At 39.3% G+C, this 64,255-nt stretch overlaps 1 protein-coding gene across 1 annotated transcript; it reads right to left on the reverse strand.

Annotated features, from left to right (window-relative positions):
- Nucleotides 1–25,480: 25,480 nt before the first annotated feature.
- dsg2.1 (desmoglein 2, tandem duplicate 1) lies at nucleotides 25,481–46,221 on the reverse strand. The gene is made up of 14 exons (XM_079831546.1): nucleotides 46,036–46,221; nucleotides 43,122–43,250; nucleotides 41,440–41,601; nucleotides 41,187–41,328; nucleotides 38,750–38,913; nucleotides 38,361–38,492; nucleotides 38,064–38,249; nucleotides 33,106–33,527; nucleotides 32,875–33,017; nucleotides 32,071–32,292; nucleotides 31,695–31,934; nucleotides 31,483–31,610; nucleotides 31,113–31,394; nucleotides 25,481–28,054 (listed from the first exon to the last, which is right to left on the reverse strand). The coding sequence occupies exons 1-14, from the start codon at nucleotides 46,087–46,089 to the stop codon at nucleotides 27,023–27,025; spliced, it is 3,438 nt and encodes a 1,145-aa protein (XP_079687672.1). The 5' UTR covers nucleotides 46,090–46,221; the 3' UTR covers nucleotides 25,481–27,022.
- Between the last annotated feature and the right edge of the window lie 18,034 nt (nucleotides 46,222–64,255).

A 64,255-nucleotide genomic window follows, 5' to 3' on the forward strand; every position in this document is an offset into this window, starting at 1 on the left:
AACATGCATTGACCATCGGATCTTTCCAGGTCACCAGGTGGGAGTACTCTAGAAATTCCTCCACATACCATTCCAGCTGACGACCACCCTGCTGGATGTTCAAGAGGTGCATTTCTGCCATCTTGGGTTTTGGTCTGGTCATCTGTTACAGTCACTCAGGTAGGAAGGCAAGGACAGGCACATACGTGACTCAAACGAAGTTTACTGAAGAAGGTTACTAAATACAGGCAGGTACAAACACAATGCATAACAGTAACCAGACAAGGAGTGAATGAACAAGAGGAACTTAAATACAAACACAGGACTGAATAAATGAAGGACAGGTGATACAGGAGATGATTAACTAAACACAGCTGAACAGAACTAGACTAACGAGGGTAACCAAGGAAACAGACAAGTGGCGGGAAACTCAGACAAAGGAACATGTGACCAGAGGTGGGTAGTAGGCTAACGAATTACATTTACTTCGTTACATTTACTTGAGTACATTTTTTGGGTAACTTGTACTTTTAGAGTATATTTAAAGATGGGTACTTTTACTCTTACTCAAGTAAATTTCTTGTGAAAAAACTGTACTTTTACTTAGTTACATTCGGTGGCGTTCCTCCATTACTGTCAAATGGTAATAATTATATATATTAAAATAAGTTAATATGACTTTCTCAAGTCTCGCGAAACGTTGGAGAGGCTGCTTCGCGAGAGGTTGCTACGCATCTCCCGCTTATAATTAGCGCGCGTTTAGTCGGAGGATGATGGCCGAAGCAGAGGAAGATGTGTGTGAGCTACGGGAGGCAGATCACCCGTGGCATCAAGTTCAGTCTATGTTTTCACTCCAAGATGTCAGAAATAATAGTTTCATAATGTGTGTGCTGTGCACCAAAACGAACTGATATCTCAGCATACAAGAATTCCCCCCTGAAAAGAACATAGCGGTAAGTGTCACAATGATGCCTATATTTGAACACTATTAACGGTAATTTGGTAACTATGGGAAATTTTCCCTTATTATAATACTATTTCACACACTTTCCGAGTGTTTTCCTCATATGCGCTCTTGTGCAAGCAATGACAAATCGTTTGAATCCTCCAAACAACACACGTCCACGAACAAACGTTCACATCTGCACATTTACATATCCTTTTCTTCACAAAACGAAACAAATTGAATAGCCTAATGTGACGTCTTGCATTTATACACAAATCCGGACAGACACCTGTCTGAAGTGTAGAAAATACATACAAATAAAAACGGTATTGTATTTTATTCCTACCTAAAGAATAGCCTATATTCTTATAAAAATATAAGTATATATATGTTTTAAGAAGAGCTCTAGTTAGCCCAGCGCACCATTAATTTACACTGTTTACCATTAATCTCACACACACACACACACACACACGCACACGCACACGCACACGCACACGCACACACACACACACACACATATATATAAGGTTCATTACCTTACATTAGTTAACATGAACTAATAATGAACTGCACTTATAAAGCACTTATTTAACTTTATGTTAATTTAAACATTTACTAATGCATTTTTCAAATATTGTTAGACAATGCACTGTGAACTAACATGAATAAACCATGAACAGCTGGATTTTTATGAACTAACGTTGACAAAGATTAACTAATGACGAACAGAGGTGTTGTTCATGGTTAGATCATGTTAACTAATACCTTAACTAATGTTAACTAATACAACCTTATTGTAAAGTGTTACAGAGAGGTGTGTGAAAGCTCTCCAAGTAGCCTGAAATTCAGGGTTTTCGCTTCTTATCAATCAGATCGAAAGTAACTAGTAACTAACTACTTGAGTAGTTTTCTCATCGAATACTTTTTTACTCTTACTCAAGTAAATATTACGATTGTTACTTTTACTTTTACTTGAGTAAATATTTCCGTAAGTACTTGTACTTTTACTTGAGTACATATTTTGGCTACTCTACCCACCTCTGCATGTGACAAATGAAACCAGGAAGTACATGGAACAAAACACAACCAAAACAGACCAAACATGTGACAGGTACATGCATGCAAATGATTATGTACAATTATCTGCTGTTTCTTATATTATCAATTGCTTAAGTCGTGTTGATCAAAATGTATTCAAATGGGTCTCTGTTGAATAGTCTCACCCGCCACAACATTTAGGCATTAGTTCATAGCATTAGTCTTTACATACAAAATGGTTGAACAAGTTGTCATAATATGTCAAGCATATTTCTATACATTTCCATTTGACTTTTTTTCTAAATATTCGTTGTGATGTAATTGAGAATTTGTGGCCCAACAGAACATCAGGAGGTGTAGGAAGACTGCACTGTAATTCCTACAGCACTGCATGTACAGTTTTCCCTAAGGAGATTATCCTATGTTGACATTTCTACTTTTGTTTTTTTTGTCTTTGTGCTATGCAGTGCTGTCTTTTCCTGTCTTTATGGTCTGTCAACAAATTACAGTACAAACAGTAAAAGCATAGGATCTTGTCCAGTCTCTTGCAATCAAACTCCCACATACACTAAGGTGTAACCTACAATTTACAATAATTGTCATCAAAACTTTAGTTTACATCAGAACATCCCTCCAGAGTACACTGTTATATTGACAACATGACTAAGCAATTTGACTGTCTTATCCGTACACAATGACACAAGGACTTGTCATTGTGATGGCACTGACATGTTCATTGACACAGACATTTACTTTTGAGAGATGAACTAAGGATTTTGAGCAAGAGACTGGCTTTTGCAGGTAATTCATGGTGTTTTGCTATTTGTACAATTTGTTTTGAGAAATACACTTACTGTTTTGCAAATGTCGAGGAAGATTCGAGAAATGTACCAAAGCGACTGAGAAAAACTGTAAACTTTTACAGTGCAGTTTTTTTTCTCAGGTAAATTAATCTTGTTTTGGTACTATTTAGATATTTTTACTGGACAGCAAGACAAAAATACAATTACACTTTATTTTAAGGATTAATTATATATTAGTTAAAATGTAATTATACATTTAATAATATCAATTAACAACATGAACTTAGGGTTAGAGTTGAGTTTGGTTTTGGGTTAGTTGCATGTAGTTATGCATAATTTACTTTTATTACAAATAAGTATGTAATTAATGTAACATGTAACAAAAATGCTAATATAGTGTTAACAAAAATACTGATTAAGACATTTTTAAATAAATAAATAAATAATCCCAATTTGTCGGTGACGTCTGACGTATGTCGAAGGTGACCGACTGAAAGGGAACCAAGATTACTGGAGTATGCAATTTCAGTTCTTGACAGTTTCATGTTTAATTCAATATGTTACTTGTTGTTGTATTTGTGAAATTTACTACAAGTTTCTGAGTGAAATGTTCAATATACCAATTAAATTATTAATGTTAATATATCAACCTCTTTGAGGTTTTACAATCAGTTTGTTGCTGTAAAATATACTTATAATAATGCATGTGGTACTAAAATACTATAGTGTTTTTGAACCATACTATAGTAAATATACTACAGTAAATTGTAGTATATCTCAGTATTTACTATAGTTTAACAATTGACAATAGTTAATACTACAGTATGCTGTAGTATAAATTAACAAAGTTTAGTAAATACTATAATTTACAATTTACTGTAGTATATTTTACTATAGTATGGTTCAAAAACACTATAATATACTATAGTATTTTTTCATTTACTTCGATCTGGCTTATGATGCTTTTGGGAAATGCAGCCCAGGTCCATTAAATAATATTAACAGATTCAAATTTTGATTTTAATAATGTTTTAGTAAATGTTGAAATTAACATTAACAATAAATGCTTTAGAGGAATTTTTCATTGTTGGTTTATCTTAACTAATGTAGCTAACAAATGAAACCTTATTGTAATGTGTTACTGTATAATTACTATGTATGGTAAGGTTACATTTAAGGCTAACCCATTTCTGCCTTTTCTGTTAAACTTTAACAATGCAGTTTTTCTTCTCATGTAAATTAATCTTGTTTTGGTACTATTTACATATTTAATTGGACAACAGACAAAACTACAATTACACTTTATTTTAAGTGTTAATTATATATTAGTTAAAATGTAATTATACATTTATCAATATCAATTATATATTTAATATTAATTAATAACATGCACTTACTATAGGGTTAGAGTTGGGTTTGGTTTAGGGTTAGTTGCATGTAATTATGCTTAATTTACTGTTATTACTATAGTAAATACATGTAACGCCTAACAAAGAAACTAAAATAGTGTTACCAAAAAGATAATTTAAAATAAATAAATAAATAATAATAATAAAAAAAATTAATATTTAATTGCTACATCCATCTCTTTCTACATACCTGCACTGTGACAAGCAGGAACAATTTTGGAGCCAGCAAAGAGTGAGGAAGCATCTTCTAGGAGAATTGGAAGAAATCTGTCAATTTGTCGTCAATGGCTTTTCAAACTGTCAGCGCACTATTTTATGCAACACAAAAAATTTAAGACACAAACCATACTTTGGTCCGCCCAAAATGTAAAGCCTCACCATCACGTGCCTCTTTCCCCCGGCATTTATGTGTGTATAGGTTGGGGAATGACATTCATTCTATAGTAGAGCCGGCAACTCTGTTCCTGCTTAAAGGGAAAGAAAAGGACACCACAAAGGCCATTTTTCACATTTTTACATAAGCAGCATGTTAAGGTGTGGAATAGTTCTTTAAAAGTTTGGTTGTTTTGAAAGTTTGTATTAAATAATGAATCAAAGTGTAAGTGAAATTATAATTTTTAATTACCCTATGTAATGACTATTAAAAGAGTTCTAAGGAATTAGCATGAGCTGGTAACAAGGAACCACACAAAATGTCCTTGTACTTCACCACAACAGCTTCAGGGTTGTTTTTTAATTATTTTCTTTTGTGTTTGTTGCCTAATATGAGTAATGCGTCATGACATTGACTTCTGTAGAACGTTTCTTTTTACTAAGGAAAAATATGTCACAGTAAAAGAAGAGTTATGACATGTTTTCGTTGTCAAACATTTGTCTTTGATTTGAATTGCTTGCATTACTCACATCAGTTCAAACTTGTTTGCTTCATGTAGGAGTTTCTTATGAAATGACCAGCCACTGACAATTTACAGAATTTTTATTTTAAAACATTTATTTACTTATTAACCCTCTATGACATGGTGTTACCCTTAGGCAACAAACTACCTTTTTGGACCTCATATTGCTTTTTAATAAAAAGTGTTTATATATAATATCACCTGACATGTCTGTTCAATGAAATGAGGGACTGAAGTGGGTGTGACTTTTTATTTGGGGGGTGGGGGTTGGAGCAGTCTTTTCATGAAGCAAAGCCACATGGACATGGTGTCATCAATATGTTATAGATAAATATCACTTTATAACATGTTTAAATTGAAGTAACTTTAAAATATATATATATATATATATATATATATATATATATATATATATATATATATATATATATATATATATATATATATATATATATATATATATATATATATGTATGTGCATCAGTAGTATGTAAAGTATGTTTGATTGTTTAAAAATGTATTTTTGTGTTTTAGACAACTTTTGTTCAGGCAGTATCATAGGGTTAGGACCATATGGTGCATTTAAGTCCACCTGAAAAGTTTGTTTTTACAAGTTCAGAAAACTGAAAGAATGTGCATTATGTGTGTGTCATTTATGTTTTATTATTATTATTATTAACACCGATTAGGCATAACATTATGACCACCTCCTTAATATTGTTACTGTTCATCTCTGCGTGCCTGTATGTTGTCGCCAGTCTGATTGCTTGTTAGCGTTGCCTAGCAACCTAGGTGCTGACCATAGACTGTAAAAGGTGCTGACGAGTCAATCAGAGCGGCTGCACCGGCTGTGCATTAACGCTTTGCAATCTGCCTTTGCGTTTTACTGTGTTTGTTGTCAGATCGTTGTGTTGCTCATGTCCTGTTGTTGTTGGTCTCCAGTGTTTTTCAAGTCTTTGTTCCTGTGTCTGAGTCCAGCCCTTTTGTGGATTACCATCTTGTGTGGATTTCTCTGACTCTTGTGGATTTACCATTCTGGTATTGATTACAACCACCAGGGAATACCGTTTCCATGAAAGGGTGTACATGGTCTGCAACAATGCTTAGGTAGGTGGTACGTGTCAAAGTAACATCCGCATGGATGGCAGGACCCAAGATTTCCCAGCAGAACATTGCCCAAAGCATCACACTGCCTCCGCCGTCTTGCCTTCTTCCCATAGTGCATCCTGGTGCCATTTGTTCCCCAGGTAAGCCACACACACACACCCTGCCATCCACATGATGTAAAAGAAAACGTGATTCATCAGACCTTCTTCCATTGCTCTGTGGTCCAGTTCTGATGCTCACATGCCCACTGTTGGCACTTTCAGTGGACAGGGGTCAGCATGGGCACCCTGACTGGTCTGCGTCTATGCAGCCCCATACGCAACAAACTGCGATGCACTGTATTCTGACATCTTTCTATCAGAACCAGCATTCATTTGTTGAACAATTTGAGCTACAGTAGCTTGTCTGTTTAATCGAACCACACAGGCCAGACTTTGCTCCCCACGTGCTAGTGTAGGTGCTAGTGTTATAATTGCTGGTGCCCTGCCATAAACCCTGACCCACAGCAACCTGAACCGAAACCGAACTGTGGCTCCAAAACGGTGATGTGAACCGAACCGTGGCATTGGTGTATCATTACACCCCTAATATATATGTCAAGCACACACAGAAGAGGAGATGCTGGGTGATGGTCTAGAAACTTTATTATCAGGGACACTTCTTGAAAGCAGGTAAGCAGACTTAGCTCAATGGTAATTAGAATGTTCTTAGAGTTCGTAGCATGGTCGCGGGCAGTGGTTAAAGTGGGATTTAGCAGGTGGGGGAACCCTCAAATTTTGTGTAGGTGCAACAGGGAAAAATGACTCACCGTGGGGCAACATATTGAGTATCGTGGTATAGCAATACTTTTTGGGACAAGAGTGTCACTGTGGCACCAAGTATCACAAAACTTATTTACTTTATATTTTAATAGTTTTATTTTGGTCCATCTACATCTTCACTGATATGATGATGATACTATGTTAAAATAATATGCAGCACAACCTTGTTTTTCACAATGTAAATTCAAACATAAAAATGGGAAATATAATAATGAATAAATCCCGAATTAAGAACACATAAGGCCCTGGGGCTATAACAAACCCTTATTTAACCAAACCCACCAAATCTTGGTGCCACAATGTTTTCTACCACAGAAATAATTAGTATTTTTTTTTCATAAAAACAAAATCGTCAAAGCACAGATATACAATGAGTATATACTGTCTGAATATTCAATTTGAATATTAAGTAGGCCTATATATAAATATTCCAGGCTGCAACACATTAACAGCATAAACGCATTAACTCCAGATACGAGGTCAAAGCAAACAGGTTTCCAGAAACAGAAACAACTTTTGAGTATACAACTGCCTTAAGGAGTTTTACAACCAGTGAGGTCCCAAATTTGAGCTATTTTGGGGGCTTGGTCCCCCAAGAAATATTTTATTTTTCTGCTCTAACTATGTGCATTTTAAGATGTTTGATTGAAGGCAAAAAATAATAATAAATAGCTTTCAAAACAAACCATGTTAGTGGTTTGTCATCTTGTCATACTCTCTTCTCATTTCATCACTCTCATTTCCATCTTTCCTCTTTATTTTTCTCTCAGTCTCCTTCTCTTGCCCTGTCTCTTCCCCTCCTAAAGCTGAGCTCTGGCTGATAGTCTTTTCATTTTCGTCTATGTCAGTGAAGAAAGGGTTAACTGAAGTTAATTCACTGAAGGCTACGAACGCTATACAGTTTAATAAATTAATTCACAATATGTACACACACACATTCGTTATTTTATGCCTGAAATTATTTTACAACATTTATTATAGATACACTTCGGAGGTCCGGATCCTCGGTGACCTCATAGCTGACTACAGCCACTATTACAGTCGTGTAGTAGGCAGCCTATAGTTTACCTCAACACTTCACTTTACATGGTCGGAGCGGAGCTCTTCAGTCTTGTTCAGCTAGTTTCGCCACAGAGCCTTTACTGTACACTTGATGTTGCGCTTGTATTCAAATGGATAAAGCGACTGCCTGACGCTCGTTATCACTTCAATAGAGCGGCGAAAGTGCCGAACAAGTTTGTCAGCGCTGTACGTGAGACAGCTGCTCTCGTGCTGCGACTGCTGGATATATTTATTAATTTATCTGAGGTGCCGGAACGCAGCAGTACCGGACCGTTACGGTCCACTTTAACCCCTGGTCGCAGGTAAGAAGAGGATGGCTTGCTGGTAGACAGAAGAATCAATGGGTGCGTAGTCGGGTTGACGATGTGAGGTAGTCATCAACAAGACCAGACAGGGAATTATGTTTTGAGTGTGTATTTATTGGCAGTCCTGATTAGATGCAGCAGGTGAGGTGAATTAGAATTCTGGTGATTGTGATCGTATGGGTGGAGTGATGAGATCTGGTGCTGGAGATGTTACAGTACCCCCTACTCCACGGGCAGCTCCTGACCACCGACAACGGGGACGGCCTCTAGTTCTGGGTGGTTGTTGTGGATTTCGGAGAGCAATGATGGATCTAGAATGTCCCTCTGAATGACCCAGGATTCCTCAGGTCCATATCCATCCAGTCTATGAGGTACTCTAGTTGACCGCCTCGTCGCCGTGAGTCCAGGATTGTTTTCACCTTGTAAATGGACCCCTCCTCTGATTCCACTGGAGGAGGAGGTGGTATGTCGTCAGCACCAGATCCTGCAGGAGAAGAGACCAGAGGGTTAGTATATGGCTTTAACAGTGAAAGAAAGGTGGGTGAAAACCGATAATGAGCCTGTAGGCTGAGTCTATATCAGTGTTAATTTTGGCAGCCGTTTTTGACTTAGTCTTAGTCTTCGTCTTCAGACGAAAATGCTTATAAGTCTTAGTCACATTTTAGTCATTTTTTCTTTCATAGTTTTAGTCTAGTTTTAGTCGACGAAAAGTCATTGTATTTTTGTTAAGTTTTAGTCAGTAATTTTAGTCAAACTGCCGTTTCCAGCATTAATTTTATTTTCAATTTAATATATAGTCTTTAGACAAAAATGTTCATTATAATGTCTCTATTTAGACCAATTCAGTTTTTAATCTAAGTAATCTAGGCTGTATTGACATCACACTCTTAGTAGTAGCACTTGTGCAATGCTACATATCCCTTTTCCTTAGTTGGATAGCCTGTATGCTGTGTCGTCCGCTAATTTCTAAGGTAGGATCATATATGAAGGATAGATAAAATGGTATTATAGTTTAAGAATCAAAACAAACTTTTTTTTCCCCTTTGGCTGTTGTGGAAAAACAGCATTTATTTGAAACTTCAAACTTCAAATAAAAGTGCAATGAACACAGAACACATGTTCTAAAGCAATGGCTGATGAACAAATATTTCTTGTGCATTCAAGAGGACAGTACTTCAAGTATAACTATTGACTGTCAATGCAAGTACTGCATTTACAAACAATGTAATAAAACCATTAAAAGGTATATACAAAAGGTACATACAAATATATGAAGGTTGATACAAAATAACATTTGAAATCTTAAACAAAACAAATTACAGGCTTTGTACTTGGACTTTATTATCTACATTGATAAAAAAAAAAGTGCCATTGAAAAGTTATTGGCAGAGAGAAGTTATTGCAAGTAACTTGCAAATGAGCAGCTTATAAAACAAATATATTACTTTACCACTTACTTTAACACCTTCGGCTACCTATAAAAAAAATTGAAAAAAAGTGCATAAATGCCAAAAAGTAAACATAGCATAACTTCAGTACAGAGGTAACAAAGCAAACATGAACATGAATGTCAGTAGTAGTTAAAACCTGAGCCTATTGGCAGGCTACTGACAGCGATTCATTTTCAGAAAAGCACTTCTTTCCAAGATCAACCGGGCTCGATTCCGACGGCCCTGACTCAGGTCACCTGTGATGCTAAAAACTCTCTCAGCAAATGCCTGAGATGCAGGAACAGCAAGAAGGTCTTGGGCCAGGGGTTTTAGAAGCTGATAGGTAGAGCCATGAGCAGCCCAAAAGTCAAAGGCAGTTCCTTCGTTTATAGGTTGTGACAGCTGCTCCTTGAATTTCTGAATTTCCTGCTTGACACAGAGCTTTTTGTGGCAGTGGCTAGGTCTAGATGGCCGGTTTGCACTCACTTTTGTACTTAGAAATCTAAATCTGGGTCGCTTTGCCTGTGGCTCCTGTTCCTCCTCATTTTCAATTTCAACAGCCTCCTCCTGTATTACGGGGGACACCATTTGCTCAATGTAATGTTCTGCACTGCTCAGAAGCTCCTGAATTTGTTCGTCGTCATTTTCAATGAGTGCATCAGCTGAGACTGTTGGATCAAGGAAGCATGCAGCAGCAGCGAGGGGTGAGAACTTTGAATCACTAGGATTAAGAAAGCAGCTAAAGCGTTGGTCTAGGTTTTCCTTCATCTTCTTTGCCAGAGAAGTTATGTCCTTGTGGCTAGAACCTTGGGTCTGGGGAAACTCAGATAGGTGAGCACTCAGGTCAAGGAGGGCAGGCACAACCAGACATAAGGACATGGTGTCACTCTGGAGCATCTGAGTGTGCTCAGCAAAGGGCAGGAGCAGATCTCTGAGTGTAGTTATTCTTTGCCACTCACTTGGCAGCAGACAATCCCAGCCCATCTTATCAGCTACTTGAGAAATTGAGTCCTTTGCATTAATAAGACGTGCTATCATCAGGTAGGTGCTGGACCACCTAGTGGGGCAGTCTTTGATCAGTGTGAGTCCAGACAGCTGCAGCAGTTGCTCTGTTGCCACGGATGACTTGCGGAAGAGCCTAACAAGTAGTCGAACTCTGTCTAGGAGGCGTTTGACACTTGCTTCTTTCTGGATTATGTTCACGACTAGTTGCAAGGTATGTACAACACAGGGCATCCTCTCTAGTGCTCCAAACCTAGGTATAAGAAACACAGAGAAAAGGACAAAAACGTTATTAATATTCTACAGGAAATTAGAATCCCATGAGCAATATAATGTAATAAGTAGGGCTGTCAAAAGATTAATCGCATCCAAAATAAAAGTTTGTGTTTACATAATATATGTGTGTGTACTGTGTTAATTATTATTTATATATAAATACACACACAAGCATGTATATATTTAAGAAAAAAATATTATTTTTATATATAAAACATTTATATTTATATATATTATGATTATATAAATGTATATACAGTATATACATGCAAATATTTCTTAAATATATACATGAATGTGTGTGTATTTATATATAAATAATAATTAACAGAGTACACACACATATATTATGTAAACACAAACTTTTATTTTGGATGCGATTAATCTTTTGACAGCCCTAGTAATGTTATCAACATCTAGAAACTAAAAGAACTTACCTTTGGTCTACGGCCTCCTTTGAGTCTTCTTCACTGTCCTCCTGGGATTCTTCTTCAGTGCTACTGTGGTAATCCTGTTCATTATTTTTGAATGCTGCAACCATGTTGCTTCCATTATCAGTTATTACCGTTTGAATTTTGTTTTTTTGTATTCCCCACTCCTGTGTGCACCTGTCGACACAAGTTTTTATACAGTCTGCTGTGTGGGGGTGGGAAACCTGGACCAGGTTCAGCAATATATGCTTTGCTTTTTCCTCCTGAGTACAAAAGTAGCATGCACTAATGGCAAGAAATGATGCTGTAAGTCCTCTTTTTGTCCATATGTCCAGCCCTAAGTTTATTTTGCGAGCTGTGGCAAGTTGTTCTCTGAATTTTTGTTTTTCGTCAATGTAAAGTTGGTCAACCAAGTTGTTTATTTTTGTTTTCTTAGGCACTGCCAACTTCTTATCAATGCTCTCTATCATATGAATGAAATCATCATTCTCAACTGTACGAGCAGGTAGACCGGAGCGTCCAATCCACTGGGCAATCATCTTTTCTTTAGAGATTTGTTCAGGCGAATCTGCTCTATATTTTGACACTGTTGAGAATGCCACTGGGATAGTTGATTGTGTTTTTGCACCCTGTTTCTTTTTTTGTGTAGTCTTCTCTTGGACCTAAATGAGGAGAAAGAAGATTGGATTTGTAATTACTCCCCTAAAAACACACCCTAAAAGCTACAAAAGAAATTAAATAAAAACATAGACTAATATTAATTTTAGATACTAGATATTACTCATTAGTAGTATAATTATAATTTTTTAAAAGAATACATTTTTACATTCAAATTGATGACACAATCCTACTCATCTAAGCATACATATGGTCAAAAAAGTGAGCAACTTTCAATTTTTTTTTTAAATAGCGTGCTATCTACCTGTCATTACAACTAAGTTGGTACAACAAATAGGCTATAACCTAAAAAATCTTGCTACAATTTTTTCATATTAAAAAAGCTGCTTTGAAACCATATGTATTGTGAAAAGCTCTATACAAATACATGTGAATTTAATTTAATTAAAATTAGTTAACTAACGTTAATCCTTAGTTAACAGATGGATAAAACATATTTTGCAAGATAAAAAAAATAGTTTCTTGGCTAAGCACATGGCTTGCTAGCGAACATGGACATGGCAGGCTACTGACAGCGATTCATTTTCGCTATGTTGACACATACAGGAACACTGACTGATCTGACATTAAGAAAAGTAGTTGGATAAAATACTTTAGTCAGCTTACTTACCGTGATGGTGGCCGCATAAACACTGGGGTGATGTGACTTCAGATGTCTTTTAAGATTCGTCGTGTTTTTTCCGCACAGTTTATAGCCACAGGGCTTCTCTCCGTCGTCGTGAGATTCTGTGACATTACACACTGTTTTCCCTTCAGATAACATATAAGTGAAATGCTTCCAGATATCATCTCTTCTTTTCCTTCCTAAAAATGCAGGTGCCGCTGACGCCATAGTTGCAGCGAGCTTGCTACTCTAGTTCAAATTTGGTAGCCTAGACTACCAGTACATGTGACGTCAGCTGCTGCTGCGTGCCTGCATCTGGCTGGATACTGTTGGAGACGCCTTCTTTGAGGGACACGCATTTTTGACGGCATAGGAAGAGATCATGTATTTTTAATGTCCGATATTCCTCAAATAACTTTCTAGTCTCGTCTCGTCTCGTCAACAAATAAACGGCATACGTTTCGTCATAGTTTTTATCATCAGATATTAGTTTAGCTTGTCAACGTCTCGTTTTAGTCACAGAAAAAGTGGCCGTTAACGAATATTTTTCGTCATCGTCTTCGTTAACGAAATTAACACTGGTCTATATGAGACTTCATTTATCTGTCGCTGGATTGTGTAGGGACTGATGTATCGAGGACTCAGTTTGCAGCAAGGGAGACGGAGGCGGATGTCCCTGGTGGAGAGCCAGACCTTTTGACCCGGATGGTATATGGGTGTAGCTGAGTCCCAAACCCTCTAACTTACCTCAAACCAGTGGCCCAGAGCTGGAACGTCTGATGGCTCTCCTGACCAGGGAAACAGGTGGTTGGAAACCGAGTACGCACTGAAATGGTGTTAAACCTGTGGTGGACTGGCGCAGAGAATTCTGTGCGTACTCGGCCCACGGTAGAAATCGGTTCCAGCTGTGTTGATGGTTATGTCAGTATGACCTCAGGTAACGGCTGATTTCTTGGATTTTTCACTCGGTTTGACCGTTAGTTTGTGGGTGGTATCCTGAAGAGAGGCTGACGTGACCCCTAGAAGTTAAAAGAAAGATCTCCTCGCATGAGAAATGAACTGTGGCCCACGATCGGATACCACATATTCTGGGATGCCGAAGTTTCGGAATATGTGGTGACACAGGGCCTCAGCTGTTTCCATGGTGGACGGGAGACCCTTGAGCGGAATTAGACAACAGGCCTTTGAGAATCTGTCCACAGCGATGAGTATGCAGGTATTACCATCAGAGGAGGGTAGGTCAGTCATGAAGTCGACACCGATGTGAGACCACGGTCGTCTGGGGATTGGCAGAGGAACTAGTTTACCTTCTGGTAGATGACGAGGGGTCTTCGTAATGGCGCAGTTGGGACAGCCTCTCACAAACCGAGCGACACACTGGGCCACCAGTAATGGTTACAGAGGAGTGAGAGGGTTTGTTGGCTGCCTGGGTGTCCAGAGCCTGGAGACGAATGTACTGAGTCCATGAGGGTGAGGCGTAAGGAGGTACGGACATACAACCTTCCCTCAGGAACTCCCGGCGGAGCTGATTCAATGCTGTGATCTGATCTTCCAGTGCCCATTGAATGGGGCTGGCAATGATGGCTGGAGGGAGGATGGGTTCAGGAGGTAATGGACAGAATTCAGGGGAATACAGTCGAGATAATGCATCTGCTTTAAGATTTTTCTCACCAGGTCTGTAAGTAACCCCGAAACGGAAACGTGTGAAAAATAGGGCCCAGCGTGCTTTTGGGTTGAGACGGCGAGCTTCCAAGTAGGTAGGTATTCCATACAGTAGGTATTCCAAGTTTTAATGATCCGTAATTACCTCAAATGGATGTTTGGCTCCCTCCAGCCAGTGCCTCCACTCTTCGAAGGCCAGTTTGATAGCTAACAACTCCCCGTTCCCGATATCATCATTTTGTTCCACCGGGGACAGCTTCTTTGAATAAAAGGCACATGGATGGAGTCTTGGGGGGTTCCCCTGCCGTTGGGATAGCATTGCCCCTACTCCTATGGTGGAGGCGTCTACCTCGACAATGAAAGGGAGTTCTGGATCTGGGTGAACCAAGGTAGGGCAGTGCAGAATGCATCCTGGAGATGAAGGAAGGCATTCGTGGCTGTTGGGGTCCAGGATAGAGACTTGGGCTGATTCTTCAGCATGGAGATGAGTGGTGAAGTGATCTTACTGTAGTTCTTAATGAATCGTCGGCTGAAATTGGAGAAATCTTTGAAGTTCTTTTATAGTGGAGGGTTGTGGCCAGTTGTGGATAGCACGCACCTTGCTTCCTGGTCCATCACATTGCCTTGTGCGCTGATGATGTAACCCAGGAATGAGATGGTGGACTTGTGGAATACACACTTCTCCAGCTTGAGGTAAAGATGGTGTTCTCTTTTGCAGGACCTGCGTAACGTGGTGGCGGTGGTCAGCCAGGGTCCAGGAGTAGATGAGGATATAGTCTATGTAAACAATGACAAAGCGATGGAGGAACTCCCGGACTCACCTCATTCATGAATCCCTGGAATACGGAGGGGGAGTTGGCCAGCCCATATGGCATAACGAGGTATTCATAGTGGCCTGCAGGTGTGATGAATGCCATATTACACTCGTCCCCCCTCCGTATCCGGATAAGGTTGTATGCGCTACGCAGGTCCGGCTTAGTGAAGAAGTGGGCTCCTCGCAGCTGTTTCAGGGTGGATGGGACCAGGGGAAGGGGATACTGGTATTTCACTGTTTGGGAGTTGAGTGCTCGATAATCAATACAGGGCCGCAAGCCTCCATCCTTCTTTGCCACGAAAATGAACCTGGATGCGGCAGGGGAAGTAGATGGACGAATGAATCCTTGAGCGAGAGTCTCCTCCACATACTCCTCCATGGCCTTTTGCTCCGGGATGGACAGAGGATAAATCCTTCCTTTAGGTGGAGTGGCCCCAGATAGCAGGTTGATAGCGCAGTCCCATGGCCGGTGTGGTGGAAGTCTTGTGGCAAGCTGCTTACTGAAGACCTCCTGGAACGCCCAATATTCTTGGGATATTTCAACTTGCAGATGGGATTCGGGGCTTTCGATGGAAGTTGAACTTACGACTACCATGTTTTCTTCCTTGGGATGGATGAGGGTTGGTACAGGCCTGTGGCGAATCCACCGTTGAAAACATTTGCTGCCCCATCGTAGGACATAACCATTGGACCGGGAAATTTGTGGAGAATGTTGTTGCATCCACAGGCGTCCCAGGATGACGTCGGCCGTTGAGCCCTCCAGCACCATAAATGAGATTGGTTCAAAATGTAGACATCCAATCTGAAGTGTGACAATGGGAGTGCAGTGGGTGATGATGCCACGGCCCAGCGGTTTACCTAAAATGGTGTTAATCTTCAGGATCTGCGGGCTGGGAATCTTCTTGAGGTGGAGTCGGCGGAAGAAGTCCGGAGTCGATGAGGGTCTTGGCTGGAACGGAATGGTGTGCAGTAGTTACTATGACGGGAGTGTGGCGAGGGGGGCGTGGTTTAGCAAAGTCTGTGACGGGAGAAAGAGTCGGAGGACGAGCGGCACGTAAGTGGATCAAACACTTAATCTCCCGAGTGGGGAACCCGAAAGAGAACCTCACTGATCAGGGCACGGCGTTTATGTCACGTACAATAAGCAAACTTTATGAATTATTGGGCATTAAATCGATTCGCACCAGCGTTTACACCCACAAATGGACGGCTTGGTGGAACGATTTAATCGCACGTTGAAGACAATGATTCGAAAGTTCGTACAGGAAGACGCCAAAAATTGGGATAGATGGCTGGATCCCCTGTTGTTTGCCATGCGCGAGGTCCCGCAAGCCTCCACGGGGTTATCCCCGTTCGAGCTCCTCTATGGACATCAGCCCCGCGGGGTGTTAGATGTTCTCAGAGAAGCTTGGGAGGACGGACCTTCGCCAGCGAAAAACTAAATTCAGTATGTCATGGACCTGAGAGCAAAACTCCACACATTGGGGCAGCTATCTATGGAGAATTTGTTACAGGCTCAGGACAAACAAAGCCGGCTATACGACAGGGGAACTAAACTCCGCGAATTTGCACCGGGAGATAAAGTGCTTATATTACTCCGAAACTTCCAGCTAAAAATTACTTGCCAAGTGGCAAGGGCCGTTTGTGGTCACACGGCGAGTGGGGGATCTCGATTATGAGGTAATTCGGTCGGATAGGAGCGAAGCGCATCAAATATACCACCTTAACCTCCTAAAAAAATGGAGCGAGGTGGAGTCAGTGATGCTAGCAACGGCGGTGGTTGGAGAGGATGATATCGGGCCAGAGGCGAGCACGAAAAGCGCATCTATCGCTCTGGCCCCGGGGGGAGATCATCTCTCGCCCTTGCAGCTCACTGACATAGCCCAGTTGCAGAAAGGTTTTTCCGATGTGTTCTCGCCCCTACCCGGCCGAACTGACCTCATTCAGCACCATATTGAGACGGAGCCGGGCGTGATAGTTCGCAACCGGCCCTATCGTTTGCCTGAACACAAAAAAAAGGTGGTTCAGGACGAATTAGAGGCAATGCTAGACATGGGAGTAATACAAGAGTCATACAGTGACTGGGCCAGCCCGATAGTTTTGGTGCCTAAAACGGACGGCTCGGTCCGGTTCTGTGTGGACTATCGCAAGGTGAACGCTGTGTCGAAGTTCGACGCATATCCAATGCCAAAGGTTGACGAGTTGCTCGATCGGCTGGGTTCAGCTCGATTTTATTCGACACTGGATTTGACGAAGGGATATTTGCAGATCCCCTTAACGCCTCTATCTAAAGAAAAAACAGCCTTCACGAAGCCGAAGCGTTTGGGTTACACCAATTTGTTACGCTTCCTTTCGGGTTGTTCGGGGCTCCGGCCACGTTTCAGCGCCTCATGGATAAAATTCTTCGGCCGCACACTGCATATGCCGCTGCCTACTTGGATGATATTATCATCTATAGTAATGATTGGCAGCGGCATATGGAGCACGTGCGCGCGGTCCTAAAGGTCGCTGAGGGTGGCCGGGCTGACGGCCAACCCGAAGAAGTGTGCGATTTGGTGCTTGGAGGTGAGGTATCTGGGTTTCTACTTGGGCCATGCGCAGACATTGACAAGACAGCTGCAGTTGTGACCTGTCCGAGACCCAAGACCAAAAAGGAGGTGAGGCAGTTCTTGGGGCTGGCAGGATACTATAGGAGATTTGTTCCTAATTATTCGGACCTCACCAGCCCGCTGACTGACCTCACTAAAAAGGATCAGTGGTCAGAGCTGTGCCAGCAGGCTTTTACCCAGGTGAAGGCTGCTCTATGTGGCGGGCCGCTCTTACAGTCACCTGATTTTTCTCTCCCTTTTGTGTTACAGACAGACGCGTCGGACAAGGGGCTGGGGGCAGTCTTAACCCAGGAGAGGGAGGGTGAGGAGCGGCCGGTGCTGTACATCAGTCGCAAGCTCTCAAAGAGAGAGACGATGTACAGCACCATAGAAAAGGAGTGCCTGGCGATTCGGTGGGCTGTGCTCACCCTCCGGTATTATCTCCTGGGAAGGGAGTTCACCCTCTGTTCGGACCACACCCCTCTGCAGTGGTTCCACCTCATGACGGATACCAACGCGCGTATCACCCGTTGGTATCTAGCTTTACAGCCATTTAAGTTCAAGGTGGTCCACAGGCCGTGGGCGCAGATGGCTGTGGCCGACTTCCTTTCCAGAAATGGGGGGGGGGGGGGGGCTGCAGGCCGGATGGCTCCCCGACCTGAGACGAGCGGTGGGGGTATGTGGCGAGGGGGGTGTGGTGTAGCGAAGTCTGTGACGGGAGAGAGAGTCGGAGGACGAGCGGCACGTAAGTGGATCGAACACAAATGATGAACACCTGTCTCTTGTTGCAGTAATTGGTGTGGAGAGAGTATATAGATCGGGAGGAAACGAGAGAGAGGGAGAGAGAGCTGGAGACGGAGAGACAGACTGGAACTCGGCTGGGAAAGGAAGCAGAGAGGAACTGCTAGAGAGAAACCGACGATTGAGAATTTATGAGAAACCTTTTTGTTTGTCCGAAGTGCACAGTATTAGAACCTGAGTAAACTGAGTTAATAAAACCAGTACGAGTTCCAGTAAGCCGACCCCTTTGTCTTCTTCCTTATCATCACACAAACTTTACAACAGGGAGTATGATTTACATTTACATTTACATTTAGTCATTTAGCAGACGCTTTTATCCAAAGCGACTTACAAATGAGAGCAATAGAAGCAACTACAACAGTCAGAGGCCACAGTATGCAAGTGCTGTAACAAGTCTCAGTTAATCTAACACAGAACACACAGGATTTTTTTTTTTTTTTTTTTTTTTAAATAAATTAGACAGACAGAAAAATGAATAGAATGTTAAGTGCTATTCTTGATTGGTCAGGTGCTGCTGGAAGAGATGCGTCTTTAGATGTTTTTTGAAAATGGCTACAGACTCGGCTGCTCGAATTGAGATAGGCAGGTCATTCCACCAGGTGGGGGCAGTCCAGGAAAAGGTCTGTGACAGTGATTTCATGCCTCTCTGGTATGGCACCATAAGGCGTCGTTCACTGGTAGAACGCAAACTCCTGGAGGGTGTGTATGTCTGAACAAGCGAGTTAAGGTAAATTGGTGCAGAGCCAGTGGTTGCTTTGAAGGCGAGTACCAGTGCCTTGAATTTGATGCGAGCGGCTATTGGTAGCCAGTGCAGTCTGATGAAGAGAGGCGTGACGTGCGCTCTCTTCGGCTCGTTAAAGATCACCCTCGCCGCTGCATTCTGGATCAGTTGCAAGGGTTTGACAGTGCATGCCGGAAGGCCTGCTAGAAGAGCATTACAGTAGTCCAGTCTGGAGAGAACAAGAGCTTGGACCAAGAGTTGTGTGGTCTGCTCAGATAGGAAGGCTCTAATCTTCCTAATGTTGTATAATGCAAATCTGCAGGACCGGGTTGTTGCAGTAATGTGGTCAGTGAATTTTAGCTGATCATCGATCACAACTCCAAGATTCCTGGCTGTCCTGGACGGAGTTATGGTTGATGATCCTAGCTGAATGGAGAGATTGTGATGAAGTGCTGGGTTGGCTGAGACCACAAGCAGTTCAGTCTTTGCAAGGTTGAGTTGCAGGTGATGCTCCTTCATCCAGGCAGAAATGTCTGTTAGGTAGGCAGCAATACGAACACCAACCGTGGGATCATCTGGTTGAAATGAGAAGTAGAGTTGAGTGTCGTCTGCATAGCAGTGATAGGAAAAGCCATGTTTCTGAATGACCGATCCCAGTGATGACATGTAGATGGAGAAGAGAAGTGGTCCAAGCACTGAGCCCTGTGGAACTCCAGTGGCTAGATGATGTGACTTAGACAATTCACCTCTCCATGACACCCTGAAGGACCTACCTGAGAGGTAAGACTTGAGCCACTGGAGAGCAGTTCCTGAGATGCCCATCTTCATGAGAGTTGACAGGAGGATCTGGTGGTTAACTGTGTCAAAAGCAGCAGACAAATCCAGTAAGATAAGTACTGTGGATCTGGAAGCCGCTCTTGCCTGCCTCAGTGCCTCCGTAACCGAGAGCAGGGCAGTCTCAGTTGAGTGGCCGCTTTTGAAGCCTGATTGGTTGATATCCAGGAGGTTGTTCTGTTCAAGAAACGTGGAGAGCTGGTTAAAAACAACTCGCTCGAGTGTCTTTGCAATGAAAGGCAGAAGGGATACCGGTCTGTAGTTTTCTAAAAGTGCTGGGTTCATAGAGTGTTTCTTAAGCAGTGGGGTTACCCGAGCCTGCTTAAATGCTGTGGGGAAGGTCCCGGTGTGAAGAGAGGTGTTGACAATGTGAGTGAGTGCAGGAGTAACAGAAGAAGAAATGGCCTGAAGGAGGTGAGTGGGGATAGGGTCAAGCGGACAGGTAGTGGGGTGGTTGGAAAGGATGAGTTTGGAGACTTCAGCTTCAGAGAGCAGAGAAAAAGAGGGGAGTGTATGTGTTATGGTTGTTGAGATGTGCGTGTCGGTTTGTGGTGCGGAGAATTGGCTGCTGATGGAGGAGGTTTTTTGTGTGAAAAATGATACAAAGTCATCAGCTGTAAGAGTTGATGAAGGAGGGGGGGGGGGAGGACAGAGGAGCGAAGAGAACGTTCTGAAGAGTGCACGAGAGTCAGAGCAGTTGTGTATTTTGTTGTGATAGTATGTAGTTTTAGCAGTGGAGACGTTACTAGAGAAAGAAGCGAGAAGAGACTGATACAGGGTCAGGTCAGTAGTGTTTTTAGTTTTGCGCCACTTCCTCTCTGCCGCCCGGAGCCCAGAGCGATGTTCGCGGAGAATATCAGACAGCCAGGGGGCAGAGGGAGTGGTGCGGGCTGGCCTGGATGAAACGGGACAGAAGTTGTCTAAGCAAGATGTTAGAGTGGAGCAAAGAGTGTCAGTAGCACTGTTAGTGTCCAGTGCTGAGAACTGAGCAGGTGGAGGGAGTGAGGAGGAAACCATAGTGGATAGACGGGAGGGAGAGAGTGAGCGTAGATTACGCCGAAAGGTAATCAGCGGAGGAGTGTGTGTTGTGTTAGGAGTTAGTAGGAGGTTAAGAGAAAGTGATCTGAGGTGTGTAAAGGAGTAACTAAAGTGACGTCTGTGGAGCAGTAGCGTGTGTAGATAAGATCAAGATGGTTACCTGATTTATGAGTAGCTGTAGTAGATACTCGCTTAAGATCAAATGAGGTCAGAAGAGTGGTGAAGTCTGCAGCCTGGGGTTTATCAAGGTGAATGTTGAAGTCACCGAGCAGTACCAGAGGAGTGCCATCCTCAGGGAAGTGAGAGAGTAACATATCCAATTCCTCCAGGAAGTTACCCAGTTGACCTGGAGGATGATAAATAACTACAACATGGATTTTAGCAGGGTGAGTGACAGTGATTGAGTGCGATTCAAATGAGCAGTTGTCAGATAGAGAAGGGATGGGCTCAAATTTCCAATCCTTTGAGATGAGCAGACCAGTACCTCCGCCCCTCCCAATCTGGCGAGAGGTGTGTGAAAAAGAGAAATTATTTGAGAGGGCCGCAGGAGTGGCAGTGTCTTCTGGTTTGATCCAGGTTTCAGTTAGAGCCATGAGACTGAGATGTGAATGAGTGGAAATAGATGAAATAAAGTCTGCTTTGTTTACAGCAGACTGGCAATTCCAGAGACCAATTGGAATGGACATTAATGTAGCAGAGGAAATGGGTACACTACGCAGATTAGTAGGATTACGGCGTCTAAAATGTACAGAGCGTGATTTACGGGTGTGTGTGATAATAGTAGAGATTTGGAAGCACATTGTGAATACGGGTCAGAGAAATTAGCAGATGAAAACAAGCAAAAACACAAAAGTGGACAAAGTATATATATATAGCTATACTCAAGTGCCTTGTCGGTGTCCTTGCTCGAGTGGAGTCGCGCAGAGTAGAGTCGAATGGTCTTTACACTCTTCGGTCTTCACACGAGGAGGGCTTCACACGAGGGCTGCCGCGGAGTACTACTCAATTTATACTCGCATTAAATGTCGTTATTGAATACAGCTGGCTACTCCCAGTGAAACGCGTTAGTTCGCACGAGGTCAAACAATAACAAACCAGACTACAACAAACAGCCAACTACAGCAAACAGACAGCGTTCTAAAGAACAGCTGAACTTCAGATCAAATGAGGAAAATGTAAACAGAACTCACACACTAGCTGTTTTCCCTGATGTTCGATGCTTCTCTCTGACTCAAAGTAAACAATGAACGCTCTATATAGCACGCTGGCTTATGGCCACGCCCAGTGAAACGCGTTAGTTCGCACGAGGTCAAACAATAACAAACCAGACTACAACAAACAGCCAACTACAGCAAACAGACAGCGTTCTAAAGAACAGCTGAACTACAGATCAAATGAGGAAAATGTAAACAGAACTCACACACTAGCTGTTTTCCCTGATGTTCGATGCTTCTCTCTGGTTTAAGGCAGAAAGGCTTCTCTCTGATTTAAGGCAGAAATTCTGGGTAACAGATCAACCGTACTTACCGCTGGACGCGGTGGACGTGTTGGATAAGATGGCGGTCTGAGCTGCTGTACAGACACAAATGTTGAGTGATGCGTCGTTGGCATTCCACACGGGAAAGGTGGTATGAATCTATCTGCATGGGTTCAGTGTTGGGTGCTGGAAGGCTTGATGTGGAGGCAGCGGCTGGAGAATGCAGTGGGAGCTCGTCCAGATGGCAGGCAGTGAGATGTTGGGCAATACGAATCGATTTCTGAACAAAGCTTTCCAGCCCTTCTGTATCATCATAGATGGCCATTTGGGTGCGAATGGAAGGAGAGAGGCCCTGTCGGTAGGCTGTTATAACGGCTACTTCGTTCCAGCCACTTGCAGCAGAGAGGGTTCGAAATTGTAGTGCATAATCAGCGACAGTTGAACGCCCTAGACGCAGTTGGTAAAGTTGGTCATGTACTAAAATGGCACTTGCTGCTTGTCCAAACACCTCCTTGATATGGCTGGTAAAGGCATCTAGGGAGCGTGTGACTGGAGCATTAGCCTCCCACAGAGTTCTAGCCCACTGCAAGGCTCTACCAAACAATAGGGAAATGATATAGGCAATTTTAGATTGCTCAGAAGGCAACCGGTGGGGAGATGCTGGGTGATGGTCTAGAAACTTTATTATCAGGGACACTTCTTGAAAGCAGGTTAGCAGACTTAGCTCAATGGTAATTAGAGTGTTCTTAGAAGTCTAAAAAAGAGGTAACTTATACTCAGTTACCAGGGTAACTTACTCTGTGAACCTAACCTGGTCTGGAGCAGGTTTTCTTTGGTAAACCCAGAGTTTATTTCTGTCTCCTCCCCTTTTTAAAGCGCCAGCTGTGTTTAAATACTTTATTTATTCATTCATTCAAACTGCACAAATGCTTTTCTTACTGAGTATTTTTGTCGTATTTCAAGTACAAATATCAACATTTTTAAAATGTAATCTAAATCTATAGTAAGCGAAGTTTACTTAAAACAAGTTAAATTATCTGCCACTTGACAGAAATACAAAGTAAGAAAAGCATTTTTTGCAGTGCAGGAACCTTCATTCTTTGCTCATTATCATCACAAGGACACTGTCAAAGTGACAAAAATGGCATGTCCTTTTATACAGGATCCTGACGTTCACTTGATAAACCTAGAAGTAACCTAATAATTAGAATTTCCTTTAGGATTTCCAGTGGTTGGATGCATTGATGACACTCATATTACCATCCTCACACTTTCTGAAAATGGATTATTGTGTGGAATGGAAGAATGCCAGATGGTAGTCCGAGATAAATGCCACCACCACAGCTGTTAAATACATTTCTGTACTATTTTTATGGTCATCTTTATTTCCTACAAATACTTTTTTCTTTTTCCTGTTGGATTTTAATATTCTTCCTCCATCTCCTCTTCATCTATCAGTGGTGGTGTTTGGCTGGCCTGAGTAGAAGTCAAATGTTAATGTCATTACCCTAATTAATAAATGTAACGGGTGGGATCAGAGAACATTTCATTATGTGAAAAGAGCCTAGACCCTTTTCACATTTCCAGGTTTCTCAGAGCGGAAGTCGTCATAGTTGGGTTAACTTTTATAGCGGTGAATGAGAGTATACATTAAATATATGTTTTTGTGTCCTCATTTGCTCAAATAGCAAAAGAAAAAAAACTCCACTAACTCAATAGTGATTTCACAACTTTCAAAAAGAGGGAAAAATAGAGTGAGATTGATAATGGTAGTGAAAAGAGAGAAAGATGTTAATTTTTACCATCACTCCCATTGACGCTGTATTAGAAACACCCTCATAGCAGCAGTCACTTTTTTTTAATAAAAATATATTTGATGCAAAAGTAATATAATACAAAACATTAGTGTTATAAATGTACATATATTTAAAAAAATAAAGAAAATCCAAAAAACTTTGCAGGATTGATGACCGTTAAAATGCGTCATTACAGTCTGTGAAAAGGGTCTATTAGACTATGTAGGAAAAGCTGCTTCATATTGGACACTGAATGATATTTATTTAATATGTCAAATGTTTGTAAAGTCATTAAACCTACACCCATTAACTTTTTATGCTTAAAGCTTTACCTGATTGAATTATGTTTAAATTTTTAGCTGTTGCCACATTCTTTTTTTGCCTTTTGGATACCATGAAAATTAAACTTAATTAAACTAATGAAGAATTAAACTTACATATTGACCCGGAAGCATGCAAACGTCTTTTTGTTGGGTGCTGTTGCCATGGTGCATCATAATTTTGGAGCTCCATTGATCGAGGCTTTTCATAGTTGGGGTGCATGTGCTTAACTCAGAGTCAGTCTACTCAGAGTTGATTGAACCAACTAAATTCAGCTGTTCTGAAACCCAAAACACAGAGTTTCCCATCTCAGGGTAAGTCAACTCAGAGTTCAAGTTTAAACTCAGAATTGGTTGAACCTCCTTTGTAAAACAGGCTTGATATGATTTGTGTCGGTTCTTTAGAGTGGCAGTTCTCAAAAACCAGCACCCATATTTTAAAACGCTTGTTCAGAAAAAGGTTGGATATTTCAAGTAGTTCTCTCTGTTTGTTGTTCTGGCCAATTGACAAAACTTGTGCGGTTCAGTATTGCTACAGGAAAGGCTGGAATCTCTTGGATTTTCCCTTTACAGATTCCAGTTTTACAGTTTTGGTTGACACTTGCCCACAGACAGACACGGCTTTACACTGGATGACATTAAAATGACTGTTTATTGTCTTTAAGTAGTCTTTTACATAGTCAAACACATCAAACATTTATAAAAATCAACATTAAAAAAAGACATGAAAAATAAGTTCTAAACAGCTTTAAGCTGCTTTACAATATATTTTATTGACCCATGAAAAATGTTTCACTGTCAAAACCAGTACAATATTTTCCCATCATGCAGCTATGAGTCCATTTCTGGGAAAGTTGTAACCCACTGCCCACCCCTTTAACGAACAAATGAAAAACAACCATTTTTGGGTACCAAACCAGAGCTGTCAATAGAAAAAGCCCAGCACCGCAACTTTAGTATATATATACATTTTCTTTTATACCATTTAATTCCTACTACTGCTCAAAGGGAATGTGCTTTAATCATTGTTTTGTTAAATACAAATGTTTTGAATTTTTTTTTTTACAAACACAAGACATAACATTCATTTCATACACATAAGCATTATTGCTCGGAATGTGGGTTTTGTCTTTGTATTAAAGTGACTAAAAAGAGGAGTGAAATATACTGTAAAAATGCAATCTTTTCTACAAACGCCTTCCCAAAACATAGTTCACCTGATGCCAACAGTGATTTATGAATTGTCTTTTACAGTGCTGTACATTTCAGAATACTAAAAACCATTATCATCTATCAAAAAAAAATATCTTCATTCTTTTGAGAAGACTAATAGGGTGTTCTCGTATGTCTGCTTGTTACTAAAATACCTTTGAGCTGATTGCATAGAATCTGCAAACCGTAGTATTTACATAGCACACACACTGAATGTATACATACAGTAAAAAACTGGAGAAAAAAAAAAGAACTCATGTATAGTGCACTACATAAATGAGAAGTAAGCTCAAGGGCATTAAAACCAAGCGGCAACCTCGGAAGTGACTTAAACTGCAATTCTCCACATGACATGCTCCAGAAGGGAGCAGAATCTCATTTAGCCCCATGTTAAAATGCCCAACTTTACAGCAGAAAAACAAATGTTTACAGCCTGGTACAAATTGTGGTTTTGGTCTATACGGCTAATTTTGCCCTTCATAACAACTGTGAGGGGGGGGGATTTTTTTTTATAACTCATTCATTTACATTATATAACGCTTTAAAGTCCTGCATAATTAAGGGCGTGGCCACTTTGAGTGACAGGTGTATATTACCATTTATCTGCTGTCTGTTAGTCATCGCGTCACCTCAGCTCCACCCACGTCCCGTCTCTTTGCCCATTTTCTATTATCTGGGAGTGACGCACGATGACACGCTGACAAGATGGCAACGGCCAGCTCGTCCCTATACTTTGCGCTTCAAAACGGCTCTTCAGAATCCTATGGGTGACGTCACAGACACAACGTCCATATTATTTTACAGTCTATGATTAAAACCAGTTTTTCAAGCATTAATTTGCATATTCTCCATGGCCTAACATGTTGACAACATGCTACTCTAATGATTTGCATGTATGAGCTGAAAATTGCTTTTCAACCCTTTATATGGATTTCTAAACTGTACACATACTCTATGAGTGTTGCATTGTTAGTTGATGCTTTGTGTTGTCACAACCTTTCTCTCCTGGACAACAACTTTATGTGACGATGGATTTTGGTTCATCTGGACAGATGATCCACCGAATCCAACGTTACCAATAAAGGACTCTGTGGCGGATGCCATGCCCTTTTGAAGACCTCCCTGGACCATACCTGATCCCCCTTTATTTTCCACATAAAGGACATTTTGAGATCCACCATGAGTGGAAACACCTTTTTGGAAGGACCCGTGAATCACCTGGCCCCCTTGTCCTTCCATGAACATCAGGCCCTGAGATCCAGAAACCCCTCTCGGAAGTGTCCCCTGAAGGACTTGACCGCTTCTCACTCCTCCATCCACCAAGTACACTTGTGATCCAGACAGTCCAGAGTTGAGAGCCTGAGCAGATCCACCCCTGTCCACAAGCACCATTCTCTCACCACGATTCAGGGTATTCGCCGCCATGTTGGTGCCCTGGACTACAACCCCCTCAGCTACTGGGCCGCTGTTCAGCACATACATGTTCTGTCCGACTCCCATGGTGGGCCTTTCAGCGAGCAGTACCGTGCTGGGCTGCGGCTCGACCATGTAGTACATTTGCGGTGGTTGCATCAGGTACGTTGGAGCTGGCTGGACACTCGTGATCATTGTGGGCCGGTTGTCTGTGACAAGTACGTTCTCCACACGTGAAGATGATGTCGCAGCCATGTTGGAAGTCATATTCATTGTGTCTGTAGATATAGCTCTGTTTGTGGCTATATTCCCTGCATTAATAACATTGGTGGATGAAGACACCACCTCGGTGCGGTCCACGATGGGTTTGGGAGGGGGAGGGAGGGGAGCATGGACCTCAGTCTTTTTACCTCCACATATTTCTGCGAGTGTGTTGAACTTTGGCCCAAGGTCATTCAGAAACTCTAGGTCATTGTTATCTTCGAGCATGCTGCAGCAGCCGATAGAGCCAACAGGGGAGCCCTTCCCCTCATAACCATACACCATCGGTTCATTCTTAGCAAATCCATCCTCCATTCCTCTGCTTTTCTGTAACACACATAGAACAATACATATATGTGATCCACATAGAGATAGATAGACAGACAGACATACATTTAGATAGACAGTCAGACAGAAAGAGAGACAGATAGCAGTCCCGGCGCCATGGGTGCCCTGGACGAGCCTGTCTCCCTTCACTAACTCCACGTCACGTCCCACCAACCACCAGTCCTTGCTTGTTTGCGCAATATATATATTTTATTATCAATAGGCTACTGTTATCAAAAAGTATCTTTTTGTATTTAACTCCTGAATAAAAATGTGTTTGGTCTGATTTATTTATTTTTCTTAACAGATTTAATTGGTTTGTCGATAGTGAGTGCAAATTTTTTTTGCTGTGAGGTGCTATGGTTCTGCTGTGATCTTTGTTTGGAACTATTTTCACAGCTAAAATAGAACAAAAACAGTCAATATTGCATCTAAAATGTAAGTGACTTAATATTAATTACTTGTTTATTGAAATTAAGCATCGCTTCAGTTCAGGCAGGCCACGTCAGTCAAGCTCGCATCAGCTGATAGTCAGCTGTTCCTGACGTGTACCAATCCAGTTTCGACACACAAATCCAACATCACCTGTATTTAATCTGCCTTTGTTTCTTTCCGTACAGGTCTCTACTACCCCTTTTCCACCCGCATGAATCGGGTGCTAGTTCAGAGCTAGTGCCAGTTCGGAGTTGGTTCAACTGACGAGCCTTCTAAGAACCGGTTTGCCTTTCCACATTCTAGAGAGCCACCGTAGAGCCAGGTATTATGTCACTGTATACGTCTCATCTATCTCAGCGACGCTAGCGGGAAACACAAACACACCAGGCTTGTTCGAGACACAGACCGATGCTGCACAGACCGATCAGCGTATAATATCAAAGCAAGAGTGCAAGAGTGATTCAAAAGCATAAGGAGTCGTATGCTCTCGCTGTACTTTGATGTCATACGGCGATCGGTCTGCACAGCGCCGATGTATCTCGAACAAGCCTTCCATCAACAATCAAGAACGTTTCATTACTATTGATGCACATGGCTTTGCGATCCTAGATCGACATCAAAACACAGTGAATCCAACGTATTCGTGCAGCTCAGCGAAATTTGTATAGATGGAGATTACAATCGAGCAGCTATTAGCTCGATTAGCTGCTATTTCAAAAATGCCGGTCATTCAAAAATGGTGTTCGTCTTGTTGGTCACGGTAGCCCTGCCCCCAGTCCCTGACGCAAGCGGCTCTTACTTCTAGACCAGCAATGTTTTGATAGTACTTAAGAACCACTTTTCTTGGTTCAGAGTTGGTGCTTTTTGCTTGTCTACAACTAATGTAATTGTGAATTGTAATCATGTATGCATAACCCCAGAGAGGTTGACTTGCTGTTCTCCCCGCTCTGTCCAGGCATGGCTGCATGGACAGGCGTGGGGAGTTTTTGCAGAGAACAGAACCATACCTGAACTATAGAATTATAGAAATCAATGTCACATTTTTAATCGTGATGGTATTCAGCACTCTTGGTCGTGTGATGTTGCTTAACTGTATCATATGTCAAAAATAAAAACTCCACATTTTGAATTTTTACCGCAGTATGTTTTTCTCAGTCGCTTTGGTACATTTCTCAGATCAGAATTGAAATTGTCAAAACAACATGTTCAATCTTCACATCATTGCAGTTTCTCTTTTCTTTGAACATGTTGCAAATGCTTTGATACATCCATGCAAATTATTATGTACGATTCTCTGCTGTTTCCTACATTATCAATTGCTTATGTTGTGTTGATCAAAATGTATTATAATGGGTCTCTGTTGAATGGTCTCACCCGCCACAACATTTAGGCATTAGTGCATAGCATTAGTCTTTACATGCAAAATGGTTGAAAAAGTTGTCCTTATATGTTAAGCATATTTCTATACATTTCCATTAGACTTTTTTTCTAAAGATATTCGTTGTGATGTGATTGAGAATTTGTGGCCCAACAGAACGTCAGGAGGTGTAGGAAGACTGCACTGTAATTCCTACAGCACTACACAGTTTTCCCTAAGGAGATTGTCCTATGTTGACATTTCTACTTTTTGTTTTTCTTTGTCTTTGTGCTATGCAGTGCTGTCTTTTCCTGTCTGTATGATCTGTCAACAAATTACAGTACAAACAGTAACAGCGTAAATGTGAATCTTGTCCAGTCTCTTGCAATCAAACTCCCACATACACTAAGGTGTAACCTTCAATTTACAATAATTGTCATCAAAACTTTAGCCATAGTTTACATCAGAACATCCCTCCAGAGTACACTGTTATATTGACAACATGACTAAGCAATTTGACTGTCTTGTCCGTACACAATGACACAAGGACTTTTAATTCTGATGGCACTGACATGTTCATTGACAAGAGACTGGCTTTTGCAGGTAAACCATGGTGTTTTGCTATTTGTACACATTGTTTTGAGAAACGCACTTACTGTTTTGCAAATGTCGAGGATGATTCGAGAAATGTACCAAAGCGACTGAGAAAAACTGTATTATTCACTACTGATCGCCACTTAGACTAAATTAATGCAGAATCAATACCGCGTTTTGGTGATTCCCTAGTCATTTTTAATTAATGCCGTTTTAATCAGGCTTGGCTACTTGTCCGGTCGGGCAAGTCAAATTTTCTTTCACTTGCCCCTTTAAAAATCCGCTTTCCAGAAATTTCAGAAATCCAGAATTTGTGACTGGCGCCAGATCTGGGATGGATGGATGGATGGATGGATGGATGGATGGATGGATGGATGGATGGATGGATGGATGGATGGATGGATGGATGGATGGATGGATGGATGGATGGATGGATGGATGGATGGATGGATGGATGGATGGATGGATGGATGGATGGATGGATGGATAGATAGATAGATAGATAGATAGATAGATAGATAGATAGATAGATAGATAGATAGATAGATAGATAGATAGATAGATAGATAGATAGATAGATAGATAGATAGATAGATAGATAGATAGATAGATAGATGATAGATAGATAGAAAGATATGCACATATACACATTATCCTGTAGGTAAATTTTACCTGTGAATAGTATTCACCCAGGAACATTTCAGACACAGCCATTCCGTCAAAATCTCCAGCCATTTCTCTACTCATATGGTTTTCACTTCTCCTCATTGAGTCCATGTAGGCCATTTCCATTTCATTGTAGCCACGGGCACCCATCATGGAATTGGATTCAAAGAAGCCTGCTGCTCCTCCTCCTCCTCCTCCAAAAACACCACCATTAACACGCATACCAGCCACATCTTTGGATCCAATACCAATCATCCCATCAGTAATATCGTTTGGTACTGGAACATCCTGTCAGAGACAAAATGGTTTTATTTATTTAGCTTTATGACAAAAATAACATCTCAATCAGATTTTTGTTCCTGATATCATATCATACCCTGTCCTCTCCCTGGCCCTCAGTATGGTATGAGATGAGATGCTCTTTAGTGTCATAGGGCATGTCTGTGAAAGCTCCAGGCATCGCAGCGGCTCCACACTGACAGAGCAGCAACAAGAGTGGGATGACTGTAACAGAGGAGAAATACAGTGTTTATTTCCGCACAATAATAACAATCAATCATAATCTGTTCTGTGAACTTAGTTACTTACGCAATAATGCAAGCAATCCAAGGAAGAGCAGGCCGATTCCAGCAGGTCCAAATGTTGACCCCTTCTTAAGAGTTCCTCCTACAGTTCGGTCACAAGCCCCTTGGCTCGTACAGGTACACACTTCCACCACTATTTTCTGAGGTTCTGGACATCCCAACCCCTGCTGGTCCTTAACATCCACCGTCAGCTCATGTTCTCCCGGCCACATCTTTTCTTGGGTCCGGAAGATGGCAGTGGTATCTGATGAGAAGAAGTACAGAAGATCTCAAACACAGAGTCACTAGTGACATGATATTTTTAGTACTTCATATTTTTGACTTCCTATCTTAGATAGATAGATATACAGATATATAGATAAATGGATCAATGTGTATACCATTTAAATGCTCGATTGACCATTTCCCCTTAGTTCCTTCTGGGACAACATTGAAGGTGAATGGAGCTCCATTGGGTGGTGCATCCTCATCCACTGCAGTGACTAAGACTGCGTCCTTATCAGTACAAAGTGTCTGGACTTTGCTTGACAAAGTGGGGCAGTGGTCATTAAAATCCTCTACCTGGATGGCAATGGTGCCCGTTGCCGTCTTGGAAGGCAAGTCTATAAGAGAAAAGTAAATCCATATTTAAAAAAAAAACTATTATATTTTATATTTGTATTTTATATAAACATTACAATACTATGATGTATAATTAAAAAAAACACAAAAAAGATAAATAAGTTCCAAGAAAGCAAAATAAAAGAAACCCTTCAGGCTACTTTCACTTAACTTAGTTAAAAAAGAAAGAAAGAAGATATAAATTGTAATTGAATGGCATACATTAAATATTGAATATTGTTAATTGGTATTTTACAATATAACTTGCAGATGTTTACATTGCTTATTCAAACACCACTGACTCAGTAACTATTGTTGATTTAATGTGAATATGCCGCCCTCTTCAGGACATGTTATGTATCTGCAATGCCATTATATTAAACAATATGGCACCCTGGAAGTGTGATTTGTCAGTAAGCTATTGAAGTAGACTATCATATATTTTGGTAGTGAGCGACATATCTGGCAAAAGCACTTCAAAAACACTTTTTTGTATAAATATTTGAAAATTAGAACAGCTGGCAAATCCACATCCTTATAAAACCACAAAGATTGAAAAGTTGTCCCTTTTCCCAATAACTTGCCTTGAGTTATGCTGTAAACCGTGGCATAGTAGGTGCCGTTAACTAGAAACTTGGATTCGCGGTCAGGAGCCTTGTTCATTCGAACGGCCCCAGTTGTCTCATCGATGGTCAGCCAGTTATCTGGGTCAGATGCTTTAATATACCTATAGGAAAAGGGAACATAGTTCAGGCTCATTTATCATTGATTTAAGTAACGTTTTCTTTTTTCTAACTGTTTTGATGTAAACATACTTTACGTTGGTAGCTTCCTTTCCGGTGTCAGTATCAATAGCCGGGTACCTTGTGATGATTTCATTTCTATCAAAAGTCTTGCCCTCTGAGATGGGAACGGCTTTTGTTAGGGGGATAAACTTGGGTCCTTCCGGTTGGTTTTTCACCTTTACATTCACGTTGTAGAGCTGACCACCTGATGATGACCATGAACTGCTACTTGAACCTCCGCTGCCACTACCACCGCCACCTCCACCGCCTCCACCACCACCTCCACCTCCACCACCTCCACCACCGCCTCCTCCTCCTCCTCCTCCTGCACCACTGCCCCCGAGGTTGACACTCGCTCCTGATCCTCCTCCACTTATAGAGGGGTGAAACGGAGCTTTGTTGACTGAACCAATGCCAAGCTTCAGGTCTTTGACGTTCTCATAATCAACAGCCTGCAGGGGAAATGGACATGAGATACTTTCTTCAGGCAAATGGCTCAGAGTATAATCTGATATATATCACAAATATCTACAAAAATTTAATTCAGTATCAATTCATATGTATATAGCATACAAAAAAGATTGGGTGGCCTTTTTTAGCACTTTTTTTAAACTTTTCTTGGGGTAAATTCAGCATTTGAAAAAATCTAGTGTTTTATCATGTCTAAATATTTATTCAAATGAAAAACCTAAAAATAAATAAGCAGTTATGACCTGCAATACTCTTTTGAGCAACTAGACTAGTAGATACAGTTTATTAGTATATTTATTTAAGAGCACTAGTGGGTAAACCATGGCATTACAAAAGAAAATTATTATGATTCTAATTTGCCTCTTTGCATTAGAATTTAAAACCTGTTTCTCTATTTAAATACTACACTAATTGTAATATAAATAATACAAATATTAGAAAATACATATTTGAAGTGGTCATTAATGGACCATAATTATTGCACAAATAGTATTTAGTACAAAAAGATCTCCTCAAAATATTGAATAAATATTATTTAACTAAAAGTTAATAGTTGGTCACATTTGACAACCAAGCAGTATGAGTGTGACCAATAAGTGAGGAACACCTGGGGGGTTAAATACAAGAAAAACATTAATGTTAACATTAATGTTGCCTCTCCATCAATCTTCAGAATAAAATGATACTGTAAATGTCATCGACATAATAATTAATGCACACTATGCAGTAATGTTTACCAAAAATTGCTGCAAATACCTGTATAGTGAAGCTGTTGTATATCCTGTTAAGTAATTAAAATGTATTGACAGCGCTGTTTTGTTTGGCTCCATGAACTGTGGAGGCGACATCGGCAAGATCAAAGTATGTCGCAACTCTGTTTTTCAACAGCTCTGGCTTTAACTGAGGCGATACAGCGATCTATTATGCCAAGATCTTAAGAGCGCCAAAACGGTATATTTTGTTTGAATTTTGGATTAAAACGTACAAAATTTGAAAGCTGAGACTTTGTTTTGACTTTGTTCCTACACCTAGGATGGCTTGAGGGTGAGTAAATCATGAGGTAATTTTCATTTTTGTGAACTATCCCTTAAAGCAGCAAATCGGCATATTAGAAAGATTTCTGAAGGATCATGTGACACTGAAGACTGGAGTAATGTTACTGAAAATTCAGCTTTGCCACCACTGGAATAAATTACATTTGAAAATATATTAAAGTAGAAAACAGTTATTTTAAATTGCAATAATATTTCACAATATTACAGCTTTTAATGTATTTTTAAATGCAGCGCTGATGAGCATTAGAGACTGAGAGACTCTCAAAAACATTAAAGAATCTTACCGACCCAAAACGTTTTAGTGTTAGTGTATGTCAAAATTTTGGATCTGTGTATTAGGTGTTGCTGTGTAAATGCAGCCTGATGTCTTTTATGTCAATATTATTAAAAATACTGAAAAGAAAAAGAGAACTGGCCTTACTTTATGTCTTTACTGGATAATTACTTAAAATTGACTTGTTTACTTCATTGAAAAATCAGGGTTCTTGCAGGTTTCAGAAAGTCAAATTTAAGACCTTTTTAAGACATTTTAAGACCATAAAGATTGAAATTTATGACCTATACGACGCATTACCAAAATTATTTAAATCAAAGAAATAATAAAAAAAGCAATGACCTTAGTAACCCTCCACAGCCAACAACGTGCCAAATGCCCAAAACCTTAGGCCCAAAATGAAAATAGGCTAAAACAAACTTGCCCTCAAATAGAATAGAATACAAAACAGCATATTAATAGCCTAATAGAGATTGAACAGGGGAGGCTCTAGGGAGATAGGATAAACTAGGGATGCACGATTTGGGGAAGATATCTAATTGCGATTATTCTGGTTAAAATGCAATGTTTTTTTTTTTTTTTTTTTTTACAAATGAAAAGTGTATGCATATAACATTTTATATATGAATGTTTATATATTAACGAGACTAATAATAATGATTATATTCAATAAATACAAATATATAACAAAATTTAAAATATTACTATTACAATAACATTTTAATTATTAAAAAATTTAAAATAGAGTATTTAAGAATAAATATAACAATATAATAATAATACTAATAAAATAACATTTATATTTTACAGAAAACTTATTTTACAAAAAAAACCTGCTGGGTTACCTGTTAATATGCAGACAGCCTATGACTAAAAATCATTAGAAAGGTCTAAAGATTTATTGTAAAAAATAAAATAAATAAAATAAAAATAAAATAAAAAGTCTATGTATTTAATATGAAATATGAGCCTCCACTGTGGGGGAAAAACTGTACATTGGAGAAAAACATATGGGTTGTCATATAAATTTATTTAGAGATAAGTTATTTTTCATATTTGTTACCCAAACTTTCATTCATACTGGAAGCCAGAGGGCGCCCTCGAGCAGAAACTCCACATTTCCCTCAGAGAAGTAATAGCCCTAAGGTGAAGCTAGCGATGTAGGATAAACTGAAGATAGAAACGCTTTGACTGATGAAACGAAGACAATAAACACGACTGCATGAAGCTATGGTGTATTTGAGTTCTTCAAGCCTTCACTATTGTCATAATAATAAGGTATGCAGTGCTGATTGAGTGCAGACTTTATCACTGTTTAGAATAATATAAAACAATGCATGTCTGCCTCATTCTGTCCAGAAAAATACAACGTTATTTAAAGGAACTGTATGTAAGAAATGTATTTCAATTAATCATAAAATGGCCCTGATATGTCACTAGACATTAAGAAATCATGTTAATTTCAAATACTTATATCACTGACAACAGTTGTCCGGCCAAGATATTGTCATTTTAAAAGTGAAGTTGCAGCCCTCAACTGATGTTGATGTTGACATGTAGTGTTTTGGCCTGAAGCGCCACCCTCCACCTGTCTACCAATCACGAAGTCAGTAGTGTTTCTGCATTCGGGTTGCCAGCTCTGCTCTAGTTACCACAGCTGCAGCTACAAACTTTTTGGATAAACAATGTCTAACTTTACGAAACCTAAACAACCTTGTTATGAATCAGAAAAACGTTGTGACAGTGTCCGAAATAAAACAAGGATTTGTATAAGAGATGCCTTTGAAAGATGGAGACGGCTGAAAACGGAGAATAATCTGAAGACTGATGCCAACGTTGCTAATTTTCTCCTGGACAGGTAAGGTTCATCTATGTTTGGCTAATTTGTACTTAATGTAAATGGACATTTTCAAATATTCATGACAGTCGAACAAAGTTATGCATGTTCGTGCAAAGTAACGTTAGGTTAGCGCAGATGGAGGAGGTGGGTCATTGAATTGAAAAGGTATAAAGGAATTGTTTGGTAAATAAAAACGGCGAGTCGTCATTGCTAACATTAGTAATGCATTATCAGAGCCCGTTTCTCTGTCATTATGCTGGGACGCTGAGGAAAACAACATTAGCACGCTTATTATTGCAATGTGAAAACGTATTTGAGACAGTAGCCTAACGTTACCTCGGTAAAAATGATTCCTCATTCGTTCTTCGCATATATAGTGGACAAAACATGCTGCAAGTTGACCTGTATGACCATTGCTAATGTTATTTAGCTTAGCTGTAATTTTACTATAGTATTTTTTCATGTGGGAATGTACTGTCACATACGAGCGTTCATATTTACGATTAGTTTTGGCTAATCGCCATTAGTAAATTTTTGCGAATCATAATTACTTCACAAAACATCGCTCTTGAAGCATAAACATAATTAACAGAAAGAAAAAAAACCTTGTCACTTGCCATTGAAAGCTCCTAGCAGCCTACGTTCCTGCTGGATCCTGCAGCCTAGCTGGCAACCTCTAGTCAGGGGAGGGGGAGAGGGGAGACCCGCTCAACAGTAATTTGAAAGTGATTGCAGTACCAGTTTTGGCCACAGTCCTACATACAGCTCCTTTAATGTAGACGTATTTTGCGGGCAGGTAATTGCATTTATCACGGGATTTGTAGTTTTATCACCGAGTACGTGTACCAACACCCCCAGAAAGATCACAACACACCGAACGAACGCACTGAGGGCGGCGCAGCAAAGACTTTAGAGCGTCGCTTTGAGCTCCGCTTTCGCGATTCGATACTTTTTTGCTACAGTGTAACGTTAATAACTTTCTGCAGCCAGCATTTCTGGAAATGAACGAGGATAACACTTTTTTTAAGACCTAACTAAATTAAATTTAAGACCTCGGGTGCAAATCTGGCCGTTTTTAAGACGTTTTAAGGCCTTAAATTTAAAAAAAAAATTTTTAAGACATTTTAAGACTTTTTAAGACCCCGCGGGAACCCTGAAAAATTGTTTGTTTCAATTTGATAATATTCAATTTGTGAATAGCAAATTCGTTTTTTCATGTGATGTCAAAATTAGCATTGAGAATTTGACCAACATTGGTAGGAATACTGACATTTTAGGTATCATGACAAACCTACAAGAAAAAGGAACATAAATACTGGGGGAAAAGAAAAGGAAAAACATTGCACACCTTGTCAAGCATCAGAACTGCCTCATTGGTCTTTGGGTCCATTTTAATGCTGAAGTATCCAGCCTCATTGCCTGATGCAATAAAGCAATTGGTCGCCCAGTTGTCCGTGTCCTCAAGATCCAGGTCCGTTGCTTTGAATCTCATCACCTCCACATTCTCTGTATTTTCCTCAATACTAGCCTCAGACTATGGCAAATGAAAATAACGTAAGTTGCAAAAATTGCAGGGGACCATGTATTCACTACAACAACATACTAAAACCATTTGGATGTAAACAAAGTGTAGATATATTCTTACTGGGCCTTCCAATATAGGCACATTATCATTGACATCATTGATCTTGATGGTGACTGTCCCTGTGGCGGCCCTGCCGCCTGAGGCGCCATTCAGGTCAGATGCTCTGACAAGCAGGACATACTGATCATTAGTCTGAAGAAAGAGACAGTGTGGAAATAAACAGGTGGAATCATTTATATACCTCTGAAAGTGCTAAACCAGTCAATGTGTCTTTGTTCCTGTATTCATTTAAAAATGTAAACAATAACAGTCCACGTAGGGTGGAACATCTGGCACTGACACAAAGAAGCTCATAACTGCTGTGAATGAAGAAGTGCCAGTGCAAAAACATGGAGTATGTAGCATGTTGGATATCATACACATTTGATACAGTGATCGTGGCCACTCACCTCTCTATCCAGGTTAGGATTGATAACACGGACTGTCCCGTCATTGTCAACTCTGAACATATTCTCCCCACCTGGTTGCTGATCAACAATCTCATATTTGATTTGAGAGTTTGGGTTTCCTGGCTCATCAGCATCAAAGCAATTGATCTTCATCACTTGTGTTTCTGTGTCCATGATAAATAAAAGTACATATATTTTAGTCTAAAACAAGTTCTTGTTAAAACAATGTGCTCTTTGTATTCATTTTGGTCTGCATACATTCATTTAATTTTAATTTTTTTAAACAGTTTTTTTCTGTATAAGCATCATGTAGTCAAAACCATCAAGTAAAAAATAACAAAATATAAAAAGACATCAAATTAATTATATATATATGATAACTAACTATAATAAAAATGTGTGTGTACTGTGTCTAATTATTATGTACATATATGTCTATATTTATTGCTAATATAGCAATATTTGTATATAAATGTATGTACATGGAAAAATGTATTAAATATCTATGTATGTGTGTACAAATATACATAACAAGTATACACTGTACACAAACATATAATGTAAACACAAACTTGTATTTTGGATGTGATTAATCGTTTCACAGCCCTATATATATATATATATATATATATATATATATATATATATATATATATATAGTTTAACAAATATCATTAATTAATATTCATAAATATCATTACTTTTTTGGGGAGTTGCACCACATGACATTTTACAACCTGAACTAAACTTATATAAACAAGCAGTGAAGCCATTTTTAGGGACTTAATACAATAATTTAATGAAAAACATGCTCATCATAAAAGAGGTGTATGCAAATACTTCATGACCCCCTTTGATCAGAAATAAACCAGATTATCGATGTCACAGTTTAGATTTAAATATAGCCTATTTATTATTAAATCTGATTTTGAAACATTGTGTTGCTTTCAGCTTCATGACAGTCAATCACTGTTCTTGGATAACATTCAAATAAAAAATAAAAAAATTGAAATAAAGACAAAATTCTGTGACTTCTCTTATACTTGCCTTAAGTTTACCTGCAAATAGCAATAAAGACGCAAGGGTGCTTTTTGCCCAAAAGTGTTGGATATGCAGCATTTATGATTTATAAACGTTTTTTAAAAAGTGGCTTCTTAATTGACCTATCGGTAAGCCCCTCCCCTCGAACGCAGATGAGCCAATAGCAGTTGAGTATCAGTTGCGCTGGGACCGGAACTCGGACATCTTTAGGTTTCAGCGCCATAGAGATGCATTGGAAAATCCGAAGCTCTCATCGGTTTGATGGTGTTTATGCTACAAAAATGCTAAAATGTCATGCCTGAGGTACTGTAACACTGATTCCAGGTATCCTGAGAGGATTTTCTGTTTGTCATACTCTTGTTAAGTTACGATTAAAGTCCCTGCTAACATACAAACTGTAATAACTAACTGTTCTCATGTAACACTGTAGGTCAAAAACACGAAGGTCTATATTTCAGTGCCTCTCCATATTAAACTGGTTATATGTAAATTAATTTAATTTTAGATATGTTTAAGGTCTACATTATCTGTCCTACTAAGGAGGACTCCTATTTTGATGGGTATTATAGTCTATGGGTAACGTAGTGAAAGGAAGAGCTCGCACGCAGTTTATCGGAGTTGTTTTGCAGATCATACAAAGTTTACCAGTTATAAACTGCACCCTCGAAAAGGCATACGGTCTGTGTATATGTTTGTTACTGTTAGTTGTATGCAGTACCGCCGCTGGCCGTTTTGATGCCCTATGCGCGATTACTTTATGATGCCCGCGGTCGCGGCGTTTGCGAATTATGGGGGGGGGGGTGTTTTTGTGTAATTTTCTGTGTATATTAATGGTAGTGCAACGGAGAGAGCAACGGTTAGAGATAGTTTGTGAATGAGACGTTAGTGCGCACTTCTTATGCTTTGTTTGTTCAGCTCTTACGATGATTTTTTGGAGTGAAAAAGGACAAAATAAACTTGATAAACCATCAGTAAAGTCTGGCCATCATTCGGACGGGATATACGCTACATTCTGTGTCCAAAAACATCTTGGGATAAGGTTTTCACACTGACAGCTGTTATTGTAAGATATAGCACCTCCGTTTGTTTGTCCGAGTTAGCAACAGTAACTAAGGGGGACGGGGCTTACCAATAGGTCAATTGTCTCCTCGAGCTCCAGCGGAGATAATGTTTGAGGACCCTTTTAGGGAAAGGGCTTATGCAAAGTACAACATTTAAGGATCATAACCCGCCAAATTGGCTAGTGTGTTGAAACGCGTTACCCGCCACCGTGGATTTTCACCCGCATTTGGCAGTTTGGCGGGTTTTAATTTCAAATCCTGATCATAATCACTATCAGATTACATTTCTTTCATAATCACATTTCTTTAAGCTATAACAACTGCAGGTCACATACCTACTGCACTGAGTTCGTCTACAGCTCCTTGAGTCATCGGACCAAAAACAGGCGAATTATCATTCTGATCCTTCACTTTTATTCTTAGCCCAATGTCATTCTCTGCAATTGTGCCATCTGTGAACGTAGCAACCCCTGTAAGCTATGAAGGAGGTGAAGATATTAATTGCAAGATCACAAACCTTTATCAATAAGCGTAGGTATTAAAGCCAACTTCATCAACATCATCAATCACTTTTGCCATTTCACTTACATTGTATTGTGCAATGGTCTCTCTGTCGAGAGTCCCCGTTATTCTTACATAACCAGTTTCAGGATTCACCACAAATAAATTGAACGGCTCCATGCTTGCACCGACGCCCTTTAGTGAGTACCTCAAATTTTTCATTTGGGGGTCTTCCCTGTCTGAGCGGATCTAAATCAATTGGAAATACATACATTTTTAGAAACAAAAATCAACCAAGCCCACCGTTCCCCCCACACACTAAAATTAAGCATTGCAAATATCAATTGCTTAAGATATTGTTGCAATGTATATCCCACATGTGATGTGGCGACATCATTGTTGTAATCATGGCTTTATTTCATAATGGTCATTTCTTATACCGTATTGTTCAGAATATAAGACGACCCTGATTAAAAGACAACCCCCCTTTTTCAAGATGTACATTTTGTCTAAAATGTGTAAAATGCTTTTATTTGAAAATTATAGTGATACTGCATATTTAAGTATGGTCAATACTGGTAAAATGTACCAATGATCACATTTAAAATAAACACTTTTTGGCATACCATAAAAATAACCTGTAGCCCATCTGAATTATAACAATTAGGCTATCCATCTCATAGTGAAAACCATGTAGCCTACTAAATTTACAATAGCAGTAAAAATGAAATCTTATAAGTTTTGAAATCTGGGTACTGTCTAAAATTACACACAGGGGAAGTTTGGTCTCGTCACTCTTAAGACAGTAAGCTTTTCTTTAACTGTTTGTGTTTTTAAGTTTCTTTGCAATCTTCTAACATTACACTCCGACACTGTATTTCTTGCCACACTCGTTTTATGAGTATTTGGCGCCACCTACTGTTGTGGGTGTATTATTGACAAGTAAAAATGTAGACGTTGAATATAAGATAAACCAGTTTTCTTTCAGATGTATTTCTAAAGAAAAATATTGTCTTAAATTCGGAACAATACGGTATTTGTGAAGCAATTTATGTAGTAGTAAACCTGTGTAGTTGGTTTTATGTAGTTACTAGTAATAACAGTCAATTATGCATTGTTACATGCAACTAACCCTAAACCAAACCTTAACCCTAACCCTAATTATATAGGAAGTACATGTAGTTTATTACTTAGTACTTAATTGTATCATTGTTACAGTGCAATTATATATTGAAGTACTGAGTAATATGTATTAACTACATGTATAGGGTTATGGTAGGATTAGGGTTTGGTTGAAGGTTAGTTGAATGTAATTATGCAAAATGTACTGTTATTACTATGGTAAGTACATGTAACATATGTAACAAGGACACTGTCAAATAAAGTGTAACCGTTTTATTATTGCTTATAACATTTATTAACTTTCTAATAAAAATTATATTCGGAACAATACAGTATTTGAGATGCAGTTTATTATAATTTGGACATAATGTTAGTTCATGAAAATAAAACTGTTCATTGTGAGTTCGTGTTAGCTTTAACTTAAAATTTTAATAATGTAGTAAATGTTTGAATTAACATTAACTAAGAATCATAAATACTTTAGAAGTATTTTTCATTGTTAGTTTATGTTAACTAATGTAGTTAACTAATGTCAACAAATGGAACATTATTGTAAAGTTTTATTTTTTTTCTTGTACATTGATCATACAGTAATAATTATGCAAGCAATATATGAATTTGTTTGACGCAGAGAAAGGCTCACTCACTTTAGCAATGAACTCTCTCTTGGTGTAATCGATATTCTCCTCTAGGATTTGCGGAGGGACGATCCATTCTCTCTTCTGCCTGTGGAGGGCCACAGAGTTTTGGAATCTGGCTTCAGCCTCAAACACATGCTGCGGGAAAACAGAAATAACTATTTATGAAAACTGATTTATTCTGACAACTTTTTTTCAGTTTTCTCGCACACAACAAGAAAGGAGACTTATATTTTGTTATATTTGTTACCCTTCCTGGTAAGAACGTTCTCATTAGAAAGATAAGTAAATGATTCATTACAAATGAGTCATTATAAATGATCGAAACTCAGTGGTTGCAACTTGCATGCATGCATTATTTGACACTAAAGTCATCCTGTCTGTGCAAGCACAATCAAAAAGAAGATAATTAATATGAAATTCAAATTAAATGGGTTAACGGTAATATGATGATATAAACCTCAAAAGATTTATAACTGCAGAAGAAGCACTGCAAAGAAGCCATTACTTCAATCCACTTCAGTAGACTTTTAATTAGGAAAGATAAGATGAAGAAATACTTGGCAAAAGCAAAATGCATTCCAATTAACTCAAGATCACCTTAATCAGACCACACACATCTAAGATAAAGCATGAGCACACACAGTGGTTGAAATGGGAAAAAAAAGCCTTGTTCCACTTTATATTAAGTGTCTTTAATTAATTTGATACAACACACCTATTGTGTACATGTTTTTACATTGTACTTCTATTAAAAAATACCGCTATTTAATTTATGTAATTACATCTATAATTACACTGTTGACCCTGCCCTAACCTTACCCTCAATAGCAGCAAAAGTGTAATATGTACACTTTGTACCCAACTATTTTTTATCCAATGTTTGACCAAAAACCCATCACAATCCTATCGCTATTACTCTCACAAATATAAGATGTAATGTCTGGTTAACTTTCATTTCTGCCACTACTGTGCATTTCTGCATTGTACTGTACAAAGATTTAATACTACAACAAGTGTTCCCTGCTCCGTGTGTTTAGTGATACATGGAAACACCACATTTTGTGCAGTAATTATACAAGGATTAAGTAGTTAAACATAGAACAAATCGTCATATGAATGAGTAAAACCTTTATATTTGTTACATATTAATACAATAAACAGTATGCATTTGGGTTTTTGTGATTAACCCAAGAGAGAGACGTTTTACACCACTTTCTCTCACTTTCTCACTCTCTCTCTCTAAGAAATGCATCAAAATGTGATCTTTTTCATATACAGGGGAGAGCGGGGCACAACCTAATGCGGGGATAGTTGTAACAAACATGGTTTAAAACTTTCCACACATGCCAAGATGACGAAACTTGTATTGTAGTGTATTTACTAGTTGCCACATCAATATTATTTAGAGAAAAAAAATGCACCAAAATTAAAAAATCTTTGGAAGATATCCCTGACCATTTATTTAACCATAGCAAAAGTAATTTTCTTACTTAAGTTTATTTTTCATGATGTAACACTGTTACAATGTGCCCCTATTAGAACTATGATATTATATTCTATACTTTTATGAATTCTATTGCGAAACCATGAGAAAAATAATGACTAAGAGTCAATGTTCAGAAGTTATTAATTATTATTATGTTTTTAACTATGATGTATAGCTGTGTTGTCAAACTCATAAATTAGTATATTTGTAATGATCAAAAAATGCCATTATTTTATTTGAAAAAGTTGATAATTGTATTTTATTGACAAAAAAAAATTGTCTTTTTAAAAATGATATCAGATAACATTTTAAGCTGTCATTTGTTCATGTTACCATGTGCCCCTCACATGTTACAATGTACCCCACCTATGGGGCATGTTGTCACATTTCACTTCCATTCTTTCGGGGGAAATCAAGAAAAATATACACTGTATTAATGAAAGAAAACCACATGTTTGAAGTAGACATGTTGGGAATTAATGTGAGAAAAAATAAATATTCTGAACCCCAAGTGAATTAACAAACTGAGACAGTCAAAAAGCGTTAGGTTGTGGGTTGTGCCCCGCTGTTCAGTGCATTGAACTCATCTTCATAAGAATTTCAGTAGCCTAAATGTTATTGAGAAATTACAAACAATGAGGTGCCAGAGGGAGGGAATTTCAACACGCCTGAAATTTAAAGGATAAACTATACAATACTTGCAGATCCAGCTTGACTGCTGTAGACAGAGCTTGTTCTGAAATGCCCATTACAAAAGTACATCACTGTACATAGTGGAGGTTTCTGTCATTAAAGTTTCCAGCAAAATACTAGTTACCATTAAGACTACTAATGTAAACCATAATGAGTTTAACCAGAAAAAATTTAGAAAAACTACTCTTATTTTATTAAAAATGTATTTAATACTGATTGGCCACTTACAATGGTGGCTAATTTCATATCGTAGGCACTGTAAAAATCAAGACATTTAATAAACTTAAATTGTTGCCTTAGTGTATTCAAAGTGACAATCTGTGATGTCTGAGAAGTTCACTGTACTTTATTTACTGCTTTCTGATTGATGGAAATAGCTGTTATGATGAAATGTAACTGTTTACCATGCCATTTCTTTTATTTATTTATGACATTTAGTTGCCATGGTAAATTTCTTTAAAGGGGGTGGGCAATTTAGTCGATTCCCCTCCGGCATTTTAAGAGTTAAAGAGAGACACGAGCTCAATAAGTGACTTTTTCATATTAACGTTATTAACTACCAAACAAACCTACTAAACAAACCCCGTTTCAGTAGCCTATTATGAGAGATGCGTACGATTGTTTTGGTTCACAAAACGACAACGTTACATACAAAATGGAGAAAGACTAAAATTTAGCTGACGTTAGCCCTTGTTAGCCTGCTTATCTGTTGATAGATATTTAGAAACATGACAAACTTACCGATAATCCAAAGCAAAGCAGAAAAGCGACAACAGGCGATATACGCCGGGCCATGGCAGGAGAAGCACACACGATATTTCCTGATCACCTGAGATCCACTGCTGACTTATGGAAAAGTTTTAATATATCCCGCTGAGGCAGATGTGCGTCCCGAAGCTGTTTGATGCACGATATGCGAATGAGATCGATCCGCAGCGCTTTTCTCCCACACCCTCACCTTGCGGGTTAAAAGGAGGACCTAACGGATGGGTGTGTGTGCGTTTGTGTGTGTGTGTGTGTGTGTGTGTGTGTGTTAGAGAGAGAGAGAGAGAGAGAGAGAGAGAGAGAGAGAGAGAGAGAGAGAGAGAGAGAGAGAGAGAGAGAGAGAGAGAGAGAGAGAGAATGAGAATGAATATATAATTTTCACAATTACATTAGGCTACATGTATCATAAAGGGTGGCATGGGTGTTCTCTTTCAGATAAGTATTAACATATCCACACCACCCATCCTTAACCTCCATGCGGCGTCCTGTATGAGTAACATCACATGGAAAGTTAACTATGGTTTTATTATGGTAAAATTGTAATTATGGTTTTTGGTGGATTGATTACCATTTTCACAAAGTTTTACAACAAATAGCCTACCATGGTTAAACTGGTTAAACTATGGTTAATGTGACAAAACCATGGTTAATTTCGAGCAAAATAAATTAATATATATTATATCAGTAAAATAATGTCTTCAATTAAATAATATTTAAATTGTGAATCTTAAATTAATGCATTTTAATATATGTTGGAATGCCGTATAGGCCTTTAAAAAGTGTTATGACAGTGTTATGATGAAATCTGTTCAGAAAGTGAATCTAATGCTTATTTCTACAAATTGTTATATATATATATATATATATACATATATATATAATTTTTCTTGCTCATTTACAGTCATTTTAAATGTGATGGTGTATTATCTCGCGTGAATGTTTTGATACCAGCAGTTTTATGCTGTTTAATTGAAATAATACATCCTAAAAAACTTTGGAGATCACAAATTTGTTTAATCACAAATACTGTATAACCATCATTTCACATAAGGATGTCGTTCCTATGAAAAGCTATTGAGTTGTCCCATGGATTAACTTTAAAGATCAGAAGTGATGCTCTTTGAGGTGTTCTTCATTATTAATCACACCTACTGATCTCTCAGAAGCTCACACCTTAGCATGTGCTTGTTAAAAGTTGGTCATACGTAAAATGTCTGAACCGAAACGTGTCTGAGGGTTTGCCCGACTAAGCAACTAATCAGCGAATAGTTTTCTATTGTATTGCATGTGATTGTACACAGAATTATTTCCGAAAATTGATCATGTTTTCTTTGTGAACTTATTTGGTTGTGATACTGAAGATATCCTGCTTCTGTAGAAAAGAGAGGGCATTTTGGGAAGTGGTGAAGTCACAGCATGTCTGCTTGCTTTAAGGAGGTGCAGGAACAGAGTGGGAAAAGAAAGAAGTGATTGGGCGAGACAACTAGTTTATTCTTTCTTTCTGTCTCTCACTTACTCACTCCCAGTTACTCTAATTTAATTGTTTGCTTTTCTGACTTTGTCTGAGTTCGAAAAATACAATGACCAGATTAAGTCTCAACATAATACTTTAGAATTAAGTTGAAATTTTAAAAGGGGGTCTCTCACTGTAAACCCTAATGCCCAAAATGATTAATTGGTTAGGTAAAACTTAAATTAATCAAATTAGTTCAATCACTTTAACTTTTATGAGTATTTAGAAGTTTATTTTTCTTTTGAGTTCACCAAACGGACACATTTTAAGTAATCTGAATTGTTTCATTGTTTCGAGTTTTATGAACTTGTTTCTTTTAAAGAAACTTGGAAAAATTTAACTGAAACTGGGCTGGGATTTCTATTTCTACCCGAAAAGACTCAAGAGGCGAGAATAACATTTGAATAAGATTAATTTACTGTTTGTATACAATGAGTATCGAATAGATGAAATGATAAAGTTCTTTGGCGTAGGCCCCGTCCATAGTCTGAATCCGGAGGGTAGCGGATGCTTGTATTTCCTGCCTGAAGATGAAGGCACGGGGCAGAGCCTACCCCCTGATTTATGGACAGGGACCAACCTGGTGGTGGTGGGGAGGATGGCGGGCAATGCTGGCGACATTATCTGCGAACGTAATGGGTGGGAACAGAACTTATATACTACAGACGATGAACAATGATTGGCTAGATAGATAATGAATGAATGATGTGGCATTTGAGTCTTCCAGGTAGAACTACGCTAAAGCTCCCATTTTCCAGCATACTTTGCCATGACACTCGAAAGGGAGAGTAAATGCCAAAATTATGCTTTAATGATTTTTTCGTGCTAGAATAATGTAAGTTGGAGATTTAGTCGTGTTTACTGTTTTGCTATGCTAATTTAGAAGAGTTTCCGTTATGTTGGGTTTTGTCGGGGGTTACCATCATGGTGACAACTGGAGCATAAGCTTGGTTTGAGAACAGATATATGTTAAAATTTTTTAAAATTGCTGTATTCATTCAGCAATTGCTATACTATGCTATCAAAGCATTATGTTACCAAATATCAGGTTAACATTTACTGAATCAGCTAGTTAAAGGAGTAGTTCACTTTAAAATGAAAATTACCCCATGATTTACTCACCCTGCAAGCCTAGGTGTATATGAATTTCTTCTTTCTGATGAACACAATTGAAGTTATATTAATACATATCCTGATGCTTCCAAGCTTTATAATGGCAGTGAAGGGATCCATTGAGTTTGATGCTCAAAAAAGCACATCCATCCACAATAAATGTATTCCACGTGGCTCCATGCAGGGGAGTTAAAGGGTTAGTTCACCCAAAAATGAAAATTCTGTCATTAATTACTCACTCTCATGTCGTTCGACACCCGTAAGACCTCCGTTCATATTCGGAACACAAATGAAGATATTTTTGTTGAAAGCTGATGGCTGAGAAAGGCTTCAGATAGGCCTCCATTGGCATTCAGTACATTAATACTCCCAAGACCCAGAAAAGGCACTTAAAACGTCGTTACAAAGTCCATCTCACCACAGTGACTCTACAATAATTTTACGATGCGACGACAATAGTTTTTGTGCGCAAAAAAAAATCAAAATAACACCTTTATCCAACTTGTTATTGCCTTCCGTGTGTGCCTCCACGACGCATGCGCGAGAATATGACGTAGCGCCGGGGTTCGGGAATCCATGAAATGCACACTTTAGTCCCATTTTGAGAACTACGCAGAGACCTAAAGCACGATCAATGTAGAATTCAACAGCTTAGACACGTGCGTTTTCCTCTGCTTGTCAACAAATCGCTTCTGGGTCATCCGTCCGAACGCCGGATCTGCGTAATATTCTCGTGCATGCGTCGTGGAGGCACACACGGAAGGCAATAACAAGTTGGATAAAGGTGTTATTTAGATTTTTTTTTGCACACAAAAACTATTGTCGTCGCACGTGATGAGAGCCACTGTGATGAGATGGACTTTGTAACGACGTTTTAAGTGCCTTTTCTGGGTCTTGGGAGTATTAATGTACTGAATGCCAATGGAGGCCTATCTGAAGCCTTTCTCAGCCATCAGCTTTCAACAAAAATATCTTCATTTGTGTTCCGAATATGAACGGAGGTCTTACGGGTGTCGAACGACATAAGGGTGAGTAATTAATGACAGAATTTTCATTTTTGGGTGAACTAACCCTTTAATAAAGTTAACCTTCTGAAACCAATCGATGGTGTTTTATAGGAAAAATATCCATATATCCAAGGTTTTAAATATGGATATTTTTCTTACAAAACCTCGATTTGCTTCAGAAGGCCTTTATTAACCCCGTAAACCCCCCCAACAATAACCCCACCCCCCCACCCCGAGCTGCGTGGAGTATGTTTATGAGGAATGGATGCACTTTTTTTGAGTGAGCTACTCCTTTAAAGCTTAAAGTTTCCAACTACTACATTATTGAAGTTGAGATACATGATAATTTTAAGTTAAATATATGAATTGGCTTACTCAAATATTTCAAATTAAGAGCAATTAAAATTTAAAACAAAATTTAAATCTGCAAGTTCTGCTTACTTAAACTTTGAATTGCTTAAAGCTACACTATGTAACTTTTCCGTCCACTAGAGGTCGCCTGTTCAAAACAAAGGCGTAGTTTGATGACGCCACGTTTGAGCGCAGAATCTCGGGACATGTGGTCTTCACCTCACAGCCGGTGGGAAACAGTCAGGATAGGACTCGGGCAGAAATCATGTTCATGGATGCGATTATTAACATTACTGTAGTCTGAAGCAGAGCAGGACCGAGTGTTGTGGAGCTGAGCAAGGCCGCAGGAGCGATTGAAGAGCAGGACTGTTATTATGGCATAGTCGCTGGCGGGACTTTTATTATGACACGGTTGCCGGCGGCACTTCCTCTTCTCCAGTGCTGAGTGTGAGGTAACGCAACTCTGTTTATCGTATTAGATATATCTGAGTGTGTTGAAAAGGAAGTTATGACGTTCGCTCGGCGGCTGCTATGACACTTGTTCACAATGCAGTGAGAGTAAAGTGTTTCACTGAATAAAACCGGAGACCGAGGGTGACGCAGATATGACGCAATCGACAGGCGACTCCCTCACACGCATAGCTCACACGTCCCGGCTCCTTGGTTAAAATAGCAATTTTCTCACGATTTACAAATAGTTTAAAACATTTGGGATATTCTAAGTACTCAACTGAACAAAATATATAACACTGGCCTAGTGGTTTCTAGATGTTTTACTGCAAAAATCCTACATAGTTCACCTTTAACTTTAAGATTTTGATGTAACTGATTACCTCAATTTGTTTTGAGTTTTACAAACTTATTCAAGTGTAGTCTAGTAGGGATATGAAGGTTAAGGATTTCCAAGGGTGGTGCCGGGGGCCCTGCAGAGAGGGTCTGAATAGCAAGTCTTTGCCATTTACACACATTTAGAGAATATACTGAATGTGACTTCCATTCAGATAAAGCCTGCACTGTTTAGGCCGTCATAAATCTGTTCCTCAGACACTATTGCTTAACAAAGACGCTCAAAGAGGGAGAAGAAAAGAAAGAGAGGGATTCCATGACATTTAATACAGGTCAAACACTCTAGATGAAACATGAATCGGAAAAAATAGTAATAGTGCCACCAATTTCGTGAACACTTACATTGATCTATGGGTATAGCTTAGCAATCATGTAGCAAAATAATAACGTAAAAAATCAAATGTTTTCCAGTAAAAATCTAGAATCAGTTTTTAGCTTATAATTTACCGAAGTTTAAACTTTGTTTAAACAGCACTTTGCCAATGGAGAATTCAAGACAAATTCTCAGAAAAATCTTTGTTCATATTCTTTTTTGGATGGAGACACAGAGTACAGAAAACCAGCCGTGCAGGAAACTCCCTTTAGTCTGGATGGTAAACAGTCACAGGTCTGTATCTGTAGATGGTGCATGCACACGCTTGTCACCTGTGCACAATGATATATGACTCATGGTGAAATCAGTGAGAGCCATGGGAGTGTCAGGCTGGCTTATAGGCAGGGTGTGTCTGAGGGAAGGGTTGCGATCGCTCAGCAGACAACGCCCTAGTTTTCAGAGCACAAACCGCCTAACCTATAGGATGCTCTCATACTCATCGTATACTCATGTGCAGTGCTGAGATGTTATATCCATGCACTCATTTTTAATTTGCAGTTGTGGAGGCACAAATCTTTCACACCCCACATATGGATGTGGCCTAAATGTTTTAGGTTGATATAGTCCCAGCTCTAGAAGGGGATTGTTTAAGGGTTAGTTTTAGTGTGGACCTGGATATGGATCGGGTTGGAATTAGTGTACAGGTTAAGATTATGATTAAGTGTTGTACTAAAAAAGCTTAGGGTTGTGTGAACAGTGAGATCAGGTATTACGCATACATTTGTAAGGGTTAGGTTATGGGGTGGGTTTCCAGTTCCCAAAATCGCTTTTATTCATAGAAGAGGGTGAAGCATTTTAGTCTTTCCTCTTCAAAATATGGAGAGGTTTACTGTTAGGACTAGTTTTGGTAGGCTAGTTTTGTTGCAATATAGTTTAATGTTACCACTGTAAAAAATTATACGATCATAAGTTGTGACAACATATGTTTTTACATTGTTTTAAGTTAAGTTTTCAACTTTTTTTAAACAAGTTATACAAGATACAACTCAGTTTTTAAAGTCAGTTTAAGATAATTTAAGGTGAAATTACTTAAACATCCAAGTTGATTGTACTTAAAAATTTCAGGCTGCAACTTTTTTTTGTATACTAAAACATTTTTTTGAATTTAATTGAATAATCCTTACATATTTTAATTTAATAAATGAGCAATCCTTAATTAATTAATCAATTAAAATATGAAGGATTATTCAATTCAATTTGATGGACTTTTACTATTTACTGGAATGCAAATCTAAAAAAAAAAAAAGGGCTTAAGCATTTTTTTTTAGTGCAGTGAGGATTTCCACAGGGTTGTGTACAATTCAGAATTGAAGAAATAGTAATTATTTTTTATTTATAAGTGTGAATTTGAACCGTTTTGAATTTGGAATTTGAATGGGAATGACAGGGAGAGGATTTTATTGAATTGTAATTCAATAAAATTCAATTGTGGGAAATTAAGTGTTCTTCCACCTTGGACTTAAAAAAAGTAATTTTATTAAAAATTATAAAATATAATTCTTTGAACTCCAGTTGCTTTGAATGTTTTTGCAGTTGCTTTTCTAGTAAAAAAAACAAACAAAACAAAACAAAAAAAAAGGGGGAGATTTTTTTTAGGGGGAGATTTGGTATGAATTTGTACGATTTGATTTGTTCAGAAATGTCCAATAATAAAAAAAAAAGTAAGTATGAAGTTCCATCCCCAAACCCACCACTACGCTCTCACTAGGGTGTGAGCAGATTGTACGCAAATGTTCGAATGAGATTTGAAATTCATATGATTTAGCCACCAATTCAGCAAGTGTGAATTATATTGTGTTGCTACATCCATTTCTTAAATTGCATTCTTAAATGCAGCCTTTTTTTCTTTCTATTTTCTCACCTCAAAATGAATTAAAATTCAAGAAATTTAAACGGCTTTCTCAGTTTACTGCACAATCTTCTTCCACACATAGATTAGTGCCACATGTTGGCGCTAAATAAACATTCATATTCAATGCACAACAAATCCAATAGACATCATGTTCTTGGTCATCTGTTAAATTTTAAATATGTCTCTTCAATCAAAGACTTGGATGCAGTAATGTAGTGTATTTGTTTTTGTGTGCAGGATTTTTGCTCATACTGTGTAACAGTGATGTAGCTTTTAAACTGAAAAATAAAATAAAATACATTAAAAGATTAACAGTTATCTGAGTCCCTGCTATCTCTGTGCAGGCTGTGAATGTTTGTCTGGGTGTTTATGGATGATTTTTTGGGCTTTGACACACCCTTGCATTTCACTTACATTCCTCTGACAGTGTTTTTCCCATCACTCTTTTCACCCCATAATTAAAGTCTCGCTCTGCCACTTCCGCTTCCAAGTTTTCCCATTGTTTGTCTCATAACAGCTTTCGGTTAATTCATTTTTTCAAAAGTTTGTTACAGTTCTCCGTCTGCCACAATCCCTATTTCCCTTTCTCTTCCTCCCTCTTTCCTCTCTTTGTATGAGTGCACTCTTTCCTTTTACCTTCTTTCTCTTTGTGTCGCTTTAAGAGCACTGTCCAAAGAAAACAACTCCATGGCAACGTTGAGACTGAAACCTGAGCTCAGCGATAAGGCAAGAGGTAGGCGTGTCTAGCTAGTCTCAAATAAACAACGTTTCCTAGCACTCAGTCATGCATACTCAGAGATTTAGTTAGACTTTTGCTATTTCTATTCACTAAAGACTACCAGTAAATCTTCATTTGTATTTTCTGTTTCAGAACATGGTTTCTGCTCTGCTCATATTGTTCATATGCACAATGTTCTTTTTTATTTATTTTATTTATTTTAATTATTCTGTGCTTGCACATTATAATTGGTTTAACATCACTTTATGTGTAATTTTACTGTAAAATACGATACAATTCATGGTTTTTGGAAGTATTTCATTTATATTTTAAATCTATATAATACTCAACATAAAAATGTCAACATTTATTGTTAAAACTATTTTTTGTAAAAAAAAAAAACAATATGAGACAGCCAGTAATCAAATTGTACGTTTAAGGAACATTACCAAAAGTGTTATATATATTATACAGTAAAAAAATCATTTGGCAAAAAATTGGCAGCTTTGGTTGCCAGAAAAATCCTGTAAAAAAATACAGTAAAAACGTAAACATGTTTACAGAACAACCTGTACATTTTACAGTATAAAACTGTAATTTACAAACAAGAACATTTCATTTTAAACCATAGACTGTAAAAAAAAAAAAAAAAAAAAAAAAAAAAAATATATATATATATATATATATATATATATATATATATATATATGGACGTAGTGTCCGTGACGTCACCCATAGATTTCTGAAGAGCAGTTTTGAAACCTAAAGCCGAACGTCGCCATCTTGGCAGCGCGTCACCGCGTGTCACTCCCCATTAACTGAAAATGGGCAAAGAGGTGGGACTTGGGTGGAGCTGAGGTGCCTGGTTGCTGAAACCATGTCTGCCTAGCTTGACCATAGTGGCAATCCACCTGTCACTCAAGTGGCCACGCCCTTAATTATGCAGAACTTTAAAGGGATACCCAAAAATGAAAATTCGGTCATCATTTACTCACCCTCAAGTTGTTCCAAACCTGTATGAGTTTCTTTGTTCTGCTGAACACAAAAGAAGATATTTGGAAGAATGTTTGTAACAAAGCATGAGCAACCATTGACTACCATAGTATTTTTTTCCCTATGGTAGTCAATGGTTGCTCTATCTGCTTGGTAAACATTCTTCCAAATATCTTCTTTTTTGTTCAGCAGAACAAAGAAACTCATACAGGTTTGGAACAACTTGAGGGTAAGTAAACGATGACAGAATGTTCATTTTTGGGTGAACTATCCCTTTAAGGCTTAATATAATTTAAACGGATGAGCTATAAAAGTAAATTCACCCCTCTCACAGTTGTCATGAAGGGCAAATTTAGCTACAGACCAAAACTTTATGTACCAGGCTGTAATCATATTTTTACGCTGTAAAATTGGGTGTTTTAACATGGAGCCCGTCTAGCGGCCAGTCGATGAATTTCCGTGTTGGCTTCAAAGAGAGACCGTGGGAGGTTGCCGCTTTTTTTTCACCAGGAAATTCAACAGTGCACAGCACACTGCTACTAAAATCTGTTTTGTACCTTTAACATATACTGACAAACACCATAATGATGCCGGTGGTAAAAGAGGAAGCCACATGAAGAATCATGAATAAGTTCATTACAATATATTTTCCACAGGCAGAAGTATATACAGAAGGTGCACAGAGTCATTCACGCAAACACAAAACACCATCATGGTCACACACGACCCTTGAATAATGCAATAAACATTAATTAAACAACAGAAAATGTAACATAAAACCCAAATGTACATAACTGATAACAAAAACTATTAAGAAGCATGATTATATAATCAAAATACCTTCAAATGTGAAGAGTCACTGTTCCGCCCTTTGGCGTTTAGTTTGTTTCCTAGTCGGACCCGTTTTAGTGACGGACCTAGTGTTCGCCGAGCAACAGCGCTGATATCACCAACGAGTCTGCGTCATTACAGAGTTTGGTCAAATCTTTGTCTGTAAGTAATTTTTCGTCAGAATTGTGGTTTCTGTATGATGTATATGTTTACATTAAGTAATGTGTGTTATTACGTTCGTGATTCTTATCATTTTGATCGCATATATGCTCTAGATTGAAGCCTTTGTTTTTTGATTCACTGATTTATCCGCTCAGCAACGAGCCTCAGCGCTTCGCCTCAGAATTATTAGTTGATTTATTTACATCTGTAGTATTGGGTAAAGTGTTGACATATAATAGCCAACTGTTTATCCATATTGAGTTACTGGGTAACTTTATTTGTGATTGTGTAAGAACAACAGACTTTACACTTCTGTAATGTTTATTTTCTGTTTATTATTTCAGTCTTACAGACTTAAATGGGGAAAAAACTTGAGAAATAAAACTGAGGAAGAAAAGAGACAAAAAGATAAAACATCAATCCTCAACAAGATTTCTGGAGTTTCTCTTCATTGCTGTTAACTATCTGTCTAGCTAGTACAAATCAGACGTCGTACATGCGAGGGCAGAATAGTAAGAAGACAGTAATGCGCCAAGTTCATCACGAAGCAGTTCAACACTGATTCAGCATTGCTGACCCATCGTCATCCAAGCAACCAGGATGGATGAACGGAGTAACAACAAAGAAATGTATCAGTCCTTGGTGACTAGATCCATCGCCCAATCAAGTAGAAAATCATCAACAACAAGCTCTGCTGCACTCAGAGCTCGAGCCAGGGCCGAAGCTGCCCGCATGCAGGTTTCATTCGCTCAGAAAGAAGCAGAGATGATGGTCGAAGAAGCAACATTAAAAGCAAAAATGCACATTCTAAAGTTAGAAAAGGAGGCCGCTACAGCCACAGCCGAAGAAGCAGTGTTTGTGGCTGCTGTGGAAAATGCAGATATAGATTCTCGTCATGACATTGACTTACCACTCTCGCCATCCAACGCTGCACAACGGACAAGTGAGTACGTTTTGCAACACAGCAGTAGTGCATCAGAACCCATACCTATGCACACATCTTCACAACCTGCAGTAGAGTCAGTAAAACAAGAAATGAGTAGTCTCAGAATTGACATTGAAGATACTCACCTACAAATAGCTCCTAAAAATGTGAAATCTCAACAATCAGCAAACGCCACACAACGTACTCCTGGAAATGTTCCTTCTGTGCAGACACAGAAAAAGAGACATTTAGATTCATGTGTGGATGCAACTTACCTGAGACATCCTGCACAACAGAGAAGGGACTCCGACAACTCTGTAAAGCATACAGCAACCACACCAGATGTCGCAAAATACCTAATGCGAAGAGAAGTGGTTACATCTGGTTTAATGGAGTTCGATGACCACCCGGAAAGCTATTGGGCGTGGAAAACTTCCTTTCAAAGCGTCATTGAGGAACTCACCTTAACTCCAAGAGAAGAGTTAGACCTCCTGATTAAATGGCTCGGGCCAGCATCTAAGGAACAAGCTAAAAGAATCCGAGCCATACACAGCCACAACTCAGCTGCAGGGCTAAACATGGTTTGGCAAAGACTAGAGGAGACCTTTGGAACCCCAGAGGCAGTTGAACATTCACTCCTGAAGAGGATAGAGGAATTTCCCAGAATCTCGAACAGAGACAATGTGAGATTAAGAGAGCTTGGTGACCTTTTGCTTGAACTCGAATATGCAAAAGAAGGAGGATACCTCCCTGGTCTAGCTTATCTTGATACGTCACGTGGAGTGAACCCCATTTTAGAAAAGCTCCCATTTAGTCTCCAAGAAAAGTGGATTTCCCAAGGGTCAAAGTACAAAGAAAACTATCATGTTTCATATCCACCTTTCGCCTTCTTTTCACAATTCATTCGTTCTGAAGCCAAAACCAGAAACGACCCTAGCTTTATGATACCTCAGGCACTCTACTCAGGTCCAACAAAGTCAGAGAGACCCACAAAATACAACAACAAAGTACCAGTGTCTGTGAGAAAGACTGGCGTGTTTCCTGAAGCCAAAGCAGCTCCTACCGGTTCTGTTGAAAAAGGAGCTACAGATCCAGATCGAATATGCCCCTTGCATAACAAACCTCACGCACTCAGAAAATGCCGTACCTTCCGCAGCAAGCCAATAGAGGAGCGTAAAACCTACCTCAGGGAGAAGAACATCTGCTTCAGGTGCTGTGGTTCGACCAAACATAGAGCAAAAGACTGTGATAAAGAAATAGTATGCAGAGAATGTGGCAGCAAGACTCACACATCAGCTTTACATCCTGGTCCAGCACCCTGGTTCTCAGAAGTTTCAGCAGATCAAGGCGAGGAGGAAGAGACTCACGAGACTCCTCCTGGAACTCTCCCTGCAGTAACGTCAAAATGTACAGAGGTTTGTGGGGGAAACACCAACGCCAAATCCTGCTGTAAAATATGTTTGGTTAAAGTCTACCCAGAAGATCATCCAGGAAAGGTAATTCAGACCTATGCAGTGTTAGATGATCAAAGCAATCGCTCACTTGCTCGCCCTGAGTTCTTCAACCACTTTGGCCTCTATGAAAAAGCATCTCCCTATACATTAAAAACTTGCTCCGGTGTTATGGAAACCTCAGGGAGGAGAGCAACAAACTTTGTGGTGGAATCATATGATGGAAAGATCCAAATCAAGCTTCCAACTCTTATTGAGTGTGAAATGATGCCAGACGATCGAAACGAAATTCCCACACCCGAAATTGCTCGCTGTTTCCCCCATCTGAGACATGTAGCAGATAAGATACCACCACTCAATGAAAATGCTCAGATCCTTATCCTGCTAGGAAGAGACATTTTGCGAGTGCATAAAGTGAGGCAGCAGTATAACGGAGACCATGAAGACCCCTACGCTCAACGTCTTGATCTCGGGTGGGTTATCGTAGGAGATGTTTGTCTGGACCGGGCTCACAAACCACCCAGTGTCAGTGTGTACAAGACTCACACACTGCCTAATGGACGGACATCCATGTTAAGTCCCTGTCCTAACAAAATTCAAGTGAAAGAGACACTTAACAGAAAAAACACTCACCAACCAAGAAGTCTGGACTGCGCATTCCAAGGTGAGGAGACAGAAAAACTTGGAGCCACAGTCTTCGACAGCCACCCTGACGATGAAAAAGTAGCTCCGTCAGTAGACGATCAAACATTCCTGGACATCATGGACAAAGAGGTTTATGTGGATCAGGCGAACAGTTGGGTAGCACCGCTGCCGTTCTGCAAATCCCGTCGTCGTCTTCCAAACAACAGAGAGATGGCTCTGCGACGACTCGTATCTCTCCGTCGAACTCTAGACAGACGCACAGACATGAAAGAACACTTCCTGGAGTTCATGAAAAAGGTATTTGAGAATGACCACGCAGAACTAGCACCCGAGATCGAGGAACATCAAGAAAGGTGGTACTTGCCTCTGTTCGGGGTCTATCATCCTCAAAAACCAAATCAAATAAGAGTTGTTTTTGATTCAAGTGCCAAACATGACGGTGTATCGCTGAATGACGTGCTGCTCAGTGGGCCAGACTTAAATAATGCCCTGCTGGGTGTCTTAATCCGCTTCAGGAAAGAGAACATCGCAGTCACCGCTGATATTCAGCAGATGTTCTACGCGTTTGTTGTTCGAGAGGATCATCGTGATTATTTGCGGTTCCTTTGGTACAAGGATAACGACTTGAACAATAACATCACTGAATACAGAATGAAGGTGCACATATTTGGCAACAGCCCCTCACCATCAGTTGCCATTTATGGTCTAAGGAGAGCTGCACAAGAGCATCAGGAGGAGTACGGCACAGACAGCAAGGAGTTCGTCATGAGGAACTTCTACGTGGACGATGGATTGATGTCGGTTCCGACAGAAGAAGAAGCTATTGATCTTCTACAGAGGACTCAAAAAATGTTAGCAGCATCGAACTTAAAACTCCACAAAATCGCTTCCAATAGCAGCAAAGTCATGACAGCATTTGCCCCCGAGGACCTTGCAAAAGAGTTAAAAGACCTCGACTTTAGTGCAGATCCTCTCCCACTTCAGCGGAGCCTTGGACTGATATGGAATCTGGAGAGTGACAGTTTCGGTTTCCAAGTATCCCACGAAGAGAAACCGTTCACAAAAAGAGGCATCTTGTCAACAGTTCAGAGCCTCTATGATCCACTGGGATTCGTGGCTCCCATCACTGTTCAAGGAAAAGCTCTCATCAGAGAACTGTCTTCCAAAGAATATGATTGGGATGATCCTCTCCCTGCAGACAAGCAAGTGTCCTGGAAGTTGTGGAAAGAGTCTCTTCTGGAATTAGAGAAGCTACACATCAAGAGAAGGTATGTGCCTATCTCTCTTGTCTCATCTCAAAGTAGAGAACTCTGTTTATTCTCTGATGCATCCACTCAGGCTATCGCTGCAGTAGCCTACCTGTGTGTCACCAATGATGAAAACCAGTGCCACGTAGGATTTATTATGGGCAAAGCGAAATTTGCACCACATCCAGCCCATACAGTTCCACGTTTAGAGTTGTGCGCCGCTGTCCTGGCAGCTGAAATGGCGGACACAATCTGCTGTGAGATGGATATTGAGATGCATGCCGTGAGATTTTTCACTGATAGCAGGATTGTTCTCGGATACATCCATAACACCTCAAGAAGATTTCATGTGTATGTTGCCAACCGAGTCAATCGCATCAGGAAATCAAGTCATTCACAACAATGGCAGTATGTTGCCACTGAACAGAATCCGGCAGATCACGCCACCAGACCCACGTCTGTAGACATCCTCAGAGCCTCTAACTGGTTCTCAGGCCCTGAATTCTTGAAAAGCAGCAGTGAGCCTCCACAAAGCGAGAGCTTTGATCTGGTTGACCCAGATCTTGATGTTGAAGTTCGAGCCCAAGTTGCTGTCAACTACACCAAAGCTACAGAAGGTCAGTTCAGCTCAGCACGCTTTGAACGTTTTTCTAGCTGGACGAGACTACTGCAAGCCATCACAAAACTTATTCAAGTAACCAGAACATACTCCAAGACTCAAAAAGTGGACGCAGTTGATGCACGTTGGCAAGCTAAAACAGTTGTCATTCGTTGTGTACAGCAAGAGTTTTATGGAGAAGAGTTAAAATGTTTGGGAGATGGGATTCAGCTCTCAAAAAAGAGTCCACTGAGAAAGTTAAATCCCTTCATCGACGAGGATGGACTCCTACGGATTGGAGGACGCCTTACCAACGCTGACTTACCCAGAGACGAGAGACATCCTGTCATACTGCCCAAAACTCATCACATCGCAACTCTAATAGTGAGACATTACCATGAGGATGTTTTTCATCAAGGTCGTCATTTGACCGAAGGTGCCGTCCGGTCAGCAGGAGTGTGGATAGTGGGAAGTAAACGGCTGGTGTCAAGTGTCATTTATAACTGTGTGACCTGCAAAAAACTGAGAGGGAGGTTTATGGAGCAGAAAATGGCACCACTACCAGCTGACAGACTCACCTCAGAACCCCCTTTTACCCATGTCGGTCTGGATGTCTTCGGACCATGGAGCATTGTCACTCGGCGCACTCGTGGAGGTAGTGCTGAAAGTAAGCGATGGGCAGTGTTATTCACATGCATGAGCACGAGAGCGACACACATTGAAGTGTTAGAATCAATGTCCACTTCAAGTTTTATAAACGCCTTACGCAGATTCTTTGCTATCCGTGGGTCATCCAAACAGCTTCGCTCCGACAGAGGCACAAACTTTATTGGAGCGTGCAAAGAGTTAAAATTCAACACCAGTGATCCAGAACTGACAAGTTTCCTTGACAAGCAGGGATGCTCGTGGACTTTCAACTCCCCCCATTCGTCCCATATGGGAGGTTGTTGGGAAAGACTGATAGGAGTAGCGCGTCGCATTCTGGAAGGGATGTTGCTGCGGTCTGACACGAAACACCTCACACATGAAGTGTTGACGACTCTGATGGCAGAAGTCATGGCCATTCTTAATGCCAGGCCATTGATTCCAGTGTCAACTGACCCTGACAATCCTTCAATATTGACACCTGCGATGATTCTTACTCAAAAGATAACTCCAGTGACAGCGCCTCCAGGTGACTTTGATCATAAGGATCTTCACAAAAATCAGTGGAAACAAGTGCAGTGTCTGGCAGAGAGCTTCTGGAAACGTTGGAGACAGGAGTATCTGGTGACTCTCCAGAAACGTCACAAGTGGACTGATGACAAGCCAAACATACAAGTAGATGATGTAGTTCTGATGAAAGACAGTCAGGCTAAACGGAACGACTGGCCAATTGGACTTGTGGTAAAGACATTGCCTAGCAAAGACAACAAAGTCCGCAAGGTTGAAGTTAAAGTTGTGAGGCAAGGAACAACAAAAACTTACATCAGACCCATCTCAGAGCTTGTTTTTCTTATGTCTAAGGACTGATAAAGTGATGGACATTCTGATAAGTAATAATACTGTTCATAAATGTAATTAGTGATTGATTGTATATTTGTTTGGTTGATTAATCTTTGAGTAATTAAGATGTTGATAGTGGTATAATAATATACCAGGCGAGGAGTGTTCCGCCCTTTGGCGTTTAGTTTGTTTCCTAGTCGGACCCGTTTTAGTGACGGACCTAGTGTTCGCCGAGCAACAGCGCTGATATCACCAACGAGTCTGCGTCATTACAGAGTTTGGTCAAATCTTTGTCTGTAAGTAATTTTTCGTCAGAATTGTGGTTTCTGTATGATGTATATGTTTACATTAAGTAATGTGTGTTATTACGTTCGTGATTCTTATCATTTTGATCGCATATATGCTCTAGATTGAAGCCTTTGTTTTTTGATTCACTGATTTATCCGCTCAGCAACGAGCCTCAGCGCTTCGCCTCAGAATTATTAGTTGATTTATTTACATCTGTAGTATTGGGTAAAGTGTTGACATATAATAGCCAACTGTTTATCCATATTGAGTTACTGGGTAACTTTATTTGTGATTGTGTAAGAACAACAGACTTTACACTTCTGTAATGTTTATTTTCTGTTTATTATTTCAGTCTTACAGACTTAAATGGGGAAAAAACTTGAGAAATAAAACTGAGGAAGAAAAGAGACAAAAAGATAAAACATCAATCCTCAACAAGACTTCTGGAGTTTCTCTTCATTGCTGTTAACTATCTGTCTAGCTAGTACAAATCAGACGTCGTACATGCGAGGGCAGAATAGTCACGTATAGGGAAGTATGGGAATGTCAGTGTACAGTTTTTTTGTTTACAGTTTACAGTAAATATGTTGATTTGTAAAATTCTTGTACAATTTTTCATTTTACTGTTAATATCTTTTATAATTTCCCCCTGTATATAGTAGGAGACCTTACTGTTTTTTTCGTAGCGTTTTTTACAATTTTACAGTTAAAATTACACTAATTATATATATAAAAAATAACTGAAACACACTTTACAATAAGGTTTCATTAGTTAAAATTAGTTAATTAACTAACATGAACTAACCATGAGCAATACATTTGCTACTGTATATTTGTTCATCTTTATCAACGTTAGTTAATAAAAATAAAGCTGTTCATGGTTTGTTCATGTTAGTTCACAATGCATTAATAATGTTAACAAGATTTTAATAAAGAATTAGTATATGTTGAAATTAACAAATATTAATAAATACTTTATAAGTGCAGTTCATTATTAGTTCATGTTAACTAATGTAGTTAAATAATGTTAACTAATGAACCTTATTGTAAAGTGTTACCAAATAACTTATTATTTAAAATAACATTTTTTTTGTTGTTTTTGATATAGTTTTTCAGCAGTCTTCAGTGTCACATGATCCTTCAGAAATCTTTCTAATATGCTGGTTTGCTAGTCAAGAAACGTGTATTATTATAATCAATGTTGAAAACATAGCTTAATATTTTTGTGGAAACAGTGATACATTTTTTCAGGGTTCTCTAATGAGTTGCAGTTCTATAATATCCCCAAACATGTGTACAAATTAAGCATTTCAACATTTTTTATTTATGTGTAAAGAGGCAGAGAGAAAGAATCAGATAAGTGAGTGCTATGAGAGGTCGATTAGGGTGAATCCCCTGACTCACTATCTGACTGTCGTCACCTGTCACACATCTGCACTTAAAATATGTCACACCCAAAGTACAAGTGACGTTTGATGATGACTTCCAATGCCCTCAAACTATATTTTAATGCAACAAAAACATCATGTACTTTTTTGTACATGCTAATTATAATGTTCACATTTTCTACATGTATGTTTCAGCATTTACTGAGAGACTACAAAGTGGGGGAAAGGAAATAGGAGGGAGAGTCACATACCTGCCCTCAGCAACTGAACAAACCGAGCACAGAGTGATCTATTACTACACAGGTGTTGAATTACATCATGCAGGCTGAGCGCATTACCACAAACAAAGGAGTGCTACAAAATACTGAAGGTTTTATAAAGCAACATTTGTAAGAAATCTGAAAATAAAT

Source organism: Gobio gobio (assembly GCF_949357685.1).
Source record: "Gobio gobio genome assembly, chromosome: 12".
In the NCBI taxonomy this organism is placed as follows: Eukaryota; Metazoa; Chordata; class Actinopteri; order Cypriniformes; family Gobionidae; genus Gobio; species Gobio gobio.

Coding starts and splice junctions, on each gene's coding strand:
- dsg2.1 (XM_079831546.1), bottom strand. CDS start 46,089: ATGGCCCGGCGTATATCGCCTGTTGTCGCTTTTCTGCTTTGCTTTGGA. Junction 38,493..38,749: donor ATCCTAACCTGGATAGAGAG/GTGAGTGGCCAC, acceptor CTCTTTCTTCAG/ACTAATGATCAGTATGTCCT. Junction 28,055..31,112: donor TGGGTGAATACTATTCACAG/GTAAAATTTACC, acceptor TGTGTGTTACAG/AAAAGCAGAGGAATGGAGGA.